The 72,089-nt window shown below is 41.6% G+C and overlaps 1 protein-coding gene across 1 annotated transcript; it reads left to right on the forward strand.

The window, feature by feature from the left end:
- Positions 1–7,232: 7,232 nt before the first annotated feature.
- SLC6A15 (solute carrier family 6 member 15) lies at positions 7,233–55,773 on the forward strand. The gene is made up of 13 exons (XM_039520187.1): positions 7,233–7,394; positions 10,461–10,572; positions 29,856–30,338; positions 37,128–37,285; positions 37,676–37,802; positions 40,957–41,138; positions 43,849–43,959; positions 46,823–47,064; positions 47,169–47,361; positions 47,796–47,988; positions 50,579–50,738; positions 54,029–54,191; positions 54,940–55,773. Exons 3-13 carry the CDS (start codon positions 30,050–30,052, stop codon positions 55,309–55,311), a joined length of 2,190 nt encoding a protein of 729 aa, XP_039376121.1. The 5' UTR covers positions 7,233–7,394; positions 10,461–10,572; positions 29,856–30,049; the 3' UTR covers positions 55,312–55,773.
- The last annotated feature ends 16,316 nt before the right edge of the window (positions 55,774–72,089 follow it).

Genomic DNA, 72,089 nt, shown 5'->3' on the forward strand with positions numbered 1-72,089 from the left:
GCATGTCCCCTGTTTGCAAAATAAATAAATGTTTTATCCTTTAATTAAAGTGAAGTCTTTGAAATAAAATGAGTCTTTATTTGTGTCATGCACATGGTAGTTGCTGCTAAAATTCAAACACAGTGGCTGTAGGCAAGAACATTTGCTCACCACAATTAAAGTTCAGAAAGCAAACATTACAGGGGTCATTCAAGGTTGCAAGCCAACTGATCCACCTCAGTGCGCCAACCCTGGGGAAACTTTTCCCTCTTCGTTTCGCAAATGTTATGCAGTGCACAGCAGGCTGCTATGACGATCAGAATATTTTCCACATTGAGGTCTAACCATTCTTTAAATGCCAGCATTCTTTAAATCAACCAAAGGCACATTCAGTAGTCATTCAGCACCTGCTGAGTCTGTTGTTGAAACACTCCTTGCTGCTATCTAGGTTCCTGGTGTATGGCTTCATAAGCCAAGGAAGCAAGGAATAGATAGGGTTTCCCAGGATCACTATGGGCATTTGCACATACCCAGTTGGAATCTTCTGGTCTGGAAAGAAAGTCCCATACACCTTTTTACACAGTCCAATATTCCTAAAGATGCATGCATCATGAGCCTTCCCTGACCACCTCACATTGATGTCAGTGAAACGGCCTGAGTGACCACTGGCACCTGCAATACCATAGAGAAATAGCCCTTTAAGTTGATGTACTCCATCGCAAGATGGTCTGGGGCCAAAATGGGGATATGCGTGCTATTTATCGCCCCACTGCAGTTCGGGAATCACATTGCCGCAAAGCCACCAAGTATTTCCTGCATATTACCCAAAGTCACAGTCCTTCATATCAAGAGGCGATTAGTGGCCCTGAACGCTTGAATCACCGCAACCCCCACTGTGGACTCTCCACTCCAAACTGATTTGCAACTGACCATTAGCAGTCTGGAGTTGCCAGCTTCCACACAGTGATCACCACTTACTTTTCCACAATGAGGGCAGCTCTCATTCTGGTGTCCTTGCTCCATAGGATAGGGCTGAGCTCAGCACACAGTTCCAGGAAGGTGAATTTGCGCATCCAAAAGTTCTGCAGCCAATGCTTATCATTCCTTGCATGCATCACGATGTGATTCCACCACTCAGTGCTGGTTTCCTAACCCCAATATCAACGGTCCACTATGTGCATCTTCTCTGTGAATGCCAGAAGCAATCTTGAATTGTTTCTTTCCATTGTACACAGCAGGGCAGGCACCACAAATTCATTTTCTGTTTCACATTTCATGAAATACCGCAGGACTATCCACATTGTGTTCATAACGCTCATCACCAGACAGGTTAGCAGTTCAGGATCCAGGCTTTCAGGCAGAGATGGCAGGCACACAGTTTACAGGGGCTGTTCAAAAACAGCCCGAAATGAATTTGGAAGCCCATGGAATAATGGGACAAAAAGAACTGCATGACACACTGTGATCCATTCCCAGAGCTCCCAGTAGCAGAGGGTGGCGAGTTGCACAATGGGATAGCTACCCATGATGCAATGCTTTTTCTGTTGATGCAAGAGCACCGACTGTCGATGCACTCCATTGACACAGCATTTTATGTGGACATGCACAACCCATGTTATTAAAGCGACATATGGTGATCGCTGTAACTTAAGTTGACTTCACTCTGTAGTGTAGACGTGGCCTCAGAAATAACGCATCACCACTTGAGATCACTCGCAGCTCCAACAAGGGCTCTGGTAGGTGATCAGTCCTTCAAACACCACACAGGGTTTTTTTGTGTGGTTAGAAGTTCATAAGAGCTTTTGCTCAGAAGAAGCATATCCATGAATAAGTGAGTCTCTCCTTTATATAGCCTGGTCCTTTGATTTTCAGATTCAGAAACTAGGTAATCATCAAGCAATGGCTTTCTTCTCAGGACATAGCTTCAAAAGTTTGGGTCCAGAGATGGGAATCTGTATTCACCTCTCCTCTGGTATTTCCCAGGAAACTCACTGAACTTTGTACCAACACTTCCTTCTTGTCTGGCACAGTATTTAAAATAGTCCTTTGAAGCTCATAACACTTTCCAAGGTTTACATTGGCCACATCTCCCCCATAGAGAAGTTACATCCAAATCCACAATAATACACAAACTTTGTATTCAAAACAATAGACTCCAGAGATACTTAAATGTAATTCAATAGGGTATTCAAGAATATTGCTGGAAATTATTAGCACAATTATCATCCCTAAAACTACTCCCTTTCTCTGCTTCACTGAGGATGCTGATGCCTTATGTGCTCTTCCGCTTTCTCCTGCTCAGGTTCCTGCTACATATTGAAAAAGCAGTACCTATATCTTTACAGGCTATGGACTTAGGTACCTACTTTTAGGGACACAAGTATGAAAATATTGGTCTAAGTAACTGTAAGGTGGTAACAGCTGACCCTCTGTCCATCTCAGAGGGAGGCCATGACCCCTTGCTACAAGGCCTCAGGGAGGGCCAAGCTGACACCTTTCAATAACCCAGTAACCACCAACAGAGTTCAAAGTTTCCCTTTGGGTAGAAATGAGAAGCTTAATGGGGACCTCTCAGGCGCTGATGTTTCTCTCCCCTTTCCAGTCGCCTCTCCACTGCAACAACAACCAAAATCCAAAAGAAAAACAAACCATTTGTCTCTGAGTTCTGGCTTATGACTGATTCTGGTAGTAGCTTCCAGCTTGATCTGTCACCTCCCTGTATGCTAGGCAATCTGGGAAAGCGAGTCCTGAGCCTCTGTAGCCATTGCTGCTGTATTCCAGGGGCAAGTCCCCTTGAGGCTTAGAATAATATGTCAGGAACAACCAATTCCAGAGAGGGTTACAAAAACGTGTGCAGAATTTGTTTGAGAATTAAATTAGATGTGGATTGTGGAAATCTTTAGTGAGGAGGGCCATCAACAACAGAAAAAAATACAGAAAACCTTCACGACAACCTCTTGTAGGAAAATGAGGTAAGAAAATGGACTTAAGTTTCCATTCAAACATTCTGACCAACACAGCACCCCTAAAACAGCAACTTTATAATCCTTTGTAATGAAAAATATCTGACTAGTTCTTGCATTGTAAAAATACTACAAAAATTGTTTTGGTGTTTTTGTTTTAATTTGTAAGTCACTTTGCAAAATAAAAGTTATAAAAGGAGAGTGAGAGAAAGAGAAAAAAGGCCTCTGAGGATATTAAAAAAAAATAGAATAAAGAAGATTCCACTTAGAGAAAACATAGCACTGTATATGTTAGGTATAAGTAGCTGCAATAATTATGCACACAGATACACACACTACAGGCAGGGTTGGTAGCACTTTCTAAATATCATTAAGGTTGTGCAGCATTTCCCACTATAAGATCCTGTTTTCTGTTGCTTATAACTTTGTCAAACATAAAGTGTTCAAGCTGAAGTTTTCCAAGCTAGGTATGTGCTTCAGGCTGAATATTTCTGGAGAATTTCAGACAAAGTGGTTCAGATTTTTCCTAGAACAATGGTGGAGAAAATTACATTATTCCCCCCTTGTTAAAAACTTCTGGCAACCTTTTTTTGAAATGCTCTAGAGCCCCTTGTTTCGGAGCATATTTTTAAATTTGGCAGTGAGGTCTCCTTTCTGTAATGGATGTGCTTTTTTGCTGTACCCATGAAAATCTGTCCAAATCTGGCCAAGTTATAAGCATTTGAAAAATCATAAGCATATGCTCAATAGAGACTGGCTGGAGCAGAGATTCCACCCTCTCTGAACATGCTTGAGCCTCTCACAACATAAAGTGGTGACTAGACTATGCATGTGCCATCCCCACACAGTAAATTGAGCACATTCCAAGCCCTCACAGCTCCTATGTTTGACCAGACTGCACATGTGCCGCCCTCACAGAGCGACTGATCATGCTCTCTCCAGCCCAGGGCTATGAGGGCTCAGAAGAGCTGTACCTGTGAAAGCTGCTCCCAGCTGCTCAGGGCCAGGGTTGGGCCAGGCATTAGAACTGAGAGCAGGAACCTGTTTCTCCTGTGCTCTCAATGACCCACCTGCTGCCATACTGGATGGAGGAGGCAACTGACTCAAATGCACAGGGGACAAAAACCGGACCAGGGGAAAAGGAAAGGAGTAGAATGGAACAGTGAGTGTGGTGAGACTGGGACTGCAGTTGTGTGTGTGGTGAAAACTGTGGGATTTGGAGAGGTGGAGACTAACAGCTGGAGACTAACAGCTGGGGGGGGGGAGGAGAGGGTGAAACCAGTTGGGCAAGGAGACAGGGACTGGGAAACAGTGAGTAAAACAAGACTGAGGGGGGCTGAGAGCCAGTTGGCTGTTGTTGGTGGGGAACACTCAGATCGGACGAGAGCTGGAGGGAGCATGAGAGACTGGAATTAGGAATCAGCGGGAGAGGGAAAGGAAAAGGAGGAGGAGCAACATATCAGACAAGGAGCTGAGGTGTGGTGTAATTGAGATTGACTGGGACAAGGAGCCAGGAAGGGGTTGAAGGGAAAGTTGAGATCAGATGAGGAGCTCAAGGAGAGAGACTGGGACTGTGAGCCAGTGAGATGGAAGACGAGAGACAGATTGGATGAGGAGCCAGATGGAGGAACTGGTACAGTCTGGACAAGGAGACTAGGGACAAGGTGTTGGGGTGGGAGGGGAAACTGGGACTAAGTGTGGGGAGGGGCAGAGACTTGGACTCTGACAGCGAGCTGAAAGGGGGATATTAGGACTGACCAAACAAGGAGACTGGGTCTGGTTTGAGAAGCCTGAGGAGTGGAGATTAGGACTAGGTGGACAATGAGAATGGGCCTGGTATAAGGATCCTGGGGTAGGGAACAGTCAGGACTAGGAAAGGGACAAGTTAGAGGGGATGGGGTAGAAGAGGTCAAGCTTTGGGGAAATGAGCAGAAGAATCTGTGCACACTGGAACACATTCCCCTCCAAAGCTTGGAATGGAACCCAAGATTCTTGAGTCTCATCATTCCTCCATTGTCAGTGAAACCTACCGGCAAAGTATGTGTCTCACTCCCCACTAGTGCTAGTCCAGGTAAAGGATGATAACATACCATTGCTATTAGTTGCTCAGTTAGCTCAAGTGGCAGAGGTATATGTGGTGAATCTAAAGTTTCCAATCCTGCTGATGCGGGTGTCAATATAATGCCACACAATGGAATTTCTATTTTTTCAATATGATTTTCTAAAAACCTAGTAAATTACACAGAAAAAAACTATGTTAAAAACACGATTAAGGTTGCAAAGTCAAGCACTCAAAAGTTAGGAAATGCTAGATTTAAAGTTGTCTGTATTTGTGTTTATGCCTTGTGAAACAGTCTTTAATAATATGATCACAAATGATTTTTTTCCACAGGACTCCTGTCTTATTCAGTGTATAGAACGATCTTACTGCAAGGATGAATCAGAGTTATGTAATAAAGGAGGTTGTCACCTGTAGGGCCTCTCCTCATTTGTTGCAGAAATTGAAGGTTGTGTAGTGAATGAGGCAGGGATTAAGGGAAGAGAAAGGATGGTTTTGTGGCTAAAGCAGTGGGCTGCTGCTCTGGAGAACTGGATTCTATCCCTATCTCTGCCACAAAATTCCTGTGTGATGTTAAACAAGTCATTTAACCCAAACGTTTCAGAGGTGGTCACTAGCTATGTGCTCCTCATTTTCTGGATGCCTGACTTGCGTTCCTGAGGTCTGACTTGCTGCATTTGCAAAAGCGCTGAGTACTCACAAATGCCACTGCAGTCATTGAGAGCTGTGCTTCAAAGTGCTATAATGCTAAGTACTCTGAAAAAAATCAAGTATCAGGTGTCTCAAATTGCGCACCCAAAATTAGTGGATAAATTTACCTTAATCTCTTTGTGCCTCAGCTCCCCATCTGTAAAATGGGGATAGCACCCCATCACTTTACAGAGGTGTTGTGAAGATAAATTAACTGTGGAGCACTCAGATACTATACTAATAAACACCATTGAAAGCCCAAAGGAAATTAATAATTTGATCTTCATAACAGAGTTTGAATAATGTGCAGTAGATAAGGTCCAGGACAACACATTGAACAGTGATGAAAAAACAAAATATTCCATAGCTGCTCATTAAGTGACCACTGTCTGTCCTGTGTACTGAATGAAGCAAAGGGTCCTGTGGGAAAAACAGTATGTGATCACATAATTAAAAACTGTATTATAATGCATATGCACAAGAGGACTGAATTAAGGTTGCACAGGGAAATGTCTCCCCTCCAACATTTTGCAGTCCTTTTAGAAGTCATCCACAGCGTGGCTGCAGGACTCATACATTGTTACTCCTGATCTCAGTTTTTCAAATGTATGATCAGATCCTCATTCCCAGGCCTCCACCTCACTAATTTCCCAAATCACCTCTTCACCTCCACTCTTCCATCTTCCTACTGTCCCATCCCTTAGAGAGCTCTTCTTCCTCACTCCTTCATTAACTGCCCTGCTCCCAACTCCCAGCACAACTCCTCACCCCCACCCTACATCCTATCCAATTCTTCAAAATACAGCTGGTCTCCTCACCTGACCCTGGGCTCTCCCACCACCCAGCTCAGCTCCTCCACATCCTCTTTCCCTTCCATGTACTTTTTCACTCCTCACTCCTGTGTTTCTCCACCCCTGCGCCCCCTCCCCTTCCTCTATCAGCATGTCAACCACAAAACACACACAAACACACACACCCCTCCCATCCGTTGCCTTATAGATTCTAACTCTCCATCCTGCCCGACTGCAGTGGAAGCGCTGGGCCTGGGCCAAGAGCATGGTAATAGCCATAATTGCTTCGCTTTCCCATAACGCTTAGGCAGACAGGTACCTTGCATGTGTGCACTAGGGGTGCAGTGGTGGTAGCAGAGGGGAAGAGGGTGGAAAAAGGCGCTTCTTGCCTTTGTGAGGCCGGGCAAGGAGCATACTGCAGATGCCATGGGCCGTTCCAGCGCTGGAGACAGGGTGGGGCCAGCTGGGGGGCTGCTTTGATAGTTCTTGAACACAAACAGCAGAGCATTAAACAAACAGGGCTAAGGACCACCAGGCAGCGGCACGCTTGTGGAATGGAGCACTGGGCCCCCGGCCCCACACCCATCACCCCCATCGCTGGCTGAGCAAGGATGCAACTGCGGGCGGGTTTTGCAGAGTTTCCTCTGCGTCAAGGGAGGTGCGGCTCCCCCTGCTCAGCCCTGCCCACCCTCTTTCCACCGGCGCCGCTCCCCTCCTCGTGTTTTTTTTTTTTTTGTGTGTCCGCCTTTAAGCCGCCGCTGCATAGAGGGCTGGGCACATGTGCGCCTGCATCTCGCTCTCCATCACGCACACAAACCCTACGACAAACACGCTCATTCATTCACTCCAAGCACACAGGGCGAAGCCAGCCTCCGCTGCTGGGCCTCGCCCCGCGGGACGCCCCAAAGAAAGGTAGGTAAGGCGGCCGCACCGCCGGGCAAGGGGGCATGTCTGGGGCGGGTGTGGGGGTGTGTGGGAAGGGGGGAGAGGGATGGAGAGGAATCAGCAGGAGTCCCCACCGGATGCTCCAGGCTTCAGTGCTCCCAAGCCATCTTGTGTGGGTCGTGATCTGGCGGGATGGAAAGAGACATCATCGGGGGCACGGTTTGCCTGGTAGGCTGGTACCAGTAGTGGGGTTTGCGGGCACCGGAGAACTCACGCTGGGAGTGTAAAGAGAGTCCCCCTTCCCCCCGCCTATCTGTGTGTGCCAGGAGCGGAGGGGAAGTGGTTTTTCTCCGCCCGGTGTTTCCCCTCTCGCAGAAGCCAGGGGCATTGTCACATCAATCCCCGGGAGATTCTCTTTGCTAGACTGAATATCGCCTGTTCCGAGGGAAGCGTGTTTGTCCTTGGGGAAACAATAGTCTGGCCAGATGGAAAGAGGCGCCGTGTGCTCTGATTCGGCGGGGTTGGGTTTTCTTTCTCTTTTGGCGGGGAGTTCCTTTCCTCGTGTGGATCAAAAGCATTTCATTCAGGTCCCGCGGGTTGTGTAAAACGCCTTGGTTGCCTGCGTGTCTGCAGCGCAGGGAAGGCAGCATTTAATCTGGAGATCTGCCTTTCTGGATTTAGCTATTTCGGTGGCTCCGCGGGAACTGCCTGATCTTAATCGTTTAAGCTATCTGGGGGATGAAAGAGGATGAATAGCGCCGGTTGCGCCTGTAGCGGTTCCCAAATCTGCATCTCTCTCTCTCTTTAATTGGAGGGCGGCGAATGGATGAGAGGTTTAGGGAAATATCCTCAGAAGGCAGGATCTGCTCAGATGAGGCTACTGTCATATTATTTTGGAGGCGGGGGTGAGGGGCCGGGATCTAAGATCATTTTAGCGGTGGTAGGGAGGAAGAGATCCGGATGCTGTCTCATTCTGGGTATCCAATGGTCATGGCCAGTGCGTATTCCTCCTTCTCCCACGCCTTCCGAATCCCAGTCTGGCTGGAGTAACTCGGGGGGTGGGGGGAGGGAGGCACACCAGGCTGGTCTCCTGTGATGTCAGCCATGTTTGGGTGGGTATGTTAATGAGGATCTCTCCCCAATCTTGTTCGGTCTTGGGTTTTTTCCCCCTCCCGCATTTTAAGGCTCAACCCCTCTCCCCAGCACACGTACAACAATATATCTCAGAGAGAGGGGAGATTCACGCCTGTAATTTTCATGCTGTGATTGGACTCTGCGCGACTGGATTCCTTTTATAATCCTCCTCTTTGCCTATATGCTCCTGTAATATTTTCCTTTGGTTGTTGCTAGTATGAGAATGAACTGCCAGCCATGCAGAGGTTCAGCATTTCTCTGCCATACAGTACTTTGTTTTAGTTGAGGAAGCACATAGGATTTTTAAAAGGTATCATCGTCTCCCTGCCCTTAGGGATGCAAAGGAATGTAGATTTCCATTGCACAAAATTTAATTTAATTTGTTAAATTTTGCAGTCAAAGTTTTATATTACCATGTGGATCAGCCATTTTAGACCATCTGGTATTTAGTATTTGCTGCATATCAATCACAGTGAGTGTAGTAGCATTGGTTTATAAGAGACCCTATTTTCAAAACACAGTCCTCCTCTTAAGAGGCAATTATTATTTTTAATAGAGGATAAAGATGCTGGTTTCTCCCAATTTCTTTTTCCCTCAAAAAATGAATAAATTAGCACTAGTGATTTCATAAGGGTCAGGTGTTACATCAGCCGTTATGCTTGTGCACTCAGATATGTTCTCTCCAGACAACTTTTTCCCTTTGATAAAAATGACAAATTTTTCCCCAAATCCTTGTATGTTGCAACTTACTTACCAGACAACCATTTGTATTGCTATTTTCTGCATTAAAATGAAAATTTAGTTAACTAAATGTTAGAAAACCCAAATCAGGATTTCTCCATTTTGGATGTCTTTGCCATTATTGAAGGATTGAATTTATACATAGGAGCTATTAAATAAACAGCTCCTTACACACAGAGAACTCCTTGGGAGATGAATATTACACTCCAAGTACAAGGGGAGGGGAGCCTTCCTGTTGATTTTGGTCTTAGACTCCAGAATTGGGTCCCCTCATAGAAATTCAGATGTGCCACCAACAGTGGAATTAAGAAGTTGCTGATGCAATTCCAAGTTACTTTTTCAGAATACAGCTGATTCATTGATTCATAGATTCCAAGGCTAGAAGGGACAATTGTGACCATCCAGTCTGACCAACTGTATAACATAAATGATAGAACTTCTTCCAAAATAATTCTTTTTAGAAAAATAACCGTATTGATTTAAAAATTCTTGGTGATGGATAATTCACCACAAACCTTGGTAAGTTGTTCAAATGGTTAATTACTCTCATTGTAAAAAACATATGCCTTATTTCCTGTCTGAATTTGTGTTCTCTGTATTTTAAATTATTTAAAAGTGTTGGTATCTTTTAATATTAAAGTAAAATATGTTCCTTCATGTTCCTTCCTATCAGATTTCTCTTTGTCATCCTCTTCTTTTGGTAATTATCTCATGACTTAAGTATCAGGAGCAATTTTTCAGGCAAGTGATTTGGCAGCTACGTAGTTCCCTGAAGTTGTTAAATTATTTTTGGTTACTTACAGAGACTATTTTCTCTCCACTTACTACATTTTTCATTTTAATCCTCTCTAACACAAAAGAATATCTGAACTTTTCACCAATTAAATATTAAGTTCTATAAAATCTATTGTGAAATTACTTACAGTTGAGTGAATTAAGATGGCCGACAAAACTGCTTTACTTAATGCAAGCTTTTAGCACTTTTGGTCCTTATAGGCAGAGTTGGTAACAATCACTATATTTACATTGCCTAGTAGCTTCTATTATAAAAAGATTCTTGTGATCTTTTTTTAGAAACGCTAACACATCCACTGTTTGCAGCAGGCCTTTGAAGTTTTGCATGGAGAAACACCCAGCTAGAGAAGTACATTTTTCTTTTGTCCTTTGAAATTTCATACAGATTTAACTCCTTTTCCCTTTTTCACTTCTATTCCTCAGGGAAAATTTAGCAACCTGCCATAATAATAACTGAACACCAACATTCCAAAGACGTGGGCCCACACCACCAAATAGCAGCAGAACACACTGTACTTGGTGTGCCACTTCTCAGGTGAGTACCCTAAACACTGGGCTAAAAGTTATGAGGGAAGTCATCTTGTGTGGAATTGCACACCTACAGGGTCGGGCCCCACAGGTGAGTAAGGTGGAGGAAGCCTGTCTTCCCTCAGTTGATGCATCACACTGGGGTTTCAGCATCTGGATGTCTAGAATGAGGCAGCAGTGCACATGCTCAAAGGCAGGGACATAGGCGCAGAGCCCTAACATTCTCCACCCAATGAAAATCCATGCAGATTGGGTAACCAATAGGACAGTTCTCCAGAGGCCTAAAAGGACCAGGAGGAAATACTGATCAGGAACCAGCAGACCAGTTAAGAAGGCTAGCCTGCTTTTGCTCAGGGGCAGAGCTGGGTGACATTGGGACAGAGGAGGAGCTCATCAGGGCTAACCGGGAAACCAGCCCAAGGGCTTGCCCTAAGCACTGCAACTAAGCATTTGCATTTTGAAGGAATTTCCCCCCTCCTTGTTTAAAGGTGCAGACAGCCAAATCTTGAGTTGCTGTTTTTGTTTAGAGCTTGATGTCAAGCTTACAGCCCTAAGTAGGTGGCCAACTTTTCAGACCAAGGCATAGAGCAGCTCCTGTACCACATGCAGCCTTGCCTGCCACAACTTGGACCCAGAAGTGGGATTGACTTTTTTTGTAAAGGGGAACCATGGAGAAGATCATACAACTCCTAGCTCAGCAGCAGCAGGTCCAGGCAGAGGCCCAGCGGCTTTTCCGGAAGGGCAGCGGGAGACTTGGCGAGCCACCCAATAGCAGCAAGCAAGCAATAATGGCAGCAGCAGTTTTAGGGGGCAATACTGGAATGGATCACCAACTGCTTCCACTCTGAAGTGACTTAGCCAGCCCCAGTATTGTCCTTTCCAAATTGAGACCTTCTGCTAACCCTGAGACATATCTTGTTATGTTTGAGCTGATAGGCGCTGCCTCACAGTGGGAGAAGGCCACATGGGCCACATGACTAGCCCCTTTTCTGACTGGGGAAGCCCAGGTGGCCTACCTGTCCTTAGATGATGAAGCTGCAAAGGATTCTGATACCCTGAAAGCTACTGTCTCGACCAATGAGGGGTATTGCCGAAGACGATTCTAGACAGAACATTTCCCGCCAGGGGTAAAACCCCAGGCTGTGGCATAGCGGCTAAAGGACTAAGCTGCCCACCAGCTCCAGCTGGCATCCCACTGTCCAGCCAAGATTCTGGAGGTGGTGGTGCTCGAACAGTACCTAGATATTCTGCCAACTGCCATCCAAACCTGGGTATGCTGATACAATCTCAGCACGGTGACAGTTCAACTCACAGAGGACTTTATGGCAGAAGGTTGGTCCAGCCAGAGTGAATGGCCCTTGTCTGGTGAAGCCTGGCCCCAACCTCCTGAAGAGTCAACTTGAGGTACTAGAAGGCCCAGGGGGCTCCCAGAGAAGTTCCAAAATGAGGGGTACCCTCCCAATGGAACCCAGAAGGCACCCCCTCAAATGGTGGCAGTCAATGAAAGACACTAACCCTCACATTCCTTGGTGGTATCTGGAGTTAGAATCCTATGCGTTTTGTGTACACCAGCCAGGTTCACAGCATCAGAATGCAGATTTCTTTGTCTGGGAGGGTGGCATTATTGCAGAGGAGGGAGATTGGGCCAATAGGCCCATTCTGCGGGGCAGAGGTGTGTGATGGGGTCTATTAGGACTTCTCTGCCCCCTGCTGGAGGTATCAGTGCCCAAAACTCCTAGCCCAAGGAAAATCTAAGAACAGGTGATCAACAAGCCAGTCCTCCAAGGGTCAGGAGAAAATATTGACTACTCAGGAACCAGCAAGCCAGTTAAGAACTTTGCAGACTAAGGTGGGGAGAGGCCCTGAAGGGGGCACTGCAGAGCATCTCTGCCTGTGACAGTGACAAGTGTTGAGAAGTCTATAGAAACTGCTGAGAAGATTAGAGGAACAAGAGATAAAATTATGATCTATTCAGGCCACAATTGAGTTGATTATTAGAGACAACCTACAAATACAGAACAAAAATGGCACTCAAGAATTCCAAAATAAAATAATCTTAGATATTCCCCAGATGTCTAATTGGAGACACCCAAATATAAGTACCTGCCGTGCCACTGATTTGCAAGGAGAAAGTTGCCATTGAGTTAATGAACCAACTAGCAACAAATATTTACTGAAGTCTGACGATTCTGTGAAGAATAGTTTCAACCCCTAGCTAAGCCATATTGCTTGCCTAATAATTACAGAAAGAGTCCTCCAATGGACCTGAGTGTCGTGATGAGAGAACAAGAGGGAGAAATGAAGGACTTATTTGGCCTGTATTTGAGATTGTGAAAGAAGTATTTGAGTCTGTGAAAGAGATCTAAGAGAGATCTCAGGAAGAACATTTATTAGGAATTGAGGGCTATATTCACTGTTAAATAAGCAAGCATAACATCACTGAAGTCAGTAGATATGCACCTACTTACATGAGTGGTATATTTGGTCCCGAGTCTTTAAATTACTTTGCCTGCGCCAAAATATTTAATTGGGGTGGGGGCATTTAAGGGGGAGATACTCATTATTTCTCATGTCTCCAAACCAAAGGTTCATTTCTGAGCCTATAAGCAAGATTGTAATGTCACATTTTCTGTTATATTCCTGCACATCTCAGGTAGAATTACAAGGGAACACATAGAACTGGGTCCCTCTTTATATGGATGAGTTCACATCTTTCATAAGGGAAAGATCAAGTCAGATGCAGCTTGAGTCCTCATCTGTTTCTACCACACTGGTTGATAATTGTTTGGAGTCTAGCCTTAGGGACAATATGGATGAAACTGAGAACGCCATGTTTTCCTAACAGATTAAAATTTCTTAACAGTTTTATGAACACTTGTATAACAATTTTATGATGGGAAACTTGTATTAACTTTTTGGTATGCATAACTACATTAATTAACTAGGACAAAATGCTATAACATGCAGCTCCTACTGAGGAGCAGCATAATGGCCACTTCTATACTTTTCCATCTTGTAGAGTGCAGACAGGGGTGGCTCCAGGCACCAGCAAACCAAGTGCGTGCCTGGGATGGCAAGCCACGGGGGGCGCTCTGCCGGTCGCCGTGAGGGCGGCAGGCAGGTTGCCTTTGGCGGTATGCCTGCGGAGGGTCCGCTGGTCCCGCGACTTCAGCGGACCTCCCACAGGCATGCCGCTTAATCTGCGGGACCAGGGACCTCCCACAGGCAGCCTGCCTGCCGTGCTTGGGGCGGCAAAATACCTATAGCCGCCCCTGGGTGCAGAAGAGTAACAATGGGCTTGACTTGGCAAGAAGAAGACAGTGCAGGCTCTGGATACCTGCAAGGAATATGCTGCTGCATTGCAGCAGAAGTTCAATGTCTACTAAACAGAGTACTGTAACGTAGTGTAGCTCTTCCTTTATGTGATTAGTTGCCTGCAAACAGGTCTTCACCAACTTTAGCCATTCTTCACAATCACAGTCTGCCTCCAAAACTTGATCAATCCTGCTACCTTTCCCCTCCCATTCCTATTTCCCAGTCAGAACTGATGTCTTTCAGATCTTCCCCCAGGTCCTATCAGCAGCACCGGTCCATTTCTTCTCAGTTCAGCAAGGCCCTCTGCTCCTGCTCTTTTTCTTTTCATCTCCCAGCATCAGCTTCCACTGTCCTGCTCTATATTTGGATTGACTCCTGCAAGGTTCCTTTGCTCAGAGCTTTTTGCACATAAATCTCAGGGGTGGGTAAGTATCATCATCATTTTACAGATGGGAAAACAGAAGCATGGAGATGTGACTTGACCGAGGTCAGAAAGCCACTCAGTGGCAGAGTGAGGATAGAATCTTGACGACTAGTCCAGTATCTTATCTGCAGAACTACACTATCCTTCATTGGAGTCAATGGGACATTTTGTGAATGGGAGAAGAAGGCACTTAACACCTTGCAGACTGGACTTTAAACTCTTCTGGCACCTTCTTAACAAAGTTAGGAGAATATGGCATGAACTCCATATACCTTTTCACACCATGCATTCCACCTTTCCCTAACTCCGCAAAGTTATGAACAGAGCTACCCCTGAAAGGAACACTGAGCTCAGTGAATCTCTTACTCCTCTTAAAGAGTAATCTTGAATTTAAAAGGAAATCAATTCCATTTTTCTTTTTTTCTATTTTGAATGTGTAAGTATAGTATATTATATTATGATTAAGTGAGACTTTTCAAACAAACAAAAGAAATTCTGTTCTATTTGGTGTTTATTGCTAGTCTTTTATAAAGCTTTAAAAAGTGATGTCTTTATTTTGTCTTTGTTTCCTTTACGTAAATGTCCAAATGAGGGCCGAAATCAAAAAATATAATGTATTAATTAGTGTGTTTAGACTCTTTCACTTTCTTTTTGATGAATGCTTTTAATTTTGATTAAATACAAAATAAAATATATAAAAATAAAATGAAAAAGAAATAAAATACATTACAATACACCTTCCATTAAAGGCATGTTGGGATCTATATGTTTTCAGATGAAAGTATGTTTGAAAGCTATGAATCTGAAAACAATTATGTTTTACTTTATGTCAAAATAGATTTTTGCTATGGCTCTTTGCTGTTGAGTTACATCAATCAGTGTAATAATATTCTACTGTACTTTGTAAACTAAAATTGCCTTACATATATATTTGCATATAGGCTGATACTGTGATCACAGCTATAGGATTTCTGGGTCAGCTGTGTTCATTTTACTTTCAAATTTGTATGCAAGACTATAGATGTTTTGTGAATGTTTTTTCCCTACCGATTGTAAAAGTCTCCAGCACCATCACTTTTTAATTATTTATTCATATTACATAATTGACAGCTCTTGGAAAACAGTCCATATCCAGTAAGTTGAACTCATATATTAATATATACATCTTACCGGATAAGCCTGAAAAGGATTGTTGAGTCAGATTCAAGTTTAAATGCTAAAAAAAGGATTTAAATATTGGTGATGGTCTCTGGTATGGTGGAAGACAGTGCAAAGCTGCTACAACTCTTAATGAGAGAGCAGGAATGAGTGGCAGTGAAACCCCCCTAAATGGGCAGGACCAGCAGGAAAAATGCTGTCTACCCAGGCTGCTTAGAGAATGTATCTATTCAGAATCTCCCACTGGTGAAGTTCCTAGGTGTCTGATTGGAAATTTGAACTCCTCTCCGCCTCCTGACAAACTCCATCTGCCTGTCATCATCATTAAATGTCCGTAGTCTACCAAGGACTGTTGTGCCAGCCAGGGTGACCATGGTTGATGGCGTCACACCATGTATCGTGTAGTGAAGTTCCCAGATCTGGCCAGGGGTGAAAGTAGAAATAGGGACTTACCGGTATGGGGCTGGGTTGGGGCCGACTCTGGCCCCCGGAAGGGGCGGGGCCTTAGGCAGAAGGGGCAGGTATGGGGGGGTCAGAGCCAGCCCCGGCCTGCCCTGCAGCCATGTTATTTGCCAGGTCACATAGCTCTGGACAGTCGTAAGAAGGTTGGTTTCTGAGCATGTGGAAGACCATTATGAAGATCTAGCTGTTCTTGTGTCCTATACGGTACACGCATCCATGGTCATGTCTCATCCACCTTTACCACCATTGTGGAATGTGGCTCTATTCCACTGGGTCTGTCATTGGCTTTAGTAAGGGGTGAATTTTCCATCAGAGGCAATATGCTTGACTGGTCCAGAGTTATACTTCCCATCTGCCTGTGCCAGCTTTTCTGAATGTGGCTGTGAACTTGAAAGAAAAGTTGTGACTCTGTATACAGTGAAGCTAAGACAATTAAGGAGTACATTCAAGCTTAAATTCCCCATTGAAGGTATTCATATTGCTTCGGTCATTAACAAGCTCACAGTAATGTGAGAGGTCTGGTGGTTAGGTTACTAGCTTAGGAGTTAGGAGACCTGGGTTCAATTCCCTGCTCTTCCACAGACTTCCTGTGTGACCTTGGGCAAGTCACTTAGGCCCTGAGCCTCAAAGGTACTTAGGTATTGCTCCACTCAGCATTGCAATGACTATCCTCTAGACAGCCTGCTGCCTAGGGGAATTTTCAGCCTGAAGCTAGGCACTCAACCTCCCCATACAATGCATGGGGATAGTCAGGTGCCTAAAAAGGGATCAGCTGAGCTAGGAGCTGTCTAAGATAGCCAGGAGTAAAGTGCTTAGGAGAGGGGCTTAGGCACCTAAGTGTCTGATCTGGTTCATGCCTCCCTGTGCTAGGGATCCTCAGCCATGAACCTTCTTCTGGAGTTCGGCCACTTCAATAGCCAATGCTCTAGTAGCTGAAACCATCCTCCTGTCTCCAGTTCATGCTTGATACCTCTCAGTTATCCTACATTTCCTTGAGTCCCTGGCTGTCTTTTGAGTGGGTGATGTGCTCAGGGGCGGCTCCAGGCCCCAGCACGCCAAGCACGTGCTTGGGGCGGCAAGCTGCGGGGGCCGCTCTGCCGGTCACTGCGAGGGTGGCAGACAGGCTGCCTTCGGCGGCTTGCCTGCGGAGGGTCCGCTGGTCCCGCGGCTTTGGTGGACCTCCCGCAGGCAAGCCGCCGAAGGCAGCCTGCCTGCCGTGCTTGGGGCGGCACAATGCCTAGAGCCGACCCTGGCCATGCTGCCCTCTCCACCTACGAGTGGCCTGCATCTGGCTATCCTGCTCTGGGGTCTGATAGGTATCAGGTCTTGGGCATATTCAGAGATTGGGCCCCACTGCTGAAAAAGGCGTTTCCCTGCATAGTTTAAGAATTCTGCTTCAGGGCCTTAGCGCCTCTGTGCCTCAGTTCCCCATCTTAAAAAAAGATAATAATAATAGTACACACTACCTCACAAGGGCGTTGTGAGGATAAATACATTAAAGATTGTGAGGTGCTCTGATACTCTGGTGATGGGGCGTCATATAAGTACCTAATGTAGATTAAAATCTAAGCAGGTTACTTTCTTTTCTGAATCTAGACTTATTGGGTATGTCTATACAGCCTGCAGCAACGAGGCTCCAGGCCAGGTCGATGGACTCAGTGTTGCGGGGATCATGCTTGCACTCTAAAAATTGCTGTTTAGCCAATGCTTTGAAGGTACGGCTTGGGCTGGTGCTCAGGCTCTGAGGCCCACTCCCTCAAGGGCCCACCCCTTGGCTTCAGAGCCTAGGCTTCAGCTTAACCACAACACCTACACAGCTATTTTTAGCAAAGTATTGTGAGCCCTGCGAGCCTGAGTCTGTCAACCTGAGCTAGGAGTCTTGCTGCCATGGGATGTGTAGACATACCCATTATGCCTTGATTGTAGTAAATAATAAAGCTCCCACTGTCTTCTCCGGGAGAAGGATTGGACCCATAGTTTGGACGATGCAAGTGTCAGCATGATTCTCTTGGTTTTGATATTTCAGTAGTAGAAAGAAAAGGCAACATTTTAATTTAACCAATTTAAAAGATGTCTAAGAGATGATAATCATTAGTCAGTTGCTAGCTGGGTATTGTTTTAATTTAGAAGGCTTGCTTATAAATGATTGGTGAGGGGATTTCCAAATAATTCTGATTGTGCTAGTTCAGATTATTAATTACTATTAACATGTTCCTATTTGTGTATTTTGTTCTAAAATATTTTTCACTGGGTCACACATCACCTATACCAGCAATTTCCATTCTGTTAAGTTCTCTGAGACATCAAAGGGGCACTTGTCCAGTCGATTTAAGACCAAATTTAGATTTTTAAAAACAGGGATTTAAACAGCAAAAGGGCAGTGGGGGGAGTTTCTGTGGTTTTCTTTTGCTGTTAAATTCCAAAGCAAAAATTCTTTCCCCATTAAAAAAAAATAAATCCTCTATTGCAGTGTTTCCAAGATAAACGATGCAACAACAGCCTGTGTATGAGAATGGGCATGTAAAACTGACTAGAAACAAAAATTAAACTGACTAGTTTATTTTCATTGTCCAGATCAACTGTAGCAAGAAAAAAGTTAAACAAACAGCATTAATGATGAGAAAATTAGACTTTAGATATCCTTTCAGTGGTAAGGTATTATTAATAGTAGACAGTGATTTTTTAAAATATACAAGATTTTAAATTGTCCCTTTAAACTTGCACTGAGTTGAAATATTTTTATAGCAAGTTTTATATTAGAACTAAAGTTTGCTTTTTTTTTTTTTTTGCTTTTGTACTGCAATGTGAAAACTATTTTGTTGTCAATTAGTATCTTTTAAGATTCAGGAAACTGAAGAGGTTGCCACAAGACTAATCTGGGGTTATGAAGTGACTGTCCTATTAGGAAAACCTCAGAATCATGAACATATTTAAGGCTTGATTTTGTCCTAAATCTATAAATGTGTAACTCCAGGCTATGGGATAATTAATATAGTAGGAGGTAGGAGCTGGTGGAGTAGGCCCCATAGTCCAGCAACACCACAAAGCCTTTCACTTAACAATGATTTTCCCCCCAAGGCTTTATTCTTGTGGTTTGTGTCACATAGATTTTTGGAAGTAAATAATCAGTCAGTAAGAAGGGAGTAAAACAACAACCTCAACCTATGGTTGAAACCCAGCCATATAGCAACTGTGTGTGACACTGCAAGCTACTTTTATAGAGTGTCCTAGATGTTCTCTAACGGGGCGTTAAGTCCCCAGCCCTGCCGCAGTACTTTCCCTTTGCACCTGTAGGTCTGAGCAGGGCATTAACTCGCTGCTTGCCAATGCTCAGTTAGGTCTTTTGCATTTGGCCAGACAGGTGTTCCCTCAGCTTTCATGCAGTGATGTGGAGCTGATGCTATTTTGTTTACACGTCAAAAAATGCTTATTCCCAAATCTGCATTTTTGGTAGTATGTACCCCAAAAGCAATGTGGTTTGGTGAAGGATTTAAAATGGTTACAGGGAAATGCTGAGTCTATTATAGTACCTTGTGTTGGAACGTCATTAGCCCCTAACTACATTTGTAATGGTATTGTTAGTGGGGAACTGTTTTTCCCTCTTAATGTTAGATAACAGAAGTAGAGTGGACACATATAAGTGACATGGTCTAAATTTGCCTATCAGTCAGTACTATATGACTTCATCAGCCTGCTTAGAAGGTAGCCAGGAATGATCCTAATGTGGCAACACAGCAGGAGTTCACTACTTGGAAGGTAAACCAAAAATAAGCCTGTGAGATTTATTTCCAATATATAATGCAAACACAGTCCATTTCTAGAGTAGGCACCTGTGATGGGTTCCCCCCGGGGTGCCACCCGGAACTGGGATACCACTGAGCCCTCTGACCCACCAGCCTGGGCTCTCTCTCTCTCTCACACTGTGTTGCTGTGACAAGTTGCAAAGCCTTCCAAGCTTGCACTTTCACCAGCATTCACACAGATAGGGACACACCCAGCTGCAGTCACACACAGGCTGTCTAACCACCAGCCTCCAGCCTAGGACCCCAGAGCGGTATCATCCTTCCTTGGTCAAATCTGGCCAGTATATGGGTTTAACACCCAGTCTGCCTCTCCCTCAATATGAAGAGGACCATGCACACTTGTGGTAACCAAACTGAGATTTTTCGCCAGACACCTTTGTCAAACACACACTGGTTTGGATTAAAACATAAAATAAGTTCATTAACTACAAAGGATAGATTTTAAGTAATTATAAGGAATACCAAACAGATCAAAGCATATTACCTAGCAAATAAACAAAACCACAAACTAAGCTTAATATACTAAAGAGATTAGATATGAGTAGCAAATTCTCTCCCTAAATGTTGAAACAAGCAGGCTGCAGAGATTCTTAAGGGACTAGCTGCACTTGCTTGCAGCTCAGAAACCCCAGGTGTTCCTTTCACTGGCTAAAAATTGCTTTTAGTCTGGGTCCAGCACTTCTCCCAAGTTCAGTCCTTGTTCCTCGGGTGTTTCCAAGAGTCTCTTTGGGGTGGGGAGCTGGTGAAGATGATGTTGCTGCCCTCCCTTAAATAGCTTTTGCAAACGGTGGGAACCCTTTTTCTCCACGCTTCCTTCCCACTCCAATAAGTGGAAAATCATTGGTATTCCAAGATGGAGTCCAGTACCAGGTGACCTGGTCACCTGTCTCTGTGGGGTCCTGGCAGCCATGAGTCAGAGGCTGTTTACAGTGTCCCCAGGAAGGCTCCAAGGTGGGAGATAAGCTTTTCCTAAGGCCTATCATTCTTCCTAATGGTTCATTAACTTGAATGGGTCCTTCTCAGCCAGCCATCTAGACTGAGTGAATTCTGCCTAGTGGGCATTCCCCATGTATAAACACATTTGTAATAGATACATAGACAATATTCCTAACTTCAGATACAAACATGACACATGCATACAAATAGGATAATCATATTCAGTAAATTCTAACCTTTCCAAAGATATCTCACGTGACCCTATCTTGCATAAAATACATGCCATAATCATATCATAAAGATATCACTGTCAAGAATATGTGGTGCAGTGTCACAGCACTTACACATGCATTACAGTACCATCCCAAGGAAACTTAAAGGAAAATACTGCAGGGATGGGATTGGCAACACGATGTTCCCTGTTTGTCCATCAGGAGCCACATTTTGTATTTTGCCATATCACTACATCCTAATTAGTAACCAACCCACTCCAAGTAAACAGAAGGCCTGTGTTACACAGGAGGTCAGACTAGATGATCACAATGTTCTCTTCTGGCCTCATAATCTAGTAAAACTCATGTCAGAGTGCTTAGTAGTTTTGGCTACATCCAGGACTCCAGATAATAAAGCCCAACATTTAGTACAACACACAGGTTCTTTGTATTCAGCCTTATGAAAATCACTGGTTTAAAGTATTCTTTGTTCTATTTTATTATTTTAGGGACAGGGTCTGTCTTCTATTCCAGCAGTTCTCAAACTTTAGCAAACTGAAGATCCCCATTTTGATTTTAAACAGACAGAACAGAATGGAAATGGCTCATACAAAATGTGAAGGGGTGGTAGCATTTCCTTACAAATGCCTTTTGCTCAGATAAGTAAAGAGAAAAGACACCCCATCTTTTTTGTTGTGGCATGTTATTGCTGGTTGTCATATGCCTTTCGCTTTAGGGACGTGCTACAATACATATCACATTATGCTACAACTTTCTCTGTTTTTGTTGGGAACCTAACTGCTTGGTAAGAAAATCTAACTTGACAGAGGGTCCAGGACGTGATTTACCATAATATTTGCCCTATTGTGACAGGTAACGTTCTTGGCATATGTTCTCTCCTAAATGATCCATTCTGGAATAAATCACATAAATTGTTGGGGGTAATCTGATTTTTCTTTAGAAAATTAGTTATGTCGCATATAATGCTCTGTCTGTTTGCTTAAGTGGACAGAAAGGTGCTGAGGAAATGAGGCAGCAATTCAGGTTGTTTTATAAAGGGAAGAAATAATGCATAGTTTACAATGAGATATATGGGGTGAATGTGAAATTATATAAGGGCAAAAGTGGCTGGCAACTTGATCATATTGATCTTGGATTGAACATAGCATATATGAAAAAAAGCATTCCCATTGCTATCTGTATAAGAGCTGAAAAGCAAGAAATAATAATAATAATTAAAAAAAAGAAGTAGCAGAAGCTAGGACCTGTCATAATTCCTGTATGCCCCAACAGTGCATAGAAATACTTCAGATACTTCAGAAATGAACATTGATGAATTTTCCTCTTCAGATTTGTTCCTTAAAATTAAAAGTTTTTGAGAGATTAATTCAAATTATAGGCTAATTTATATGGAGCCGAGATAGTGAAGCTGGGAATTATTTTGCTTTCATTACAAGATAACATGTGATCATGATCTAATTTGAGAAGATATTGAATTAGGTTACATATTAGGCAAAAATTTCCCAGAAGGCTTAAGAGGTAAGGAAAATCTAATCTGGGAACCTGTAGAAGCTACAAGCATATGAGAATTCAGAACATTTTGAATATGTCATGTTGATCATTCAGTGAAGTAGTGAAATGGACTAGAAGGGGCAATGATACTTAGCACTGTTTTTGTTATTTTTAATTTCCCTTCCATACAGTTGCCAGAGGTTTTTGAAAATAATTCTATTCTAGCTTTTTAGTCCTTGAGAAAGATTGCTTGTTCCATCATTCACATTTATTTCTAGAAGAAATTACTCTTATAGGTTACATTTTAAAATTGAAAGTCTTGTTGAAGAAGTCTATTTCATTCTCTGGAAGCTTAAAATATAGTTCAAGGATATACTGCTGAAAAATTAATGGAAACACCTATGTCTCTAATGATTATGGTTGTGACTTCAATGGGATGACTCATGTACTTAAAATGTTATTATTATTCATTATTTATATCCTGAGAGCACCTAAAGATTCCAGTCATGGTTGGAACCCCTTTGTGCTAGGCACTGTACACACAGTAGAATAGAACAGCATTTCTCAAACTGGGGTCTGCGGATACCTGGGGCTCTGCGAGGGTACTCCAGGGGCCCCGCTGATCAACTCTTGCTCCTCTCTCCTAAACACCTTCTGCATGCTGGGGAACAGTAGTTCAGACACGTGCAGGAGGTGCTGGGAGGGAGGAGAAGGAGCGGGGACAGGGCGCGCTCGGAGGAGGGGATGGAATCATGTCCGGGTGCTGCCAGCCCCACTGATCAACTTCTTCCCTTCCCTCCAAGTGCCTCCTGCGCGTCGCTGAACAGCTGTTCCCCAGCATGCAGGATTTGCTGAGATGGAGGGGGAGGAGAGGGGGTGAGGCGCGCTTGTGGGAGGGAATGGAAAGAGGCAGAGAAGAGAAGAGGAGTGGGAGGGGTGGAGCAGAGGCGAGAAGAAGTGGGGTGGTGGGCCTTGGGGGAAGGGGTGGGGTGGTGTGTGGGGCAGGGCCTGGAGCTGAGCAGGAGGTTTGGGTGGGGGGTCTGTGAAATTTAAAAAATCAAAATGGGGGTCTTCGGGTTGCTGAAGTATGGAATAACCTCTGGAATAGAAGACACACCCTGTCCCTAAAAGGCAAGATAAACAAACATACAGAGATAAACAACAAAAAGTATGATACTATGTCTTCCCACTTTTCCCTTTATATAACACCCCACTCTCCCACCAATCTCTGCTGTGTTTGCTGCTAGTTCATTACGAGCTTAAGTACTTTTCAGAATTGGTGCCTCTGTAGGCCCTATTTCTAGTTCAACACATGCCAGAATGCCCCTTAACTTAAAGTGTGGAGAATATTCTACTCAGCAGTCACCCCATGTACAGTTTTTGTCACCCATTTGCATATTATTTCTGCCAAAGTAGACATTAAAGGGGTAATGTGGATTGTGCATGGGAGCCAATTTCAGGCCTGGAGGCATACATGCACCAATGGTATCTTCAAGACCCTGCTCCAGGATGCTCCTCTGGAGCATGTGACACAGAAAGCCTGCAGAGCAACCTTGCTGCCACTTTTAGGGAAACCAAATAGGAGTGGAAAACTTTTGTTTTGTGCATGGGCGTCTGGTGGGTGCCCTGTCAGGATGTGAATCTTAGAATATAGAGTAATGTATTCATTAATGCTAATTTAAAAGGGCATTTTGAGGCCAATTTTATAGTCTACAGTATCCTCTAGAGACTTGAAAACAAATACTCTTTATTTTCCCTTTTTCTACTTAACAAGTGTTTATGTTTTTCTATCAAGGCAAGCATACAAATAGGTTTTGTTTATTTCTCTTCCAAAGCATGGGCTTTGTTACAGAATCTGATAAAAGTAGATATGTGCACGTCATTGGCAATACTGCTTTGTACCATAATAGCAAAGAGATATGTATGACCCGTTCTTGTTTTACCTCTGTAAGAGTCAACATCCGTTTCAGAGCAGTAGGTTCATCTCAGGTAGCAAAGCAGGCAGTGTACACATTGACCTAGATTCATTGAGAAACTGCATTTTCTAATGCTGCTGAAGTGAGCTTTGGATTTCTATTGCTGCATTTATTTCCCTTGGCCCACTCTTTCGCATTCACAAACCTATATGAATTGTCAGTTACAGTTAATGGTGGTGTGTGTTGCCTTTATACTAACATGGCAAGTACAGTTATAAGTGCATTGGGTCTAATATTATTCAGTTGTTATTTGAAAAAAAGCTTTTTGTCTACATGGGAACTTGTTCTTAAAAAAAATCTAATCGTCCAGTCAGAATGACCGTATTAGAGGAAGGGAATCTATGTAAGTAACAATCACAAAGAGGCAGGACTCATGGAGATATGTGCTAATGTGCTCATCCCTCCTCTCCTGAAGCATGCAGGAGCCCTCCTACATTTTGGACTCCATGGATGAAGAGGGATGGGAAATTTCTGATGGGCAGGAGATGAGACACCTGGGTCATACCACTTTCCATGGCATTATCACCCTCTAATCTTGCAGGCTTCCCCACTCAAGATGATAGCACTTACATTGACAGTGAATCCAGCTCTGTTTCTGCAAACACTCCTCTTGATTAGCTGCAGGCTGAAGTCTGGGGCAAAATAACTCCCTTCATTGCTGTCATCTGGCATTAAGACTACAGTGGAGCCCTACTGCCAGGGGCCAGATGCTGCTACAGAAACTCAGAAGTCCAAAGGCTAGAGGAGTTTTCATGCATCACATAAAACATGATTCCCCATCAATTGGGACTTCAAGATTAGGCCTTTTGGGTAGATTTACTTACTTCAGAGGGCCTGCACCAAGCTCTCCATATCACTTAAGCCTGAATTATAAGACCTCTGTTAGGGGTTTAAATTTTCCAGATGTCTTCATACCAGTCCTCTGCAGTAGGCTGAACTTCACCCTATGAGAATAGTGAAAAATTCCTTCCAAAGCACTTCCCCAGAAATTGGATAGCCACTCAGATATATCTACAATACTTTATGAGCAGTTGCAAGCAAGCCCTAATGTCTTTTTAAATGGCTTATTGTGTTAAAAGAAAGCATAATTATATATACTTTTTATGTCTGTGCTAAAATATATATGTTCAAAAGGGAAGGGTTTTTAAAAACACAGGTTGTCAGACATTTCAGCCTATGTTCAGCTATCCTCTTTCCCCAAAATAATTGTATCTAAAGCACCATTTCAGCTCACTCTGAAGACATGGAAAGCCCTACATTGAAAATGTGTTTGGGGGCTCTTACATTTCTTGTACTATATAGTTATGCACACAATATAGGCCGTCCACACTATTAAAGCAACAGCACTTGTCTGCATATTAAATTTGAAAATCTTACTGATGTCTGAGTTTCAGGAAACAATTTCAGAAAATTTAGTCTGCCCCCTTTAAGATTCTTGATAAATAAATTCCAGAAAAAAATAAAATAATAATTTCAAGTTTTTTACCCACAAGTCAAATAGAAATTCTGAACTGAGATTTTTAATTTTATTTTACACATGTACCAGATAGTACAATATATGTAGGTATGTCTACATCAAAGTATTAGCAGTTGGGAAGTTGGTCTGTAAAGTCTTCTTAAGAACATAAGAATGGCCATACTGGGTCAAACCAAAGGTCCACCTAGCCCAGTATCCTGTCTTCCGATAGTGGCCAGTGGCAGGTGCCCCTGAGAGAATGAACAGAACAGGTAATCATCAAGTGATCCTTCCCCTGTTGCCCATTCCCAGCCTCCGGCAAACAGATGTTAGGGACACCATCTCTGACTATCCTGGCTAATAGCCATTGATGGACCTATCCTCCATGAATTTATCTAGTTCTTTTTTGAACCCTGTTATAGTCTTGGCCTTCACATCATCCTCTGGCAAAGAGTTCCACAGGTTGACCATGCGCTGTGTGGAAACAATACTTCCTTTTGTTTGTTTTAAACCTGATGCCTATTAATTTAATAGTTGTTGTGTTATGAGAAGGAGTAAATAACACTTCCTTATTTACTTTCTCCATACCAGTCATGATTTTATAGACCTCTATCGTATTTTACAAGCTGAAAAGTCCCAGTTTTATTAATCTCTCCTCATACGGAAGTCATTCCATACACCTAATAGTTTTTGTTGCCCTTTTCTGAAACTTTTCTAATTCCAATATATCTCTTTTGAGCTGGGGCGACCACATTGCATGCAGTATTCAAGATGTGGGCATACCATGGATTTATATAGAGACAATATGATATTTTCTGTCTTATTAACTTTCACTTAATGATTCCCAATATTCTGTTTGCTTTTTTGACTGCTGCTGCACACTGAGTGGATGTTTTCAGAGAACTATACACAATGATTCCAATATCTCTTTCTTGAGTGGTAACAGCTAATTTAGATCCCATCATTTTATATGTATAGTTGGGATTACGTTTTTCAATGTGCATTACTTTGCATTTATCAACATTGGATTTCATCTGCCATTTTGTTGCCTGTCACCCAGTTTTGAGGGATCCTTTTGTAGCTCTTCGCAGTCTGTCTGGGACTTAACTATCTTGAGTAATTTTGTATCATCTGCAAATTTTGCCACTTCACTGTTTACCCCTTTTTCCAGATCATTTATGAATATGTTTAATAGGACTGGGCCCAGTACAGACCCCCGGGGGACACCACTATTTACCTCTCTCAATTCTGAAAACTGACCATTTATTTCTACCCTTTGTTTCCTATCTTTTAATCAGTTACCAATCCGTGAGAGGACCTTCCCTCTTATCCCATGACAGCTTACTTTGCTTAGGAGCCTTTGGTGAGGGACCTTGTCAAAGGCTTTCTGAAAATCTAAGTACACTACATCCACTGAATCCCCCTTGTCCACATGCTTGTTGACCCCCTCAAAGAATTCTAGTAGATTGATGAGGCATAATTTCCCTTTACAAAAAACATGTTTGCTATTTCCCAACAAATTATGTTCATCTATGTGTCTGACAATTTTGTTCTTTAATATAGTTTCAAACAGTTGAAATCCCCCATTATTATTGAGTTTTTTATTTTAATAGCCTCTCTAATCTCCCTGAGCATTTCACAGTCACGATCACATCCTGGTAAGGTGGTTGGTAATATATGGCTACTCCTATATTTTTATTATTAGAGCACAAAATTACTCTCCATAGAGATTCTTTGGTACAGTTGGGTTCATTTAAGATTTTTACTTCATTTGAGTCTATACTTCCTTTCATGTATAGTGCCACTGCCCCATCAGCACGACCTGTTCTGTCCTTCCAATATATTTGATACCCTGGTATTACTTTGTCCCATTGATTATCCTCAGTCCACCAAGTTTCTGTGGTGCCTGTTATATCAATATCCTCATTTAATACAAGGCACTCTAGTTTAACCATCTTCTTATTTAGACTTCTAGCATTTGTATATAAGCACTTTAAAAACTTGCCACTTTTTAGCTGTCTGCCATGATGTAATTGAAAGTTTTTTTATTTGACTGTTTTTCCTCAGATCCTACCTGTATTTTATCATCTTCCATCCTCTCCTCCTTAGTAGGACATAAAGAATCTCCATTAAGAGATCCTCCCCTAAGGGATGTCACTGTCCAAACCATATGCTCCTCTACACCTGTCAACTCTGTCCCAGTCCTTAGTTTGAAAACTGCTCTATGACCTTTTTAATTTTAAGGGCCAGCAATTTGGTTCCATTTTGGCTTAGGTGGAGGCCATCCTTCCTATATAGGCTCCCCGTTTCCAAAAAGTCTTCCCAGTTCCTAATAAATCTAAATCCCTTCTCTCTACACCATCGTCTCATCCGCACATTGAGACCCACCCTGGAGTTCTGCATGTCTAACTGGCCCTGCGCATGAAACTGGAAGCATTTCAGAGAATGCTACAATGGAGGTCCTGGACTTCAATCTCTTACCTAGCAGCCTAAATTTGACCTCCAGGACCTCTCTCCTATCCTTCCCTATGTCACTGATACCTATATGTACCACAACCACCAGTTCCTCCCCAGGACTACACATAAGTCTATCTAGATGTCTTGAGAGATCCGCAACCTTTGCACCAGGCAGGCAAGTCACCATGAAGTTCTCCTGGTCATCAGAAACCCAGCTATCCATGTTTCTAATGATCAAATCCCCCATAAATATTACCTGTCTCTTCCTAATAACTGGAGTTTCCTCCCCTGGAGAGGTATCCCCAGTGCGAGAGGATACAACAACCTCATCTGGAAGGAAGGTCCCAACTATGGGACCATTTCACTCTGCTCCAGTTGGATGGTCTCCCTCTCTGAGACTTTCATCCTCCTCAATAGCACCGAAGCTGTCAGACTAGGGGTGGGACCGTTCTACTATGTCCCGGATAGCCTCATCTATATACCTCTATCTCCCTTATCTCCTCCAGTTCAGCCACTCTGGTCTTCAAAGCCTGTACACAATCTCTGAGGGCCAGGAGCTCCTTGCACCGAATGCACACATACACCACCTGCCAGGAAGGTAATCATACATGCTGCATTGAGTGCAGTAAACTGGATAGCCCCCACTCTGTTGCTGGATTTCTGCCTGCATTATCTTTTTACTCCTGCAGCTCATTCCTTTGTTGTTTTACTTTTATCAGGGGGTGCTTCACTTTAAGTTTAAAGAATGTTAAGTGTATCTAGCCCCCTGGCTCACACTCCCTCCTCTAAACTCCCTTGCAAAACTCCCTGTTAGCTGCTCCTGATGGGTGCTAAAGGGTTTAGGGATTAAAGCCTCATTAAGAAGCTCTCAGCCTCGCCTAGCAGGCTGCTAGGCTTAGCACACACACAGTCAGCTCACGGTCTCCCAAACAAACAGACCACACGGTATATTTCAATCAGGCAGCAAGCACACCATAAACACAAATACTACAGACAACCAATTTACCCCAAGGGTCACATAATCTCTCCTCCTTCACCTGGAGAACTCCCTTGCGAAATTCCCCGGTTAGCCTCTCCTTTTCGCTAGCTCCTCTGGTTGCTTAGGAGCGGCCTTTTGAAAGCCCCAGTCTTCTTGAGTAGCCCCATCCCCGGGTTAAGGGTTGATGGGTGCTAAAGGGCTTAGGGATCAAAGCCTCGTTAAGAAGCTCTCAGCCTTGCCTAGCAGGCCGCTAGACTCAGCACACACACGGTAGTTCTTAGTAGTTGAGTGAAACATATCTTAAAGAGACGCTTGAAATCTGAAAAGCAGAGTCAAGTGGATTATCATAACTTAATGTAAATCAGAATTTGGACCTCCACATATTGATGGTGTCTCTCTGACATTTTATTTATAAGGAGAATAATATAACTATCATTGTAGTCTACAGGCAAATTAAAATAACCAACCAAAAGATGAGTTAGGAGTTTTCTTGTAACCTAATGTGAAAATAAACTGAAATAGATAAATGAGCAAATAACTTTCCTAATTACATTTTCTTGTATAATTTAATAATCTATTCTTTTTTTTTAAATTTCACAGGTATATATAGTTCAAACATTTAGAACCAGAAGTCTTCTTTCTCCTGAACACTCTGTATGAAGGACTAATCTGACATCCTCTTCAGTCTAGCTGTTCAGTGAATTACCAACATTTTTGGTTTAGCCGAAGGAAAGCTTTCTTTCTCAGCCTGCCGGAACTGAACCTGACCCACTTACACCTTTTCCTTATTGCAAATGCCTAAGAACAGCAAGGTGGTAAAAAGAGAACTAGATGATGAGGTTATCGAGTCAGTTAAGGATCTTCTCTCTAATGAAGACTCTGCAGATGATGCCTTTAAGAAGAGTGAACTGCTGGTTGATGATCAAGAACATAAAGATGTAGATGTTGAAGAGGGGTCAGATGTAGAAGATGAAAGACCAGCCTGGAACAGCAAACTTCAGTATATTCTGGCACAAGTTGGATTTTCTGTAGGGTTGGGAAATGTGTGGCGATTCCCATATCTGTGTCAGAAAAATGGCGGAGGTAAGGGTCGGTTTTTACTAACTTGCCTTGCTGATTTCATTGTAAAAACCAGATAAATTTCTCCAGAGTCTCAAATTTATCTTTTAATTTTGGCAAGTGTTTATGAGAAGAAAGCACCCCATAGTTAGGGCTTGATTCTCAGTCAGGCTAGGCCTCTTTACATCATTCAGGCAGTGTAAAGGACCAAATGGAGACTTAGAATAACTGAGTATTAGGTCCTTTTTAATTAGATCACTACTTCCTAGATAGTTTGATCATGATCAGATCCACACCCTGGTATGGCTGACTGCTCAGCTGAGTTGAAAAAGAATCTGTCCATATGTGCTGAACCAAAAATGAGAAGGTTCTAGAGAATTGAAAACAAACAAGAACTTTTATTCATGGTGGACATTAAGGGTCATATCCTTCAAAATGTACAGATTGGGACAACGGATGCCATGAAAAGCTACAGAATCAGGCCTAAAATAGTTATTTGAATTCCAACCTGTGGTCACATGGCCCACATTCCATAGCTGCGTAACTCTCAGTCATTTCAAACAATGGAAGAGTTTTCACCCTTCATTTAACTTTAATTTGTACCTTTATTCTGGAGCTAGGACCATTACATTGTTGGGTCCCTGTGGAACCTGACTCATTTCCTTGTCTCTGTGCTAAATAGGAGATTCTGATCAAGAAAGTGGAAACTGGATATAGTGTACCTGAAAGCCATATATTCTTTCTGTTTAAGGGCTGTTTGTAGGCAGTATATGGGTAGGGTAGGGCTGATCATGTATCCTCATTGGCAAACAAACAAGTTAAACTAATTCACATTCAGTAAAGGAGTGGCACTTTCTGCACCCATTTCAGTTTCCAAAGGGTATCGAGATGCAGTCCCATGCAGAGTGCTTTACAATAGTCTGTTTATCAGACTTATAGTTATTCTGTGAAGCTTTGGTTAGTGCTAATCAATTATGAATTTTGCAAACTCATTGCTTAATTCTGTGAACCAGCAGCACCAGTCTATCAGCTGCTTTCCTTAGAGCAAGGAAAGATTGGCTTGATACGGTCAGACATCTTTACAAGTACTGTGTCAGCTTCTGCTTGCCAAATTAATCCAGATGAAACACAAATTTATTAATAAAATAAAAATGTATATTTAATTAAATTAATTAACGATACAAATCTGGGATTGTGCTGTGGTCTGGGAAAATAAATCTACAGTGGTTGACATTAAGAGCTCAATATTTGTCCTTCCGAAGTGAATGGTATCTCCTATTCTAAGTATAGGTAGATGTTATGTTTATTGCAGATGCTGGACCAGTGAATGCATGGCTTAACAGTGCCTACTGCAGTCTGTTTTCTTTACTTACTTTATAGCATTTTGTGGACAAGGTCAACTTCTGACTAGTAAAGAAGAATGAGAAATGTATTGATCTGTTTCCTGGTGATTTAAGATAACAATAAAGCAAGATGGGGAGACTTTGATATAAATGGATACTCAAACATAGGTTTTGATTCTTCTCATTTTGCACCCAGATTTTAAGACTGTTCAATCTATTTTGCATTGCAATTAGAGTGCTTTTGCATAAATTTCACAAAGCCTGTTTGAAATGTCTTTGTCAGAACTGCTCTACAATCTTGCATTAAGATCACTTGATTAAAGTACCTGCATGAGTTCTGATTATATAGCAAGGCACCTTCATGTAGATTTTCCAATAGAACAGCTTTTCCAATATAGTAATATTTATTGACCTACAAACTTTAGATTAATCCAAACTTTTATTCTTTAACTGTAAACTACTTATACTTGACAAATAACTGCAGACAATGAAGAGCCTCGTGAATATTTTTAGAAGTAAACCAATCAATTTCCAGCTACCAAAAAATAATATATTTATTGACTAAAAAGCGTTCCATTAGAATAATAAATTTACCGTATTTCCTTCTACATAATGTGTTGTAAAATCATTAATAGTATGTAAACTTTTATGATGGCTAACCTTCAACATTTTTATTCTCGACACTTGTGACTTTAAAGATACAAATAACTATAGAATAGAATTGTAGGCATGAGGCTGAATTGATTACAGATCATTTCTCTAGTGAAAATATTGGTTTTATCCCAGTTCCTTAATGGGACTTGGCTAGACTGATGATGGGACTTGGGTGCCTCCAAACACTTTTCCCTTCTCTGGTTCCAGATCTCCCTATTCACTTTGACTCTCTAGTTTACTAGTTCTCTCTCTCTGACCTTGGGGTTTGAGACCTTTTTTTGCTTGCTCCCTCCTTGCACTCGTCTATAGAAACTTATCAGTATTTTGAATTATATTTAGTATCGAACATATTGTTGACATACAGAGCACACCATGTTATCCACAGATTGGCATGGAGACAGTTCTTATAATGTTTGTTTTTCACTATAGTTTGAAGAAAGAAAGAAAATGGAAATTGGTTGTGGGGAGTGATATCAAGGTTACAGTTTCAATTAAGGACACCTTACTTACTGTGACTGGGGTCCTAGTGGGGAGCCAGCTATGGCCACTCAGTTAGGGTGAACTGCAAAGAATGGGGCAGACAATCCCCATAAAGCTGGTGGACATTCCAATACTTAGATCAGGGGTCGGAAACCTATGGCACGCGTGCCAAAGACGGTACGCGAGCCAATTTTTAATGGCATGCTGGAGCCTGTCCGGACTCCAGCATGCCATTAAAAATCCTGCCCAGCCTCACCCGCTGTCCTCTGCCCTCTGCTCCCCCCGCGGGAGCAGGGAGCAGAAGCATAGCTGTGCACACGGGGTGGGCAAATGGCCCCACTCTCCCGGCACGGCAAGCCGCGGGGTCCGCGCTCCAGGGCCGGAGCGCCAGCCGAGCGCAGCAAGCTGCTGTCCCCTCATCTGGAGCCCTGCCGCCGCGTGCAGCACTCTGGGGGGTCGGGGCTGCGCGCTCCCGTGGGGCAGCATTTGGCTCCGCGGGGAGGCAGACATGCTCCCTGCTCAACTGGAGCTCTGCTGCCGATGCGCCCAGCATTCTGAGGGCCGGGGCTGTGCTCTCCTGGGGGGCAGCGTGTCTGGCTCTGCGTGGAGCCTCAAGGTAAAGGGCCCAGGTTTGGGGGGGTTGGATACGGGGTGGGGGCAGTCAGGGGACAGCGTGGGTTGGAGGGGAGGTGGTGTCCCGGGGTTAGGGGCGGGGGTCTCTGGAGGGGTCAATCAGGGAGCAGGGGCGGGGGTTGGATGGGGCATGGGAGTCCTGGGGTTTGTGAGGGGGCAGAGGGTGTATAGGGGTCAGGGCAGTCAGGGGACCGGGAGCAAAGAGGGTCCAGGGGGGCAGTTAGGGTGGGGGGTCTCTGGAGGGGGTGGTCAGGGGACAAGGAGCTGGGGGAGTTGTATGAGTTGGGAGTTCTGGGGGTCCTGTCAGGAGGCAGTAGTGTGGAGAGGGGTTGGGGCAGGCAGGGAGTCGGGGGGGGGTTGGATGGGTCGGGAGTTCTGGGGTCCTGTCAGGGGCGTGGAGTGGTTGGATAGGCATGGGAGTCTTGGGGGTCTGGCTGGGGACTGGGGTGTGGATAAGGGTTGGGGCAGTCAGGGGACAGGTAAGGGATAGGGTCCAGTCCGAGGACAAGGAACAGGGAGGCTTAGATAGGGGGTGGGGTCCTGGGGGGCCGTTGGGGGCAGCGGTCCCAGGACGGGGTAGTCAGGGGACAAGGAGCAGCGGGGTTGGGAGTTCTTAGGGGGGCAGTCACCCAGGCCTCTCCCCTGAGCCCTGACCCCCACACATACACCACACCCTCTGCCCTGAGCCCTGCACACCTCTCAGCCCCTTGCCCTGAGCCCTGTACCTCCCTCATACACACCCAGCCCTCTGCTTGACTCCTTCATTCCCCCCCCCCCCAACCCTAGCCCTGACACCGGCACCCCCACCCATACCCAGGCCCCCCTCTGCCCTGACACCTACACCCCCCCACATACCCAGCCCGCAGCCCTGACTCCAGCCCTCTGCCCCCAGCCCTCTGGGTCCCGGCCCCGCACAGCCTGCTGCTGGTCTTGGGTTCTGGCTGACAGACCCTTGCCAGCTGGGGTCCCGGCCACAGGCCTCGTTCAGCCCGCTGCCGGCCTAGGTGAACAGAACCCCAGACCAGCAGTGGGCTGAGCGGGCCGTCAGCTTTTAAATGAAGCTTCTTAAACATTTTGAAAACCTTGTTTAATTTACAATACAACACTAGTTTAGTTATATAATATATAGACTAATAGAGAGAGACCTTCTAAAAAACATTAAAATGTATTACCGGCACCCAAAACCATAAATTAAAGTGAATAAATGAAGACTCGGCACACCGCTTCTGAAAGGTTGATGACCCCTGACCTAGATTTACCAAGCCAGAATAAAACAGTTTCTTTGTTACCTTACTGGTTACTCAGAAGTCCAAACAACACAGTTGCCTTAAAGTGATCCAGCCTCAGGCCTCCATTCAGGTACCCATGATGAAAATTTCTGTAAGTCTTATTTCATCATATAAAAGGAAAGGTTCTACCAATCCCAAAGGATCGGACACATTACCTCCCAGGTTAATGAATGTTTCAGATCTTACCCATATTAAGCATATTTAAGATAATCATATCCTGAAGCATGCTGAACACATTCATGTCCCATGGGAGTTGTATGTGTTTATTAGTAGCCTGATCAGGCTTCAGTTGTCATGAAGGTGAATTTTAAGCACTTGATTGTCCTAGCATTTAGCATGTCACTCCTTTCAATATTCCTTTTGAGCTAAAGAGTAGGAAGAGCAGCAAGTAACGATGAGCAAGCTGATAGCTATAAGCAGCAGCAGCAGGAAAGCTATAGAATCTACTTCATCATTACTTTTTGAAAGGCCTATACTGACTGGAATTTTGAGAATTATGAAAAAAAAATGTTGAAATTTTAGTGATCAGTAATTCAAACCCACAGTTCCGTTGACTAATCTTACTAAAATAAACTACAAATCAGACACTCTTGAGTTTTCCAAGTCTGAGTACAGATGGATTCATTAATGAATTCTTGATCACTAACTTGTAATAGATGGTTTCAAGTTATCACATGTGACTATAAGAGTTTCTCTCAAGTTCAACTTTACAAATTCTAGTTTGAACTGTATTACTGAGTGTCAAGGTTCCTTCCCTACTCTGAACTTTAGGGTACAGATGTGGGGGACCTGCATGAGAAGCTCTAAGCTTAACTACCAGCTTAGATCTGGTCTTGCTGCCACCATCCAGATTTCTCAGTGTCTGGAACACCTTCTTTCCCCCCAAAACCTTCCCCTCCCTGGGTAGCCTTGAGAGACTTCACCAATTTCCTGGTGAACACAGATGCAAACCTCTTGGATCTTAAAACAAGGAGAAATTAACCATCCCCCCTCCTTTCTCCCACCAACTCCTGGTGGATCCAGTTCCAACCCCTTTGGATCTAAAAACAAGGAAAAAATCAATCAGGTATTAAGAAAAAGGCTTTTAATTAAAGAAAAGAAAGGTAAAAGAAAACCCTCTGGGAGAGATTAGCATACCAGCTACTCTCACAGACAACAGATTCAAAACACAGAGGATGTTCCCCTGGGCAAAAACTTAGTTACACAAAAAATACCCAAATACCCAGTTTGATTCTTCCTCTAATTGCACAAGACAGGTTACAAAGAAATAAACATAAACCTATTTATTCCTTTCTAAAACTTACTACTCTGATAAGAGGCTGGTTACTTGATCTTTTTCACTCCGGCTGAAAACTGAAACTGACTAAACAAAGGAAACTTCCCTCCTTCCTTTTGAAACATCTTGTTCCCTCATTGGTTCCTCTGGTCAGGTGTCAGCTAGACTAGGTGAACTTCTTAATCCTTTACAGGTAAAAGAGGCATTAACCCTTAACTATCTGTTTATGACACTGAGTGTGAGAATTTATGAGCGTGCTGCAATGAACTTTTGAAGTATATTGCAAGTTTAATTCTCATTCCATTAAAGCTAATTGCTCAAGGCTAGTTTCAACCCTAAACATAGCATTACTTAAATAATAGCTGTAACTGAACAAATTAAGACTGTGAAAGATCAGTTGAGTGAAACATTTAGTAGTTTTTAATACCTATATGTGTGTGTGTGCATGTGTGTATGCAAAATTAATATTCTTACAGGAGTGAACAACCCAATTTAGAATATATAATCCAGTAGACACTAAACTTCAATATTCGATAGTTTACTTCAATTTATTGTAACTCGCATAAATTGGACTTTAGACATTTAAGATGTGTTGGCTCACATCTCTGGCTGCCTATTATCTACTAGTGTTTTTTCTCCTGCTCACCTAATAGCCCACCTTAATTAATTACTCTCGTTACAGTTGGTATGGCAACACCCATTTTTTCATGTTCTCTGTGTATATATATCTTCCTACTGTATTTTCCACTGCATGCATCCAATGAAGTGGGTTTTAGCCCACAAAAGCTTATGCTCAAATAAATGTATTAGTCTCTAAGGTGCCACAAGTACTCCTTGTTCTTTTTGCTGATACAGACTAACACGGCTACCATTCTGAAACCTGTAATTTATCTAAATATTCTTTAATCTGTTCTTTCCCTATTCTGGTCTGTAATCTTTCTCATTTGTTAATATTGTGTTAAGTATCTAGTCACAATTAATCTTTTTAATGGAGACTGAAGGAAAAAACCACACACATTAAAGACTTCAGCCACTTGTGTCATCCATTATTTGTTCTTCTTTCAGAAATTTACACCTGCCCTGACTTAGAAGACTCTTCCTCATCCTAATAGTGATTGATGTCCTCTTGTTTTCATAGGTGCATATCTTGTGCCATACTTAATTTTGCTGATGATAATAGGGATTCCACTTTTTTTCCTGGAGCTTTCTGTGGGCCAGAGAATCCGACGAGGAAGCATTGGCGTATGGAATTACATCAGCCCCATGCTCGGTGGAATTGGATTTGCAAGCTGTGTAGTAAGTTTGTAATTTACAAATACATGAAATACATTGGGACTTCCTGCTCAGTTTTAACCAAAGCTTAATAATTTGTGTCCTAGCTCCAGGGCTAATTTACAATGTTTACAGAATCTGTAAAACTCATATTCTAACATATAAAAATATTAGTCTTTTGGGAGAAAGAGAGTCTGCTAAAATATTAGCAAGGTATGCAGGATAAACACAAAAAAACACAAGAATTTGGAAAATATTGGACTTTTAAGTATATCACAAGGGCCAAATCACAGAGCCTTTATTCATTCCTTACTCAGTTTTATGTAGTGCAAGATTTAGCTTGTTTTATTTACTTTAACTTAGGATATGCAGTTGTTCAATAAAGCTTTTAAAATATCTTGTTTTATACTTCAGGTATGTTTCTTTGTGGCCCTCTACTACAATGTCATCATTGGATGGAGTTTGTTTTACTTTTCTCAGTCGTTTCAGCACCCCTTGCCATGGGATCAGTGTCCTTTGGTGAAAAATATTTCTCATACATGTAAGTCTTGGATATATTCTTTTTTTTTTTACAGTCACTTTGGGCCTAATCCAAAATCCACTGAAGTCAAGGGCAGTCTCTGCACTGATTTCAATGGGCTTTGAGTTAGACCCTTTATTTGGCTATTGCCATTTTAAAAAAACAACAACTATTTTTAGAGCTGTCACAATTAATTTTTTTAATCACATGATTAATCACAGTGTTAAACAATAATAGAATACCATTTATTTAAATATTTTTGGATGTTTTCTACATTTTCAAATATATTTACTTAAATTAAAACACAGAATACAAAGTGTAAAGTGCTCACTTTATATTTATTTTTATTACAAATATTTGCACTGTTAAAACAAAAGAAATAGTATTTTTCAATTCACTTAATACAAGTACTGTAGTGCAATCTCTTTATCATGAAAGTTGGACTTACAAACGTAGAATTATGTGCAAAAAAAAAACTGCATTAAAAAATAAAACAATGTAAAACTTTAGAGCCTACAAGTCCACTAAGTAATATTTCTTGTTCAGCCAATCACTCAGACAAACAAGTCTGGTTACAATTTGCAGGAGATAATGCTGCCCACTTCTTGTTTACGTCACCTAAAAGTGAGAACAGGCGTTCGCATGGCACTGTTGTAACCGGCGTCGCAAGATATTTATGTGCCAGAAACACTAAAGATTCATATATCCCTTCATGCTTCAACCACCATTCCAGAGGACATGCGTCCATAACGATGATGGGTTCTGTTCGATAATGATCCAAAGCAGAGTGGACTGAGGCATGTTCATTTTCATCATCTGAGTCAGATGCCACCAGCAGAAGGTTGATTTTCTTTTTTGGTGGTTTGGGTTCTATAGTTTCCGCATCTGAGTGTGGCTCTTTTAAGACTTTTGAAAGCATGCTCCACACCTCATCCCTCTCAGATTTTGGAAGCACTTCAGATTCTTAAACCTTGGGTCGAGTGCTGTAGCTAACTTTAGAAATCTCACATTGGTACCTTCTTTGCATTTTGTCAAATCTGCTGTGAAACTGTTCTTAAAATGAACATGTGCTGGGTCATCATCCGAGACTGCTATAACATGAAATATATGGCAGAATGCGGGTAAAACAGAACAGGAGACATACAGTTCTCCCCCAAGGAGTTCTGTCACAAATGTAATTAATACATTATTTTTGTAATGACCATCATCAGCATGGAAGCATGTCCTCTGGAATGGTGGTCTAAGCATGAAGGGGCATGCGAATGTTTAGCATATCTGGCATGTAAATACCTTGCAACGTCCGCTACAAAAGTGCCATGTGAATGCGTGTTCTCACTTTCAGGTGACACTGTAAATAAGCAGCAGTCAGCATTATCTCCCATAAATGTAAACAAACTTGTTTGTCTTAGTGATTGGCTGAACAAGAAGTAGGACTGACTGGACTTGTAGGCTCTAAAGTTTTCCATTGTTTTATTTCTGAGTATAGTTATGTAACAAAAAATCTGCATTTGTAAGTTACACTTTCATGATAAAGATATTGCGCTAAAGTACTTGTATGAGGTGAATTGAAAAATACTACAGTAAAAGCTGTTTTAGCTGGCACTTCACCAGCTGGAAAGCTCTATAAACCAGCATTTCTGATCTTCATTGAAATTCCAGTTTATAGTCTGGTTGCTGTGGGGCCAGCAGGGGCTTGGGGCGCAGGAAGGGACGTGGAGCGTGGGCCCTAGGAGGGAGTTTGGTTGTGGGCGGAGGTTTGGGGCGTGGGAGGGAGTGCCGTGACTTGTCCCGGCTGCTCCTAGGCCGAGGCGCGGCAAGCAGTTCTGTGTGCTGCCCACGTGCTTCCCCGAGCACTAGCAACACAGCTTCCATTAGCTGGGAACTGCAGCCAATGGGAGCTGCGGGGGTGGCGCCCGTGCGTGGAGGCTCAGGCAGAGCGCAAAGCTGCCTGCTGTACCTTCATGTAGGAGCAGCTGGGACAGGTCACCACTTGCGGGGACCCACTCAAGGTGAGCAGCCCCGAGATCTGGCACCCCGCACCCTGTCCCGTGCCCCAAACTGCTGCTCCAAGCCCCATCCTGCACCCAAACTTCCTCCCAGAGCCCGTGCCCCACACCCCCTCTCCCACCCAAACTCCCTCCCTCTTAGTTAACCAGCATTTTTCACTTACCAGCACCCCTATTCGCCCAACATGCTGGACAAAACAGCTTTTACTGTATTTCTTTTATCATTTTTACATTGCAAGTATTTGTAATAAAAATATTAATATCAAGTGAGTACTGTACACTTTATATTCTGTGATGTAATAGAAATCAATATTTTTGAAAATGTAGAAAAACATCCACAAATATATATTAAATTTCAACAGTGCGAGTGCAATTAATTTTTTTAATTATGATTAATTTTTTTGAGTTAATCACATGAGTTAACTGCGATTAATTGACAGCTCTACTTTTTTTTAATCTACTAGTCTTTAAGTAACACCTAAGATTAATGTAACTGAAAGAGACTAGAGAAAAAGATATATTTTCTCTGTATTTTCCAGTTAGTTTGCTTTGCACATTTGACAGCATGCCATGTATAGTCCGTTTCCATGGGTGGCGGGTCGACCCCTGTTTGAGAAACCCTGACCTAGTACATCCTATCACACACCCTTATTTGAAAATGGCTTCACCATATTTATTTCAAAATTAACATCATCCACATTTCAAAATAACTTTATAATCAATTACTTTCCATAATGATAATGGAAAACCTGGCATATGATTCACAGCTTCATAATGCAGAAAGTCTAATTTATGCATAATTGATTAAATTCAACTTTGTGCAGAAAACTATGTCCAAGGCGTATGCACTACTCAAAGCCCTATTTTGAGGACTTAAGTGATTCATAGGCTTTGGGTTGGTGTTCTGCGCATGAATTAATTTCACTTCCGGGGAGTACAGTTGGGTATTTTTTCAAGGGCCTTATTCGAAACTTTCCATTCAGTAGGCCTCAGATTCCATCTTTGAACTGTGATATTTTCATATTAATAGACTTTAAAATGATGCCCCCATGGTAATAAAATATATAAGAATTAATTCAAGGTTGCTGTGATGCTTTGCTGTAAGAGTGTGAAAGTACTTTTTACCCAACGTCCAAAGATCAATAATGATTTGTTGCCTTTTTTGCCAGTTGTGGAGCCTGAGTGTGAAAAAAGCTCTGCTACCACCTATTACTGGTACAGAGAAGCACTGAACATTTCCAACTCTCTCTCAGAGAGTGGGGGTCTGAACTGGAAAATGACTCTCTGCTTGCTGGCTGCCTGGATTCTGGTTTGCCTGGCAATGATCAAAGGCATTCAGTCTTCAGGCAAAGTGAGTATATTCTTTGTCTTAATTACAGTGTTTTACTTTCTGTACATTCTTACTTGCCACTTCCTTTGCCTACCCTCTCATAAAATCTGCACAGGCAGACTAAAGGCTGTGACTCATCTAGCATTTTCATAATCTCAGGTAGAGAACTGTTGGTACCTAAGCATTAAAACTGTAGACATAATGTTTGGTTATAGAGAGAGAGGGAGTGCTGAAGTCTGAGAACTCATTTTGTTTTCATTTGACATAAATAATGCAGGTAATTTCACCTCTGTTTTATTGTATCACGTATGTTTGTGTGTCAGATAAAGAGGTGAGATGGCTCCTACCACATCCATGCCCATTTACAGGATGGTAGATTGGTTCCTTATGATCCGTTATCATTTTGTTCCCCTGTCTCACAAGGGTCCATGCTGCTGTAACATCCTTGATCATGAGGGCTGGATACAGCTCCCTTTGGAAGCCTTCATTGTTTCTTTTCGACCTTTTTGATTAGCCATCCCCTTTTGCTGCTGCTGCTGAGGAGGAGAGCGATAGATGCCACAGAGTAATTCTCATGCTTGAACTCTCTCTCATGTGCGCTGTCTGTGTCAAAGAGTCATTTGGGCCAGCAAGAAAGTAAAAGAGAGGACAAGCAAGAAAATGACTCTATAGTCCGGTAGCTAGAGCACTGGGAGGTGGGGACTGAGGATCCAGCCCTCCTGTGTCAATGACTAATTATCCAGAGTGCGCAGCTTCAGCAGGAGAGAGCTCCCACATCAGAATATGCCATAGCCTAGTGGCAGATCCCTGCTCAAATCCCTTCACCTCCTCAGGGAGGGTGGGTCTTGAACTGTGAGTCTCCCACATGCCAGGAGAATACCTTAACCACTGGGCTAAATGTTAAGAGGGAAGGTGTCCTCTTCCTCCTTCTCCTGTCTATTTTGTGTAAACTCACCTGAGGGGCCCAATCCATTAGCTGTGTTTGGAGGCTGTCCACCATCAGGCACACACATGACTGAGGAGACAGAAAGCCAGTCTTCCCTGGATATGTGAATCGCTCTGGGGATTAGGTGGGAGATAGGCATGCAGGCGCCTAGAGAGAGGCAGCAATGTACATTCTTAGAGGAAGAATCATAGGTGCCTAGGGAAATTTTACAGTAAAATCTTAGTTGCTGAGTGAGTTTAGGCACCTACAGGGGTCAGTGGAAATTGTATGCATCACAGTAAAGCTTAAAACTGGGACTGTCAACAAAGTTACACGTGAGTGTAAATGTTTACAGGGTTGGGTCCTAAATCGGGCTGTCTCAACTAGCATTTAGAAAGGAGACACCTGAGGAATGCTGCAGGAAGGTCTGAAGTTTATGGAGGGGCATTTTGGGATGGACCTAGAAGGTGGCAATGGCAATAATCCTCCCCCCAGGTTCATCCTCCAGTTATTCCTGATCCTAAGTGAGTCTACAAAATTTGTATTTAACATGACTGGAAGTACTCACCTAGAACTTCCACCCATAATCTGCTGCCCTGGAGGCAAGAGGACTGAGTCAAATGTCAGGCTGTATTATAAAATACTAGCCAAATTTAAGGGAATTCATCTTTCCTCTACATACAGCCCCAGATAAGAAAAAAAAATTGCCCTTAAGACTGGCTGGTTCTGGCACCTCATTGTTGACAGAATCATCTGCTCAGTTCTTTGCGATCAGAAAATCTTGTGATAGGATGTTACATTAGATCATGGGGAATTATCACATGCCTCTTTAGCATATTCCAGTAACAGAAATGATTTAAGTGTGGCCTGTTTTGACACATAATGAAACGATTGAGCTTTTCAAGCACCAAACCCATTTACTAGCCTTTTCAAGAACAGATAAGGAATGAAAGATAGCATTTCACTTACTGGATACTGTTTTCTTTCCAGTATGAGATCAGATAAGTTAACAATAAAGCCAAAAGATATTTATCACAAGGGGTTGCAAGTACCTCCGAAAATTAAGCTTTATGCTTGTAAAACCAAATGAAGTCAGCCCTCAAGTATAAGGTAAAAACCTGGTCCTTAGCTGCATTGATGCTGTAGAGTGTAGGAGTAGGGTTCTCCTGGCTCAGAAAGTTGGTCTGGATTGTATTCTAGGGCTCTAAAGTGTACTAACTTCTGTGCCTACTAACCCAGTGAGATGTGATCTTCTGGTTAGGGGGAATGGTCCAATCCCTATGCAACATGGCTCAAATCCCATGGATTTTGGGGAATTTGCACACGGTTTTGGGCTCCCCTTCCTTCTTGGCAATACATATTATTTGGTGGGGTGAACCCACTAAGCTACCTGTTATCCCCCTTCCAAAGGGAGTACAAGTTGCAGATTATAACAATGCTGCAAAAAGCAGCCACTTTCTTCATCATGATTTCTGCCTGAAACAGAGTCCTTAAGAGTGGCTGCTCCCCATTCCTCTCATCAGGACTGACATACCCATTGGATTTCCATGGAACCCCAATTCTGTGTTGTTCAACCAACCAGAGCAGATATTGTACTATAACTGTTTCTGCAATTTGGGGAACCATTTGAGAAATGTTACCTTGCTTTTGCTCCTTTCTGCACCATAGAGGGGAACAGAGAGTCTGTCTTGCAATTTAATCTTGGTCATGCAATTGTACCATGAAAAGGCACTGACTATAGAAAATGAAACTCTGGGGGAAAAAAAGCCATGCATGTCTTTTTTATGTTCTTTTAATGTTTTTCAGATCATGTATTTTAGTTCCCTTTTCCCTTATGTGGTACTTATATGCTTTCTAGTCAGAGTACTGCTCTTAAATGGTTCCATGGATGGAATTCGTCACATGTTTACACCTAAGGTATGTGCTTAGTTTCCATTGAATGTGCACATATTGCTTCAATGGCAAATTGTTCATTTATGAATTCTTTGAATAATAAAACACTGGGCTTAGCAGCCTTCTTTCAGGGCCTGCTCCTGCTCCCATTGTAATAAATGGGAAATTTTTCATTGACTTCAGTGGCACAGGATCAAGCCCTTAGAGCCTACCTGCTCAGAAATACATACAGGATCTGTTCCTGTTTCTGTACAAGTCAGTTCTACAGTTGAGTTAAGTGGAAGCAGGACTGGCCCTCACAGATGAATATTAAATAATATATGATAAAACTGAAGGGGTCATTGTGGCCAGAGAAAAACAACAAGAAGGTTACCCCTTGTTTGAATGTCGGGAGCACCATCAGTAGGTTAAAATGACCTGTGTTAGCAATCATATTGTTTTTTACTTGCATGATAGTAATGCTAAGAGTCCCTAACTGAGATCCAGGCCCATTATGCTAGGCACTGTACAAACACATAGTGAGAGACAGTCCGTGCCCTAAATTAGCTTACCAGCTAAATAGACAAGACAGTTGCCAGGTGGTTGTGAGGAACTGTTATCCCAATTTCTACACATGGAAAACCAAGGCACAGAGATAGTAAGTGACTTGTCCACGGTCATACAGGAAACCTGTAGCAGAGGCAGGAATTGAACTGAGAGCTCCTGAGGTGTAGTTCAGTGCTTTAACTGAGAGCTCCTGATTTGCAATTCAGTGCTTCAAACACAAGACTATCTTTCTTTTAAACACTCTGGTGCCAGATCCTGAAGGAAGCTAAGCGCCCCAGCTCCCGCTGAGCAAAAGGGATTCAGCATCTCTTAGGAGTTGGCCCATCATGATTTAAACATAGTGATGAGTACATTACAAATAATACTCATGATTTTTTTTATTAAAAGAGTTCAGTAATAAAATTGTTCAAATAAATAATGTTTAAAGAAAAAATGTATTCTTAATATTTTCTATTGGTCTCCAGATATGTGTCTCAAAACCTGATTTTCATTACTATCGAGTGATGGTGTAAATACAGGAGGGGGATAATGTTGTTTGCAGTGTATATAACCAGAAGATTGTCACTTGAACATTGGCTTGATGTAGATAGAGTAGCAAACAAAATATATATGGGCCTGATTCAAAGCCCATTAAAGTCAGTTACTAGGGCAGAAATATCACATTATGTGGAGAAATGTTTCCTTATACTGCACAAAAACTGAAATGAAAATGCTCTATATTAACAAAGTAAATAAAAATGTGAAAAAAATGTTCTGACATGCTGGTAGGAATTGAGTGTATATTTAGCTCCATCTAGTGAGCAAGCACTAGAAATGATTCTGTGATAGATACACACAACATTTGAACAGGTTTCAGAGTAGCAGCCGTGTTAGTCTGTATCTGCAAAAAAAACAGGAGTACTTGTGGCACCTTAAAGACTTAACAAATTTATTTAAGCATGAGCTTTCGTGAGCTACAGCATCCGAAGAAGTGAGCTGTAGCTCACGAAAGCTCATGCTTAAATAAATTTGTTAGTCTTTAAGGTGCCACAAGTACTCCTGTTTTTTTTTTACAACATTTGAAGTATCTGTAGAGTACAGCATATCTGTTTGTACCATTTGTAATTACAGTACTGTTCATCTTTACAGAAAAATATATATTTCCACCTTCACACTAAAGATCCATTTGTCAGGATTTCCAGGATTTATGAAAAAAGCTCCTTTACAGTTTACATATGATATATATAATCTTTCTGATTTTTACAGGAAGTTGCAAACTTTTCTAAAATTGTATTAAAGTAACTGGAGGCATATTTTGCTTAAAGTAAAGAAAAACAATAAATTAATATAACTGTTTTGATGCTTTTATTTTCTTATAAAACTAATGAAATTTAAATACAAAGTATGTCATCAAAATTAAGGTCTTTTAATGTTATATATAATTTCATAACATATTTGTGAAGGTATGGTTCAGTTTGATCTCAGTAGACAAATCCAATATGTCCAACTTAACCATCAGCTTCTGACCTTCTTTGAGATCTATGGAAGAAAAACAACATATAAGAACTAGACAGTGTTGTTATTCCGTTGTGATCTACTAATTGGGTAGATCCAAGATAAACAGGTGATGGAGTATAAATTATCTAGTTTCACCATAGGCATTCATTGAAATTGGATTGGCTGAAGAAGCAATTCAAATGGAATTTACAATCAATTTTCAGTACAGGGCCAAATTTTCACTTGGATATGTGATCTATTTAAGTCAGTGAGAGGTTTATGTGTATATTGAAAGACAGAATTTGACCCACGGATATCAGCATAGGTTATAGTGGCCAGAGTTTATTCTGCTCGTTGAATCTTTCTGCACAGACTATAACGTAAGTGCATTCACAGAACTCTCTTGTTAACACAACAAAATTCCACATGATCCTTCATGTAATTCATTTTTGCTATTCAAACAATCTTCAACATACTTTATTTAAATTTTATAAAGGAAACGTATCCCAAAATATCTTAACAATTGCAACTCAAATCAATTAAGCCAGTTAAATTGGAAACGTCCTATAATGTGGCCTCCAATATAAGGGTACAACTAGCTACTATTTTAACAATGAACATAACTGGCCAATAGTGGCTCATTATGTTCCTCTTGGACTGTGTGTAAAGCCAGTGGAAATCTTGGTCCATACATTCCTCCAGTGGTATAGTTAATATTCAGCTTTTGTTCTAATACTGTATAAATAAATTTGTGCTTTAGCATTTTAGTTTGTGTGGGTTATTTTACAGGGTTGTATGTTGTCTATCCATACAAAAGAAGTACTGTATTTTGTAGCTGACGTATATTGTGTCTAATTTCAAACAGCTTGAAATAATGCTGGAGCCCAAGGTCTGGAGAGAAGCTGCTACTCAGGTGTTCTTTGCCTTAGGGCTTGGATTTGGTGGAGTCATTGCCTTTTCAAGCTACAACAAGAGAGACAACAACTGCCATTTCGATGCTGTTCTGGTGTCCTTCATCAATTTTTTCACTTCTGTGCTGGCAACTTTGGTGGTGTTTGCTGTTCTGGGCTTCAAAGCAAATATCATAAATGAGAAATGCATTACCCAGTATGAATATTCATTTCTTTTCTTCATTTTTATGGTATATTTCACTTAGGAATTCACACAAGAAATCCTCTGATTTATTATCACTATTCCCTTGTGTTTTCCAGAAATTCAGAAAAGATTTTAAATCTTTTGAAAATAGGCAATCTGAGCCAGGATATGATCCCCCATCATATCAATTTCTCTAGCATTACAGCAGATGATTACAATTTAGTTTATGACATCATTCAAAAAGTTAAAGAAGAAGAATTTCCGGCTCTTGGCCTGAAATCCTGTCAGATTGAAGATGAACTTAATAAGGTTAGAATGATGTTTGTGTCTTCAGTACAAAGATTATGAATGATTAGGTATTTTATTAGCCATCTGTTACTGTGAAATATAAAGAATGCAGTATTGGATATCTAAAATTGGCTTCATTTTCTGAGCAGCCCCTCATCTGTAAACAGATGGGCATCATCTAAAGCCCCAATCAGACTTTTTGGATCAGTCCCCTAATCAATGTCTCTGCATTGAGCTACTGTATGCTATGGTCAACATATACTGATCCTGAAATAATAAAATATAATGAGCCTGATTTTCAGACATTTAGAGCATGCAATATTATGGGTGGGAGGCAGAATTTGTGTACACAAGCTTACAAATATATGTAAATAAATACTGACCCACTGTTACTTTGACTCACAGTTTGCTCTGTTGTCTCCATTAATCATCTCATGTGGATTTCTTATTGGCAGGCTGTTCAAGGCACCGGTTTAGCTTTTATTGCCTTTACAGAAGCAATGACCCACTTCCCTGCTTCTCCTTTCTGGTCAGTGATGTTCTTCCTCATGCTGGTAAATTTGGGACTTGGCAGTATGTTTGGAACCATTGAAGGAATCATCACACCTATTGTTGATGCCTTCAAAGTGAGGAAAGAAATTCTTACTGGTGAGTTTTACAAGTTTTCATCTCTCATTAGCCCAATAAAATAGGTCTTCTCCTTACTTCTTTGGAGAAGAATAAGAGGCATTTCATGTTTTTATTAGCATGAAGAGTTGCACCACAGAATATAGCATAGTGTAATTTAACTACAGTCCAGTCTGTACTCTCTATTCCCCACCACCATATACGTAGCTCCATAAAGAATTTTTACTGTGTGTAACTCAAGTTGTATAACAGCTTCCGTTGTGAGCTCCTTTAAAGTCAGTCATTCTTAAGTCTCCCAAAATGTTCGCCATTCAAGCATAGACAAGTATGACAATGTAAATAAAAAAGAATGAAAAAAATAAATATAAGATGCTAACAGTTATGCACAAAGAGGAATGAAAGTTTCACATGCAGCCTTAATAGTGGCTTGTCCTGATTTATGAGTGATTAATGGGGCATCCTTAACCATCTTTTACTAATCTTTTCTTTAGATAGAGGAAAAAATTAGGTAAAGAAATAAGCAGTGAGATGAAATTTGCAGTTCAAAAAGTCTATAGAATTACCACAGTGGACTAAGCAAATTGCCCACTCACTCTGATAGCCTACTGCCAGAAATGTTCTATGTCAGATATTTATGAGGAAGATAGCATCCCTGCACACACCATTCATAAAAAATACATTTTTACTGAGAGTTAGGCCTGGCCAGTAATGAACTGGGCTCCTATGGGCTCCTATTCAATTTTGAAAATCCCACTAGGCACCTGTCTAAATCTTAGGTGCCTGAATAGCTTTAAAAATCTGGCCTTGGAGGACTTAGTTAACAAGTAGTGCTTAAAAGGAAACATGTGCTTCAGTTGTTTGCTCGATCAGGGCCTTACAATTTTCACAAAGGCTAATCAGCAGATATTCATGAGTGCTGAGCCATTGAATAGAAATGCTCACCACTTCTGAAAAACAGCCCGTAAGTTCTTTTGCTTCTTTAAAACCCTATCAAATAACTTGTGTAACATTAATATAGTTTGAAAATTAGCTACTTGTTCTGAATGTGTATATGAATGCCTTGTTGCCACGTAATAAAATTTTAGCACTTCACAATAAAATGTTTTCAGAATTTATCTCTAACCTCCAAATTCTACCCTGGATTATGTCTCATACAGTGCCAGTTGAATTGCACAGCATAAACACCAATAGGAGAATTTGGCATAAAGAGTCATAGATACTAAAGTATTCCTGCATTTGTAACTTGCAGCATTATGGGCCTGATTCAGCAAAGCACTTAAGTATCTTCGAATCTCCATCTCAGCCTTCACTGAGACTTATCACATGCTTAAATACTTTGGGGTGTATGTGTTCAGTGACATTAGTGCTCTTATCTGAGTCTCCGTATACAGATTGTTGCATACTCGGCTATATACAACATGAAGGCACAGAGGGAAGAGTTAACAATTCAGGGATAATCTAAAGTCTGAGGGTGGGATTTTCAAAAGCACACAGTATGGGGCTAAATGTGTTTCACTGAAGTCTCTAGGATAACTCCTATTGATTTCAGTGGGAGCAATTAGGCCAGTGCTGAGCCCTTTTGAAGATTCCACCCTAACTTTCCCAGCTTTTGTCAATTTGTGTTGGGCCCTGAATGCTATGGTTAACATCCATTTTTTATTTTAATAAATGTTTCTTCTGCAATGCTTTAATTCAAAACTTTTTTCTCCAAAAGACATTAATAAAGTAAACTGTGGCTACATAATAAAAAAAGATAAATTTATTTTTATATGACCATATTTCTCTTTCCTTACAGTACTTAAGTCAATACATATATTGGCTGGAGTATAACCAGTGGTCCTTATGGGGTACTGTTACACTTTGGGGCCAATCCTACAAGTCTTCTCTGTTCGGAGTACAGCCAACTTCAAATTCTTCCAGAATTTGTCTCACTGTATTACTATTGGAGGGTCCAGTCCTGCTCCCACTGAAGCCAATGGCAGAAATCCCATTGACTTTCATCATTGAATTTCATTGACTTTGGGACGGAGATTTCTGGCTGGACTTTAGAAGGAGAAAAGGTTGTGATGCTGTTGCTTTGAAAGCAAGTAAATGCAAATAGTTCCCATGGCAAGTGAATGCAATTTGAATCAAGGTGACAGTGAATGAGTCTACCTAGTAAACCTATATAGTTGTTTGGTTTTGAAAAATGTGGTCTAAAATTTTGACGCACTTAACTTTAGTTGATGGAAAGAGAGAACTAAGGACCAATTCACAGCATGCACTGCATTAAGTGTACCGTTTTCCTGGATTCTACCCTTACATTCACTTTAAGTGTCTAATGATAAATAGTCCTTGATTCAGCAAAGAACTTATTTTGCTGAACCAGGACTGCCTTACATTCTAGTAATTACTTCAAATTTTTGACTGCTTGCTGCCTAGGGAATGGCTAAGATTCTTTTGATGGCTTTACTGTGCCAGTACAAAGGTGGGAAGAAAAGAAGGGAAAACTAGTGTCAATAGTTAATAAAGCAAAACCATAATTATTTTGATGTTTGGTAACTTTCTTTCTTCCTTCCTTTCTCTGATGCATGATTATGGTTACAATTCTAATTTCTGTCCTTTGTTCCAGTCATCTGCTGTCTGGTGGCATTTTTAATTGGCCTGATCTTTGTGCAGCGCTCTGGAAATTATTTTGTCACAATGTTTGATGATTACTCTGCTACTCTGCCTCTGCTTATTGTGGTCATTTTGGAGAATATTGCCATTTCTCAAGTTTATGGGATAGACAAGTAAGTTCAGGAAATGGAGTCGCTCCTTTCTGTGATCGTTAATATGTTGATGCTATTCATCGTTATCCTTATTATTGTTTTAGTTGTATAGGATCAACAGCCCGCTGGATGAGGTAAAGACAGATCCCTGCCCCAAAGAGCTTTTAAATGATCTAGGCAGCATACAAAAACAGAGAAGGGAAAGGGAATGATGAACTGAAGAGTGAAATCAAGCCTTCTTCTTGGGGTTGTTTTTTTCTTGTGTGTGTAGGTACATTATTTCTGGTAGGTTATGGGTGTCAGGGTGGGTGAGCCTGTGCTTGTAGGACTCCTGAGGGAAGTGCGTTTTTAAGGATGGATTTGGAGAATATATTGGACCAGGGTAGGAGGAGGGTTCTAAATCTATGGGGGCAGTATGGAAGAAGGCCTGCAAGCACGAGTAGTAGAGGGACACAGAGGGTAGATTAGACCAGTGCAACAGAGATGAGGAAGTCAGTGGCAAGAGACAAGGTCAGAGAGATGGGCAGGATGAGAAAGGTCCTGAAGTCAAGGAAGAGGAGTATAAATTTGATCTACACAGCAAGGGGAAGCCAATGGAAGGATTTCAAGAAGAGCTAAACATACTTAGAGTAGTGGGTGAGGAACAATATATGATTTTTAACAGATTGAATTATTTGACAATATGACATGAGAGGTAGTCTCTCAAGTTGGAAGGCGCCAGCCCATTTAAGTCTTTTTAGGTCAAAATCAACACATTAATTAGACTAAATACAGAAACCAACAGTCAGCCAGTGCAGATCCTGGAACTGTAATGTCACACACTCTCATCAAGGTGTACTACTTACTAGACTGGCTACTGCATACTACACCAGCTAAAGTTTCTAGATTGAGTCAAGGTAAAGTCCCATGCAAATGCATTGCATTAATCTAGTCTTGAGGTGTCACAGGCATGGATCAGGGTACCCAGATCCAAATTAAAAGAAAACTGTTTCAATCAACTAGTCAGCACAGATGATGAAACGAATATGGCTTTGTTGTAAATCTAGTCTCCGATTTAATAGTCATGAAGCATTGACCCTACATATGTCAAATGCATTTGTCTCCTGTCTTGATTTATCAGTCCGAGGTATTACTTTGGCAGTGGTTCCACAGGGGATCCTGATGATTCAACTGAAAGTGTCTGTGAGTCACGGCATGTACTGTAGTCCAGCATTCAAACGGACCTTTGAACTCATTGCTAAGCTCTATACATCACTCATGGTGTATATTTCCCTGCACTAAGCTTAGTACGGAACCCAATATTATTTGCAGAGACCACTTGAAAAGCACTCAAACTGCCATTGACAAGTAGCTATTAATTATCAGGCCTAGAAGCTTCAGTCAAAGGTCAGGACCACATTGTGGTACATGCTGGGCAAACATAGTACAAAAAGGCAGTGCCTGTCCCATAGAGCTAATAATCTAAGTGTAAGAAAAGAGACAGCAGGTGGATACAGACCGACAGGGGAACACAGGGAAACATGAGACAATATTGATCAGCCTGATAGGCAGCGGTTTCAGCACAGCACCTATCCCTCAAGTTTTCTGTAGGCATCACAGCAAAAGAGAGTTTGGGGGAGGTGACCTTGTGGATGCTTATGTGGAGCGCCTCCCAAGCATGAGGAGCAGCATAGGAGAAAGTAAGAAAGTGTTTTAAAATGTAACAAGTGGGTGATGAAGGCTGTCATCATTGACAGATCAGAGGCAGGAGATGACATCTTGATCTTATATGAGAGATGATAGGTAGTGTGGGGATAGGTCATGAAGAATCTTAAAAGTGAAGACAAGTAGCTTGTGTTTGCTATGGTGGAGAAAGGGGAGCTATATACCAAGGGTTAAAGACATTTGTGAAATCAGTTATTTTCACTAGTTTTAACTATGTCCTTTGCTCACAATGGAGTTTATTTTCAGTGGTATGTTTCCAGGAATTAGATGAGATTTTATGTCATAGTAACCTTGCATGGGGCATTTCTTCCACAACATTAATTACAGTAGAAACATTTTGTTACAGTAACATTCAAATAGGGAAATGAAACAGCAAAGGAGTTAAAATGCTATCAGAGTTTGCTGATCAAACCCAAAAGGAACCAGTTCTAAGTTAACATTCTCATTTTCTGCTGACATTGGAGTATGTGTACTTTTTCATCAGAAAGTCCTAAAACAATAGCCTTGGTTCAAACCATATGTTGCACTACCAAGGAACAGTGGCAGAGTCAAGACCTCACACAGTCATTCAACAACTGATAAGGTGCAAAATGGTAGCTTGTTGATAATGTAAATTATTATAATATATAGCTCACTTGAATTCAAAATTAGATTTGTAACACCTATTTTGTCCTTTCTGGTTCCCTATTTGTGTGTGAATTCAAAAGTAATGGCATATGCCTAAATAGATATCCCAGCACAATATAAACACTTCAGTAGGTTTTGAGTTGGGTTCAGGGTAATATTTCTTTTTACTGGTTTGGGGTAGCATCTTTGAACTAGCAGACAGTTGCAAGAATGGGTTGGAAAAGCTTATAACAGTGGGGTTTTTTTCCTAATGTATCACTCCTAAACACCAGTGTTAAATCTTTCTGAGCTGAACACTGTGGATTTTCACAATGATTTATCAACATTCAAAATATGTTTCTTACTTATTTTAGGGTCATCTAATCAGGGGCGGCTCTAGCTTTTTTGCCGCCCCAAGCACGGCAGGCAGGCTGGCTTCAGCGGTTTGCCTGCGGGAGGTCCCTGGTCCTGCGGCTTCGGCAGCTTGCCTGCGGGAGGTCCGCTGGTCCTGTGGCTTTGGCGTACCCGCCACCGAATTGCCGCCAAATCCACGGGACTGGCAGACCTCCCGCAGGCAAGCTGCCGAAGGCTGCCTGACTGCTGCCCTCACAGGGACTGGCAGGGCGGCCCCTGCGGCTTGCCGCCCCAGGCACGCGCTTGGTGCGCTGGTGCCTGGAGCCGCCGCTGCATCTAATCTATATTTGTGACACATCAGGAACTAAACATTGGCCTAACATCATTTAGGGATCACACTCATTTCTGCTTGTGGCTTAATCAGGATTCAAACGTAAGTTTTCTAGCACTCTGAGTGAACTTGATCTGAGCTGATTCAACCCTTATTAATATAGGTACTATTTGTAAACCATACAATTGATTTAAGTGCAGATATTTCTATTTTTACCTTTTATTGGTGTGCCGATTGTTGCAAATTAGCTGATATGTCTCAACTACATACACTCAAAACCTCAGTTTCTGAACTAATAATGTGCATTTCCCCCCAGATTTATGGAGGACCTAAAGGATATGCTTGGTTTTTCTCCAAACCAATATTATTACTACATGTGGAAGTATGTTTCCCCTGTAGTATTGTTACTTTTGCTGGTATCTAGTATTGTCCAAATGGGATTAAGTCCTCCTGGTTACAATGCATGGATTGAAGAAAAGGTAAGTAACAACATATACCATTGCCAGAATAATGTAACGTATTTAAAGTGCTTTTGCTAGCCCATGAAAAGACACTTTTGTAATTCATATAGTTCATTCCAAATGTAAACAAGGCCACTTTTGTTTCTAGTTATACTAATACAAAAACATCATTACATTTAATATAGCATTGGTTCTTTCATTTCCAAAAAAGGTAGGCACTGGCTGACACCTCCCTTTTATCTTTGTGTCAGTGCTGATTTGTTGGGTTGCATGTGTGAGAGATAGGGTGAAAGGGGGAAGTATTAAGGCATTTGTTTGTTTGTTTGAATTAAAGCAGAATACACAGTGGTGGCACTGAGCTAGCATCAGTTGTTTCATCATAGAACTAAATATTCAGATTAGGCATTTAATTACCACTCCCCTTGGAAGCTGGAACAGCATATCAGTGAACAGCTACTTTATAGAACAATCTATGATTGTCTAGTGTAGTGGGATAAGGACATTCAGTTTCTAGGAAATCTAGCTATACTGTTTTTCAGCAAAGAATTAGTAATGTTCTGTTTTCTAGGTTTTTTTGCAACATTAGCACTGCTCTTAGTGCTTATTTCATCTCATGTAGCAACACCAAATCTGGGGTTGACAGCTAATCAAAATGTGGGGGAAGTTAATGTGTGATATGAATAGGAGTTTCGTTTGGGTTAGGATTGCAAGCTTTGTCTCTTTTTAAGTAACAATGTATTAATTGTCTTTCTCTTGGCCCGCATAGGCTACTGAGGAGTTCCTGAGCTACCCACCCTGGGGAATGATTGTCTGTATATCTCTGATGATATTGGCCATACTTCCTGTACCTATAGTCTTCATAGTCCGCCGCTGCAATCTTATTGATGATAGCTCTGGTAGTTTGGCTGCTGTATCCTACAAAAGAGGACGGATAATAAAGGAGCCTGTTAATCTAGAGGGAGATGATGCAAGTCTGATTCATGGGAAGATTCCAAGTGAGCAGCCATCTCCAAATTTTGGTAAAAACATATACCGGAAACAGACTGGATCCCCAACTCTGGATACTGCTCCCAATGGACGTTATGGTATTGGCTACCTAATGGCAGATATGCCAGATATGCCAGAGTCTGACTTGTAGCTAGAGAACAAAATCACTTTTTTTTGTTTATACTGTATCACTAAACATTGGCTCTCTAAGAGAAGTTGTCTGCTTCACTTACTAGAGTGCGATCTCAGGTGCCCCCTAGCTACACTCTTTAAAATATCATGACGGTACATACAGAGTGAAAATTCTCTTTGGATTGATCTTCTGGTTTTATATTGCATTAGAACATAAGAACAGCCATACTGGGTCAAACCAAAAGCCCATCCAGCCCACTATCATCTCCTCTGACAGTGGCCAATGCCAGGTGCCCCAGAGAGAATGAACAGAACAGGCAATCATCAAGTGATCCATCCCCAGTCACCCAACCCCAGCCTCCGTCAAACAGATGCCAGGGACACCATCTCTGCCTATCCTGGCTAATAGCCATTGATGGATCTATCCTCCATGAATTTATCTAGTTCTTTTTTGAACCCTGTTATAGTCTTGGCCTTCACAACATCCTCTGGCAAAGAGTTCCACAGATTGACTGTGCGTTGTGTGAAGAAATAATTCCTTTTGTTTCTTTTAAACATGCTGCCTATTAATTTCATTTGGTGACCCGCTAGTTCTTTTGTTATGAGGAGTATATAACATTTCCTTATTTACTTTCTCCACACCAGTCATGATTTTATAGACCTCAATCATATCCTCCCTTAGCTGTCTTTTTTCCAGGCTGAAAAGTCCCAGTCTTATTAATCATGCCTCATATGAAAGCTGTTCCATGGCCCTAATCATTTTTGTTGCCCTTCTGTGAACCTTTTCCAAATCCAATATTTATATATTTTTAAGATGGGGCAACCACATCTGCATGCAGTATTCAAGATGTGGGCGTACCATGGATTTGTATAGAGGCGTTATGATATTTTCTATCTTATTAGCTATCCCTTTCTTAATGATTCCCAACATTCTGTTTGCTGTTTTGACTGCTGCTGCACATTGAGTTGATGTTTTCAGAGAACTATTCACAGTGACTCCAAGATCACTTTCTTGAGTAGTAACAGCTAATTTAGACCGCATAATTTTGTATGTATAGCTGGGATTATGTTTTCCAGTGTGCATTACTTTGCATTTATCAACATAGAATTTCATTTGCCATTTTGTTGCCCCATCACCCAGTTTTGTGAGATCCCTTTTGTAACTCTATGCACTCTGCTTTGGACTTGACTATCTTGAGTGTTGAAGAGAATACACACCACATAAAAAAAATCAGTGATGGCCTAGGTCTGTCAAGATAGCCAAGATTTTTTTTTAAATTTAATTTGAAAGCTTTCTGTCTATAAAGTACAGTTGTTACCTCAGTTTGCAGCAATTTCTCAACTGATGTAATATTTCTGACTTGGTTTAACTGAAAATCTCTTTTTTGATGTCAGGTTAACTCCCAAATATTAGAAGTGAGCCTCAAAAATAGTTCACCAAACCCATATTTCTTCACACAATTGTATATACATTATGTAGATATGCTGTACTTATTTTGTTAGCACTGATAATTACTTAGGCTATTAGCTGAGTACAAAATCTTGCAAACTATTTTCTTATGTAACAGCTGTATAGAAAAATAGTATTAAAAAACCAAGGAGGAGGCTTCTAATGGGAATACAAGAAAGATTCCTAGTTCACTGAGGACTGCTTAAGCTGTGGCTGTATATTTTATGTAAAATATTTTCTTTTTCAGTGTGAAAATGATGTAAGAGCGAGTCACTCCAAGACTCTTAAGGATTATGCAGATTCTGCATTTTTTCTAAGCTGTGTGCCTAAAAAAACTTTTCTTGATATTTATTGTGGTTACAAGATTACATATATATTATATTTATATAATATACTTGTAATGTAAATATGTATATTAATACTGTATGTAATGGTTTCAAAACTTGAAGCAAGACGGCTTTTTTAATTAGTCTCTTTCTGTTTTGCTTCTGGTTTATGCAAAAAGAAATCCTTGGTTTTTTTAGTGAATAATTGTTAAGAACTGTATGGCATTACATTTTAACCTATGAATAAAGAGAGTGAAAAAAAGATGTTTATTTGTTATCTCCTGATATGTTTTTATAGTGTAACACTCTTGCCTATCAGCTGGGCTAGCTGAAAGAACAGTGTTCACAAACTGGTGAGAGGTGCTCAAAGCCTGTAAAAGCAAAAATATGTTTAACTGGGAGGTCATGTTTTCATTAAATTACTGCGTCAGGAATAAGGGTTTTTATTATTACTACAATAATTTATGTAGCCCTGTAAATGTACATAGCATTTTACAAATCCAGACATATTACATGCCCCAAGGAACTATAGACTCAATTCTGCTTTTGCCACAAGTCCTGAGCAAAGAGTAGAGAATGGCTATGTTAGCCAGGAGCAGAACACGGAATCAGATTGTGTCTCTGAATGGGGAATGCAAGAAAGTCAGAACCACTATCTGGTACCTTGTTCTCCTCCCACCCCCACTTCCCTTGGGATTGACTTGCAGCTACCATCCTATCCCTGACTGCCCCTCTTTACGTCTACATAGATAGGAGAGTAAGTTGTGAAGGTTGCTTTGCTTCTCTGCTGCTACCGGTGCTTCTGATAGCCCACATAGGTAAGCCTTATGTTTGCTTATTTCTTTGCACAGGTGCATAAGGTGGCTCAAAATTGAACCTTAAGCTATACTACAACAGTGTGTGATTCAGAATAAAATACTTGCATGTGAAAATAAAGGTCCAGAGTAAGCTATGCAACATACAACATGCCCATGAACAACTATTGTTTTATTATTTGTCTCTGGGAATAGTTCCACCCAATGCCTGTCCCCCACTTCCCTTAAGATCTTCTGAAATGATTTTCATTAATAGTGATGAAGAAGAAGATCTTCTCAAGTTAGCTAGCAGTGGCTCAGAGAAAAACATATCAGGTTACTTAACCTTTTTGAATATTGTGCTGCCCCTTATCTGCATAAAATGTGGTCTATGTGGTCTAGCTTACCTGTTGAAACTTACACAGGGCAACTGAAATAGTTCAAAAGGGTCATTCATCAGAGATCTCTGTGGTCAGCAGATGATGTTAGTAATTGTATACTGTCACTGTGCCTCCATGAGTCACAACTCAGAATACCAAATTCAGGACAAACTGCTGAGAAATAGGGCAGACACACCCCAAAACTGGTGGTTATTCTCCCATAAGATATACCATACTAGCAACAAAAAAAAACCCTTTGGTTTCACTACACTGGCTAACAAGAAGTCAGAAAAGCAGTCTCCTTGGGCATTCCAGTCCTGATTCAACATCCAGGCACTAGACTTAAAGATGAGTGGTTATTTAAAACCAATTTCATCAATCAAAAATGTTCTTCTGATCCCAAAGGATCAGCCACATATCCAGGTCAATATATAACTCAGATCTTACCCAAAAATCATGCTGTTGCCCATCCTTTAGTAGCTAAAATCTAGAGGTTTGTTTATAGAAAGAAAGAAAGAAAGAAAGAAAGAAAGAAAGAAAGAAAGAAAGAAAGAAAGGTGAGAAAATTGTTTAAAGGAATCAAATACATACTGGTTGCTTCCAAATCTCTGGAAGGTCCTCAGTCCTTTGGTTAGAATGCTCCCATTAGTATAACTCCATAGTCCAGAGTGTTGAGGAGGAAAGAGGCAAAATGGAGATGTTTCCAGCACCTTTTATAGCTTCTCTCCAGTGAAGGGAAATCCATTGTTCTCACTGTGGAAAATTACAGGTGACAAGATGGTGTTTGGAGTCACATGGGCAAGTCACATGTCCATGCATGATTTCGCTTAGTCACAGCAGGAAAGTCCATTAAGTGTAGATGGGCATCTTCCATTGTGAGTTAAGTGTTCTTTAATGGGCCACTCAACTCGAATAGTCCCTTCAAGATGTGCAGGCTAAATACCTTGTGAGCATTACCACAGGAACACAAATTTAAAATCCAGGTATAGAGCCAATACTTATAACTTCAAATATAAAAATGACACATGCATACAAATAGCAAAAATCATATTAATCAAATCATACCCTTTCCATAGACACTGTACTTGACATACTTTGTACAAGATTTGTTGTAATTATATAGCAGTGGCAGCAACAATGACCTACATGGTCATATTTTATCAGATAATGTCACATATACCACAGCAGAATAGCAAGAGACCTAGAGGAAGTGTGTACAAAATGTAGAGATGTGCCCAAACCTGCCACATGGAAGCAGCAGAAGTGTAGGAATGTACGATCATCTACGGAGAGAGGGAATGCCAAGATGGCTCAGGGAAAGGCAGTAAGGTCTAAGAGGACACAGGCCTTGACTGCTGGCTAGAGGCTAGAGGGCAGGCCCATGTTCCCATGCCAACCACAGGGAGTAGTGCTATGTGGCAGTGAATGGGAAGACTACCCAGGATTGCTGAGGGAAGACCTTGATACTCCAGAAGGGGACAACACAGATGGTAACCTTGCGAGAGTGCTGTGTTAGAAAGAGGCATTAGCAGCTTGTGGAGTGAGAGTGGGGCTGCAGATAGAGAGAGAGAGATGGAGAGACAGTGTGCAACTGCAGGAAGGAGTGTCAACCTTGCAAGCTATTCCCTAGAATGAGCAGGAAGAGGCATCATCCTGGCAGTGACTGGCACTCACCGTCACAACTGAACAAATGAAGATGATCATACTAACATCTGTCAACTGAACTACCCTTTCCCATTGGACAGCCCCTAACACAATATCCTTAGTCCTGGTTAAATTTGCTTTGCCTATTCCAGAAATACAAAAAAGACTTCAATGCAACCATAATCACAGAGTGAAGGATTGTCCCAGTATGGTAGAGGCCATGACATCAAGAGAATCTGTCATCTACTTTCTGTAATATTTTTATCCTTTCTTTAAAATGGTCACACATTTAAACTGTTAACTCTTGATTAGTTGCATGCCAACAACCATACTTTGATTAGCCTGCTATACCAGTTGCATGGAATTAGCATGCTCTAATACACATCCTGTCTACTGCCATTCAAATGGTGGTGCCTACAGCTGCTAAACATCCTCCACTGTTGAAGCTGAGTCCTTTGAAAAACAAAAGCACTGCTGGAAAAGTGTAAGTAAGTGTGGAGGTCCTCAAAGAGTCACCTTAAAAATAGAGTGCAAAAGATTCTGTGCAAAATCCCAGCCCTAGGAGACAAGCCAAACATGAATACATACTGCCTTTTTCAATCCCTGGTGAAAGTCCATTGAAATCTCTGTTGAATTACTCCATGCAGAAGTTTGCCTCAGTGTGTGATTTTTGAGTTCCAGAGATCGATTATGCATTGTGTGAAAAAGTCGTTTCTTATGTTTAAGTTTGCTGACTATTAATTTCATTGGGTGACCTCTGGTTCTTTCTTACATGAAGGGGTAAATAACATTTCCCTATTCACCTTCTTCACACCATTCATAATTTCATAAACCTCCATCATATTCCCCTCCTAGTTGCCTCTTTCCTAAGTTGAACAGTCCCAGTCTTTTTAGTCTCTCCTCATATAGAAGTTGTCCCATACCCATAATCGTTTTTGTTGCCCTTCTCTGTACCTTTTCCAATTCTAATATATCTTTTTTTGAGATGGGGTGACCAGAACTGCATACCATGGATTTATAGAGTGGCATTATGATATTTTTGGTCTTCTTATCTATCCCATTTTTAATGGTTCCTAACACTCAATGAGTCCATTTGAGTGGCAATAGCCAATTTAGACCCCATCATTTAGAATGTTTATCTGGGATTATGTTTTCCAATGTACTTTACTTTTCAGTTATCAACATTGAGTTTCATCTAACATTTTGTTGCCCAGTAACCGAGTTTGTAACTCTTCAGTCAGCTTTGAATTTAACTATCTTGAATAATTCAGTATTGTCTGCGAACTTTGCCACCTCACGGTTTACCATCTTTTCCAGATCGTTAATGAATATGTTGAACAGCACTCGTCCCAGTATAGATCCCTGGGGTACAGCACTATTTACCATTTTCCATTGTGAAAACAGATAATTTAATCTTACCCTTTGTTTCCTGTCTTTTAACCAGTTACTGGTCCATGAGAGGTCCATCTCTCTTATAACATGACTGCTTACTTTGCTTAAGAACCGTTTTTATGCGGGACCATTTCCAAAAGCCCACACTATAGCAACTGGATCACCCTTGTCCACATGCTTGTTGACACCCTCAAAGAATTCTAATAGTCTATTGAGGCATGATTTCCCTTTACAAAAGCTGTGTTGACTCTTCCCCAACATATCATGTTTATCTATCTCTGATAATTCTGTCCTTTACTATCATTTCAACCAATGTGCCTCATTTTGAAGTTAGCTTACTGGCCTGTAATTGCCTGGATTGCCTCTAGGGCCCTTTCAAAATATCAGTATGACATTAGTTATCCTCCACTCATCTGGTACAGTGGCTGATTTAAGTGATAGGTTACATACCACAGTTAGTAGTTCTGCAATTCGTATTTGAGTTCCTTCAGAACACTTGGGTGAATACCATCTGGTCCTGGTGACTTATTATTGTTTAATTTATCAATTTGTTCTTAAATCTCCTCTGTTAACAACTCAATCTGGGACAGTTCCTCAGATTTGTCATAAAAAAGAGTGGCTTGGGTGTAGGAATCTCCATCACATCCTCTGTAGTGAAAACTGATGCAAAGAATTTATTAAGCTTCTCCACAACAATTTGTCCACCTTGATTGTCCTGCAGCCCCACTGATTGTTGCCAGGCTTCCTGCTTCCAATGTATTTTTAAAAAATGCTGTTCGTTTTAGTGTCTTTTGCTAGTTGCTCTTCAAATTCTTTTTTGGCCTGTCTAATTATACTTTTACACTTGAGTTCTCAGTATGTATGCTCCTTTCTACATTCCTAACAAGGATTTGACTTCCAGTTCTTAAAGGATGCCCTTTTGCCTCTATACACATTTTTTATTCTGCTGTTTAGCCATGGTGCCACTTTTTATCCTCTTACTGTTTTTTTGTTTTTTTTATTTGGGGTATACATTTAGTTTGAACCTCTGTCATGGTGTTTTTAAATAGTTTCCATGCAGCTTCCAGGCATTTCCCTCTTGTGACCATTCCTTTTAATTTCCATTTAAGAAGCTTCCTTATATCTCTGTAGTCCCATTTTTTGAAATTAAATGGTACTGTGGTGGGTTTCATTGGTATTTTTCCCCCACAAGGATATTAAATTTAATTACATTATGGTCAGTATTGCCAAGCAGTTCATCTATATTCACTTCTTGAACCAGATCTTGTGTGCCACTTAGACATAAATCACAAATTGCCTCTCCCCTTATGGGTTCCAGGACTAGCTGCTCCAAGAAGCAGTCATTAATTATATCTAGAAATGCTATCTCTGCATCCTGTCCTGAGGTGACATATACCCAGTCAATATGAGGATAGCTAAAATACACCATTATTATTGGGTTTTCTGCTTTTGTAGCCTCTCTAATCTCTCTGAGCATCTGACAATCACCATTACCATGCCTGGCTAGGTGGTAGGTAGTATATTTCTACTGTTATACTCTTATTATTCAAACATGGAATTTCCATCCACAGAGAAATGACAACACAATGAGTAAAGATTATTTTAGATGTACTGGGGCCTTGGTCCAGCTCTCTCACATCCCCCCATTTCAGATTACTTCAGTATTTTTAGTCACTACTTGCTCTGCCAGAAGTGGCAAAAAAGCATAAAGGTGCATGGGAATATAATGCAGAAAAGGAAGGGAGACAACACAGAAAAGGAATGCTTTAGACATTTAGCTACCAAGAAGTTGGAAGGCATGGAGTGTCATGCCAACCTATTAATTAGTAAGTTTGTTGAAAGAAAAAAAAATCATTACACAAGGCAATCATGCCCCAAATTAAAGAAAAGCTTCTTTGCACCTAATACATTTAGAAAGGGTCCAAATACAAATCATCCATGTGGAAAGTGAAAAGATATTAGCACTATAAGTTGTTGCAAAAGTTCAAATGGAGATGCTTTCTGTGGTGTGACTGCAAAAATGAAAACTATCAAAGGCCGGCATCAATATAATTAGGCTTGGCAGAATTCAATATTTGTTTATAATTTTAATGGATGATATCAATATTTATTTTTAAGCTTTTTTTAATGTTTATAAGTTTTAATTTTCAACAGTTTCAGGAAATTATGGATGGATCAGGCATTGAGGGTGTCAGACAATTATTTAATGACAGTAGATGCATAGTCAAAAAACTGAAGCTTTAGGAAAAGACAGATTTTCAACATCACATAAAAATATACAATGTAAATATCCTTAAATAAAACTCTAATGAATTCTCATGCAGCATTTTTCTTACTTTGTCTTTGTAAATTTCAATGATCATCAATGAAAATATGTTTTCATTGGTTTTTGTGTGTATGATGAAATTGACATTTACTGACATTTACTGATAAAAATCAAATCCTTCCAAGTCTAAATATAATGTAATCATGCTCCACAACACTTCCTCCACATCCTTGGGTAGAGGGCTGATGGGCAGTGAGCAGAGAGGGCAATGGGCCACAATCCAAGGACCGTACTGTATCTGTGGCTCTGTTCCTATCCTTTCCTGATCCCACAGAAATTTTGCCATGGATACCCCAGAGGGGTGCAGGTTCCCTAGAAGGCATTTTAGTCTAGAATGCCCACAGAGCAGGCACCTTATGCTCAGGAAGCCCAGGGTGCATACTGACGTAAGTTGATGATGACCTAGAATTCTCAGGCAGATTGTGCGTGTAGTGGTGCAATCACAGAAGCCATGAGTCAGTTATGTTTGTGACGGTGCCAGGGGAGGGAGAGTATTTGTATAATTGTTTCACAGCCCTGCACTAGAATGATTCTGTAGAGAACAAATTACCACTCTGTTAACGATTATGAAAAAATGTTGGGAGAATTGTATGTTTATCATCTGAGATGCAGTGTATCTAGATAAACTGAAGTTTGCTCCCTCCTTAATACGCTTTTTGAAAGACTAATAAATTTCGCTATGTAAATTTCCAAAAATTGACTAAATTGAAAATAACCCCTAAAACATTGGGCTAGATTTCATGGTGTGTAAAAAGCAAATATGAAATAATCAAACACAGAAGGTGTGAGTCAGGTCGACTGCCACTGGAGGGTGCTGACATTCCAAAAGTGTGTTGATGAGATGAAAGGTTCATGAGATGGTTGCCTGGGAAAAACTTTTACATTCACATCCCCTATTAACCAGACAGCAACAGCGACCCTTTCAGAATGAAAATAGGTTTCTATAAAGCAAGAACTGGAAAAACAAAAACTTTCATTTTGTGTTCTCAGCTGCTTTCATTAGTATTTGTATTTTATGTCTAAGAAAGAAATGGGCAATAAACCTGTAATGCTTAAAAATATAGGGACATTCTGTGACAGAATGGTCTTCCTTCAGGTCTGAAGTGCAATAATGACCAGGTAGATAATCAGCTTCTTGCTCTGATATTTTGAATTTTTTTAATTACCACCATAATAAGGGGTCAAATCTGAAATGGATAGTACAGAAGTCAGCAAACTAATCAGCAAACGTGAGAAAACGTCTCAGATTCTAACTAAGAACACTTCAATATTGCTTCTCATTCCTTTCCTTCATAAAGACTGAAAGATGCAATGAGGGGGAAGGAGGGGGGACACTGAGAAATATTGCAGATCACATAGTGATTCATCTAAACTTGGGTGATTTGCTTCAGAAGAAAGGTAGTGGTTTAAATGCTGATATATTATGGCCTTCTCCTACGTTGCCTCACACCGTGTGTAGTCATTTGTACCTGTGGATAAAGCGGGTATGAAATGTTTCCCATTCACACAGGAGAGCCAGTGCCATCTATTAAATTACCAGCACCACTTCTTTTGCAGCACATAGACGTCCCATTAATGCCTTATGTTCACCAGTGTTCAGAATGAAAGAGACTCATAATTAAGGCCCTACTTAACTTTTGATATTGCAGAAAACTGGGCATTCTGCGATATTAGGCTTCCATTGCAATTTTGACAGTGGGAGCCCCGCCATGTATGGGGCTGAGAGTGGGAGCCCCAGACGTCCCTGGGCTGAGAGCAGGGGCCCCTGCTGTCAGCCCTGGGCAGCCAACAGCAGGAGCCCCCACTCTCAACCCTGAGCTCCTACTGTCAGCCCTGCTCTCTCCTCGTAGCTGACACCAGACATTCACGGAAAAGTAATAATGCAAATAATAAAGTCCATTATTATTTTTCCACAATTTTCTGTGGTTTGTCCGTAACTCAGCTGCAATTTGTTGACAATCATCCCACAAATCAAGTAGGGCCTTCCTCATAATACAATATGTAAGCCTCAGATCAGCAACAAGCTTTTTCTTTATTAAACAGGGGAAGGGGCTTTGGCAAAGGACACAGCTTTAAGATAGCTGGAGCCATCCCATAATTTTAAAATTAGTATGTTAGCATGAATTAGTCATTCAGTGGAAAACCACACAAAGATACCTCTGGCTCTGTGCCATCCCACATCTATGCCAGCTTTTGAAATGTCATCCTGAATGTCCCACAGCCCATTCAAATGCAGTGTGTTGAAAGATAAACTTCTTTTCCCTGGATTTCTTCATCATTACTGATAACTGTTCACCACCAGATTGTTAGTAGTGGAAGCTGTGGCACGTTTGAGCAGGAAGACAAAGTTAGAAAACATATGTTGACGTTCCAAGGATAAGCACCTACTACTCCTTGGGGAATTCTGTGCCTCTGCACAGTGCATAATTTTGCAGAAATTAATGCTTTTTGCACAGAATTTCCTTTCCCCCACCGAAATGGGCTGCAGTGCTGCTGGCCGTCACTAGGGGCTGCTGGATCCAGAAGAGGCAAGATTACACACAGAAGACACTACTGGGGAGAGGCGGAGGGGGAGGAGGAGCTGGAACATTCCCGGCAGCTGCAGTTCCCTGCATACCCTGAGGGAAGGAGGTGGCGGCATGCAGGAAACTCCACACAAGCCTGGGACCCAGCATTAGGCTGTTTATCCCTCTGGATCTCTGGGCTCTGGGGGGCTAGGGGGTGGTTGTCTGGGCTAGGGGGGGCCCTGTGACTGGGTTCTGGGTGAGTAGGGGTGCGGATGTTGGGGTGGGGCTCATGGCTAGGTTCTGGGAGGACGGGATGTGGGTATCTAGGCTAGAGGGGCCCTGCAGCTGGGCTCCTGGAGGAGAGGGGGATCCGGGTATGTGAGCGGGGGTGGGAGGGGGCGGCACGGCTGCAGTCTGGGGGGGGTTGGAGGTTTGGGTTTATTGTCTGGAGGGGACCCCGCAGCTGGGCTCTGGGGTGGAGTGTTTGTGGGTGTCTGGCCCTCCAGCTAGGCTCAGTGGGGGGAGAGGGCAGAGAAACAGGAACTAGGTTGTCATAGGGGTTTCTTTAACTCTCTACTCTTGGGGGAATTTTTGTGTGTGTCTGTATTTTTACAGACATGCTTGCTGACAGGCATTTTGAAATAAATTACCAAAATAGTTGAAAATGGTGTGATTATGTAGTGTTATTTTGACATATAAAATTTGCCAAATTTTGCAGAATTTTTATTTTTTTGGTGCAGAACGTTGAAATTTTTAGTATGGATTTCCCCCAGGAGTAGCACCTACCAAGAAGAAGAAGTAGAGCTGTTGAGTAACAAAAATGTCAGAGCTGGAGGAGAGAAGAAATTTGTAGTGAAGGAAGCCCACTTAAGCAACGGCAGAAGGCGAAAGTGTAGTAGGTGATGAGAAGGGAACTCTGAGGCTGTGACATCAGAATGAGTGAATGATTTGGTGGATATGAGATTGAGGATGTAATCAAGGTGGTAAAAGGACAAGGCTCTTAGGTCAAATAAATAATCAAAATGTACAGCTGGAAGGGAGCTCAAGGGGTTATCTAGTCCATCCTCGCATGCTGAGGCAGGACTAAGTAAACCTATACAATCCCTGACAGGTGTTTGTCCAGCTAGTTCTTAAACATGTCCTGCAATGGAGATTCATTGGACATGGAGAACAATTTATCACTGTCCTCTTGGTAACAGCCCTTAACATGTTAGAAGACTATCAGTTCCCCAAGACTAAACATGCCCAGTTTTTTAAACCTTTCTTGATAGATTGGGTTTTCTAAATCTTTTATCATTTTTGTTGCTCTCCTCTGGATTCTCCCCAATTTATTCACATCTTTCCTGAAGTGTGCTGCCATGAACAGGACACAATACACCAGCTGTGGCCTCAGCACTGCCGAGTAGACCAGGACAATTACCTCCCATGTCTTATACATGAAATTCCTGTTAAAGCATCCCAAATTTTCATGAGGCAATGACAGAGGAAAGCAGCTAAAGAAACACAACATATTAAAATTATTTTATTTATCAGCTGAATTGAAAACATAACTATTGATAAATAACAAGTAAGTGTTGCTCTAAATTGTCAGCCTAATGAGAGAAAAAACTATACGAAAGCACTGAAAACTTTAACGTGCTTAGGAAAAGTACAAATTAGAACATTGTATCAGTAGAGTCCCTGGACCTGATTCACCACAGCATTATTGTGATTTGACAGTGGAGTAACTCTATCTCCAAAATTGCAGTGATTCAGTGATGAATTATTATTTTATTATCATAGTGCCTAGAAGCCCTAGTGATAGGTGCTGTACAAACCCAGAACAAAAAGACAGCCCTTGCACCAAAGAGTTTACAGTCTAAGCATAAGACAACAGATGAATACAGGCTAGACAACTGGGGAGTACAAAAAAGCAATGACTTGGTCAGTAGAGTTTTACGGAAGGATTTGAAGAAGGATAATGTGTTAGTTTTTGCTGATGTTTACAAGAGCTCTTCCCAAGCATGAGGGGCAGCATGGGAGAAAGCACAAAAGTGCTTGTTCAAAAATGTAACAAGTAGGCAATAGAGGCTGGCACCATGAGGTCACTGAAAGCAGCAGATGACCTTTCATTAGCAAATGAGAAATGATAGACATGCTGGAGATAGGCCAGGAAGGGTCTTGAAAGCGAAGACAAGCAGCTTATGTTTGATGCAATAGAGAAGGAGGAGCTAGTGGAGGGATTCAAAGACAAGAATGACATGTTCCAAGCAATGGGTTAGGAAACGGATCTTTTCAGCAGCATTCTGAATGGATATGAGGAGGACAAGATTGCCTCTGTCAAAGCCAGAGAGAAGGATTTTGCAGTAATTGAGATGTGAGATAATGATAGCCTGGATGAGAGTTTTATCTGTGTGGATGGATAGGAATGGCTGTGTCTAAGGGTACATCTACACTACCCGCCAAAGTCGACGGGGGAGTGGCAGCAGTTGACCTTGCGCTGTGAGGACATGAGGTAAGTCAACTTAAGATACGTCGTCTTCAGCTATGCTATTTTCGTAGCTGAAGTTGCGTATCTTAGGTCGATCTCCCCCTCTACCTCCCCCAGTGTAGACCGGGCCTTAGAGATGTTTGCAGAAAGAAATTGCAAGTTTTAGACATAGCCTGGGTCTGAGGACTTAGAGAGAGGCTACAGGCCTGAGTGACAGGCAGGATGGTAGTGTTGTCCACTGTGATCAAGAAAGGAGGTAGGGAAGAAGTTTGGAAAGGTTGAGGAGAAGATTAGGAGTTCTGTTTTAGCCATGTTGAACTTGAATTGATGGCTAGACATCCATGAAGAGATGTCAGAGAGACAGGCCAAGATTTTAATGTAGACAAAAAGAGACCAGTCTGGTGTAGAGAGATAAAACTGAGAGTTGTCAGCACAGAGATGGTAATTTAGTTTATGTTTGCAGATGACATTAGCCAAAAATAAGGTGGAAAGGGAGACGAGAAGGTGACCAAGAACAGAGCCCTGTTGAATCCCCACAGAAAGTTGGAGGGATGGGGTGATGATGAGGATCCTCCAAAGAACACTCTGAAGGAGCAATTAGAGAGATAGGAGGAGGACCAGGAGAGGACAGAGTTACGGAAGCCAAGATTTCAAGAACTGTATGGTATATGGGAGTCGAAGGCATCTGACAGGTCAAGAAGGATGACGATGGAGTATTGGTTCTGATCGCTGGCTAGGAAGAAGTGATTAGAGATTTTGGTGAGAGTGGATTCAAAGGAGCAGAAGCCAGACTGGAGGGGATCTAGAATGGAATTGAAGGAGAAGAACTCCAGACTGTAAACTGTGTTCAAGATAAAAAGGAGACAAGAGATGGGGCAGTAGTTAGAAAGGCAAGTGGAGTCAAGGGCAGATTTTTTTTTTAAGATGGGAGACATTGAAGCACGTCTGTATTCTGAAGGGAAAGAGAGCAGAGAGGTTAAGAAGAAGAGTAAGAGAGGTGATGAGTGTGCATGAGGGAATTCAGGAGATGGGAATGGTTATTGGGGGTAACCGAGGCCCATACCTTTTTAGGAACATTTTCCTAAAGTCCCTGAGGCTGCAAAACACTTAAGCATTTGTTTAATTTCAAGTATGGGAGTAGCTTCATTCACTTCAGTTGCAATACACGTGTGCTGGAAGTTAGGCAAATGCTTCGTGCTTTGTTCAACTGAGGCCTAAGATCATATCCTCCAAACCCATTCAGTGCATGATGAACTTTAAGGAGTCTATTTTAATAAATTGCCTTCAAGTGTACATTATCTGGAGTTTTTTGCTTGCATTGGTGTTTGAGTCCATAATATGCCAAGTTTTCTGTTAAGACAAAATAATTTCTAGGAACTGAGCTGAGACCAAAGTTAAAGTAACAATACACCTGGTTCTAAATTTAGATGGTGTGTTTTCACACACTGACTTTTTGTGGTTGATTGCAAGGCACTGTAGCTGAACTGACTTGGAGAAGAATTTCCTTTCTCTGTGTAATAAATGAATGTGCTCCTGGCCTCTGATTACAATAGTCATAATATGGAATGACTACTTTTTCTTTACAAGATGGCAGCCTCTAGCTTAGGGAGCCAATTTTTCAGAGATTCATGATAAGGTCTAAATAAGACCCTGGACTTGGCTACCAGCACAAATATATGTCCTTATATAAATAAGGACATATATATATATAACCAGATGGTTTGAGCACAGTCCAAGTGAGAGACTCATAAACTTGTCCAAAGATAAATGTAACAAAAACTCACCATGTAGTGTAACACATGTTCAGAGTAGAAATGAACGGACATGGTTAGCGAAAAAGTAACATTTTGATATCCCCAAGTGATTAAGGGCTTAATGAATAATCACTCATAGATATCCAGAAACTTTTATCTGAAGCCTACTAAACTGTCACACTTACAACATCAGGGACTTCCAGCTGTGCCTGATTCTTCAATTTCTTCTGATCGACAAACTGAAGAAAAATGGCAGCATGCATGAAGTTGCTCTCCAGGACTTATCCACATCCAGTGTCCTCAGCTTCCAGAGGATTCATCAGATAAGATTTTGAACTTATCTTCATACAGTGAACTGATCTCTCAATAACACTCTATGCATGGAGAATGTTCAAATAACTGGTTGCTTGCTAGACTCAATAGGATCACACTGCCTGCTTCTGGCAACAATACAGGGACCCTGTGCCAGTGAAGTTAATGGGAGGTTAGCCACAGATTCAGTTGGAACAGACCAGGCCCATAGTCAGACTATGCTGACATCTGCTGCAAAATAATGCAGTCTTCTGCATAGATCCAAAACCACATTAGAAATCACTACTGAACAGTGCCAGTCCACACAATTAAAAGGGAAGCTGGGAGGATAAGACCAGAAGATGCAAAGGCAGAGGAGAATAAGAGATCAAAATTAATAACTGATAAACTGAATACTATAATAATGAGGACCAGTGGTAGTTTGTCTTATTCTGATCATTAAAGAAATAAAAAACTTCCCAAGGTTTTAAGCTTCCCAAAAATTGAGAACACAGGCTGTTTTCTCTCTGGGTTCAGTTTAATTAGGAAAAAGGAAATTGATACACTGATAAAATGAAAGAGTGTCAGTTATCCTATTATGACCCATTACTGAACTATCCCATTAACTGTCTGTGGCAACCAAGTAGCTGGTGCAGAGTGCAACCTGTGTACTTTTTCTGCTTGAGGCACAATCTCATTGGTGCTCTTCAGGGAGACATACAGCTCCACACCAATGTGTATTATTATTGTGGTAGCCCCAGTCATGGACCAGAACCCTATTGTGCTAGGCGCTACAGAGACATAGAATAAAAAGACATTACCTATCCCAAAGATTTTATAATCCAAGTGCAGCTAATTATAGAGAGCCATGGCCTAAATTCCCCGATCTAGACTCTAGCCGGTTGTGTTGTGGTGCAGGCCAGGCAGGTGTAATGAGTAATGAGAAACACGTGTGGTTCCAGCAGGATTTAGTGGTTTCCTGACGCTAACCTGGCAGTATTACAATCAGTACTAAATCTGGATGTAGCAAGACCTGTACTTCACGCTTACAGTGCCTTACAACACAAAGCCCACAGCATTTACAATAGGCTAGTCAGTGCCCAGCCCTTCTGAAAAATCTGACAATTGCCCTGTATTGCATTTTAGAAACAATGATAATCCAGGATCAGTAGCATGAACTACTTTGGCATTTTGGACACATGAAGTAAAGAAGTCAGAAAAGGGGAGAAGAATGCAACAGCAGTGGTGCGAGCCAGTAAACTGAGCACTCATGAAAATGTGGGGTTCCCTCCTTCCAAAAGTATGGAGTCAAAGGGGTAATTTCAGGAGGAACTGAACAATGCAAAATAAAACTAGCATATGAACTTTCTCATGTCATTAACTACTGATCGCAAGGGCAAAGATAGGATGTTCTTAGCTATGTATTTCACTTACGCACCTAACTAGCTTCACAGACATGCTAC

The sequence above is a fragment of the Mauremys reevesii genome, linkage group 1, assembly GCF_016161935.1.
Source record: "Mauremys reevesii isolate NIE-2019 linkage group 1, ASM1616193v1, whole genome shotgun sequence".
Lineage (NCBI taxonomy): Eukaryota > Metazoa > Chordata > Testudines > Geoemydidae > Mauremys > Mauremys reevesii.

What these genes read in the sequence shown, in the direction of transcription:
- SLC6A15 (XM_039520187.1), top strand. Translation starts at nt 30,050, where the DNA reads ATGCCTAAGAACAGCAAGGTGGTAAAAAGAGAACTAGATGATGAGGTT. An exon ending in TTGGATTTGCAAGCTGTGTA is followed by an intron (nt 37,286 to 37,675) that starts GTAAGTTTGTAA and finishes TTTATACTTCAG; the next exon opens with GTATGTTTCTTTGTGGCCCT. An exon ending in AATGAGAAATGCATTACCCA is followed by an intron (nt 47,065 to 47,168) that starts GTATGAATATTC and finishes TGTGTTTTCCAG; the next exon opens with AAATTCAGAAAAGATTTTAA.